Genomic DNA, 72,089 nt, shown 5'->3' on the forward strand with positions numbered 1-72,089 from the left:
CCACCAACCAGCCTGACCAGGCTGTTCCCCCTCCCACCTACCAAAATATTCTAACCAACTACCCCCCATAAATGAAGGGTTAAGCTAAATATCATTCGGTGTACCCATTTGTAAACTAAATCCGATCCCTGTCATCAACCCCAAAGCCCTAACATACCATTACTGAAACATGCCTTGATGAACCTAAATAAAATAGCATTACCTGTGACCCCCTTGTACCACAGCAGCACATCCACTCCAACCGAATACATTCCTTTTCACTTCACTTCTATCAAGCAACTGACCACTGCTCCCTCTGTTAACTGAGCTCTGTAACTGCATTGCACCACTCTGGTAACCAGGACCTGTTCTGCGACCGATATAGTCAAAAACAGGAACAACCACCCTGCCGACTCCATCACCTTCCACGCTTCTTCCTTCGGGCCCCAATTGCTGCCACCTGCAAAAGAAAGAACAATGTAAATTCTCTGCCTATACCAATCAAACTTTTCTTAATGACATTAAGCATGTCAAAGTAAGCCTCGCCCTTAAAGTGCCCCTGCTAAAGTGCCCTAGCTCCCCCACCTCAATCTAATCACCCTACCAACTATCCCACATGATTACTGAAGCCCCTGTTAACACAGGTTGTTTATATCACAGATGTCATGTTCATTAGAAGAAAACTAATAGTAATGTCCTGTCTTGACATGTTAAGCTAACCAGTGAAGTATGTACAACAGCAACTTGTGAACTGTAATAATCTCCAATCCCCACAACTAAACTAAATGAACTGAAATGTGCAGACAGCCGCAGGACTCCCATCCACAGAAAGACCACCATCTTTCCCCTCTCACCTGACTCCAAGTGCATTAGCCTAGTCATCATATTATATGTAATCACTAACCATCACCCCTTGCCCATTTTTTATTGCTGTAGTTATGCCCATCCCTCACCCAAATGGTATATTCCCATGGTAATATGCCTACTTGCCCCGAACTCTTAAGACCCCCCACCCCATTGCCAATAATGCGGTGAGACATTCAAGCCTGATGCTCCGAGCCCAAGATCCACAAAACAAAACATTACCTTGCCGCTGCAGGGAAGGCAAAAACACCACAAATAAACAAATCCATATTTGGCTGCACTGTTGGAAACTGACCTTTTCATATTGCTCCATCCCTCGACATTCCTACAACCTCCTCTCTCACCTGTTGACTATACATTCCTTCATGCCCAAGTACTGTACACTGTGCAGCTCCCTATCCGCAACCTCAGTGAGATCTGCAAAAGAGAACACTAATTCCCACCACACATGCATAAACCAAAACTTCTTTTGACATTATGCACCACCAAGAACCTAGTTCTTTTATGAACTGCCTAAATGCACCCACAAATACAGATAGTGAAACCCTGGTGAAAATAAGATGACTTAACAAAATTCCCCTTAAAGTTTCACACACATCCCCATTAAAGCTACAACTGATGACATGTGAAATAAACAGAATCCTCCCCTTAAAAGGGCTGTTCACAATAAAACATCACCCTTTAACCATCCTATGAGCTTTCTCGATAAAGTTATTAACCCGTAATCAAGGCAAAGAATAAATAGACCATAGTTGTGCTGACATGGTGATTAGAAAACCCGAGCTATCAGTGCTATCCTGAAACCCCCTCCCTGTGGAAACCCCAAATTCCCCATACACAATTTACAACCCTGACAAACTAAAGCAAAACTTGTTACCACCCTGTTTCCCACTCCTCAATCTAGCCTGCACCCCAACAGCCATTACCTACCAAATAAACGTGCATGATAACCTGAACTGAAAGTGTTGATAGATAACCGGTACCAAAAGGCTCTGCCCATACCCCATAACTTATTACGTACTTATGCCATAAATGGCAGATCCCAAAAGATGATGTGTAGCCAGTGAGTGTCTCCTTAGCCTCATATGCAACACCCCTACCACACGTCACTAATATAAGCTACCCCAGAACCCTGCAATACACATCTAATGCTACTAACCTGACCTGACACCTCAACTAACTGCACCATCGAACCATATCACTGTCATATCAACAAGTGAACATGAACCCTATTCTCCCCAACTCCCTCTGTTAAACTAGGATGCCTGCCAAATTGACTAAAACAGGATTACAAACTCCCATTTCAAACTTTTCTATAGTAAATACGGGAAGTGACAGGTTACAAGACCCTCACCCTTGCCCCAAAGCTCACTTAACTAACCATTAACCCAATCCCCTTCAGCTGTTGCCACTATATCCCCCCTATGTTCAACTCCAAAATCCCCTTTTATATAAACTAAACATCTCCTCTACCATGCTCCTAACCTACTTCAAACACCTGTCGTTGCAGTAATCCCAGCAAGTAAGAAACCTAATTGTATGTCATTAATGACTACAGTCCTCAGCTCCTCCCCATGTTTTGGCAAACCACAACTTTTATGGAAAGCACCAACAAGTGCAACAAAATCTAGAGAATTATGCAGCACCACCTTGCTTCTGCTAGTTAACCACATGATCATTATCACAGCCCCTACCCCTTCCCAGCATCTAACCTGCCTATCAAGATCAAACTTTACCACCTTCCCCTCAAAAGTTGCAACCCTTTAATGTAAGAACAAAGGCAAACCATCATGGACCTATATCCGAATTACTCATAATGTGGGCACCCCTTTCCACTCATTTATTTTAATTCTCTCCCCTTTCAAACCCAGAAAATTGATAAAGCAACAGATTTTGGATTAGCGTTGACTTCTCAGAAGTGTATGAATCTGAACCCAAGTGTCTGTCATTATTTTCTGACTACAACCATCACTAACTTGCCAGTGATTACCTGAAAACCAGCATTTGTGAGAAATGGACCAAAAGTAGTCAACTCACAAACCCAGAAAATGTAAGCATTCTCTCCACCCACCCCCCCACAACAAGCCGTAATCACAGTAAACTTTGCTCCCTCCAAACACCACCACCAAACGAGAAAGCAAATACAATCTCGACTAACAGAAAGCAAATCAGTGTCCTGAAACCCCACCACACAAGGACAACCGAAGCACTGACCCCACACTCAAAACGCCCTACTAGCCGCCCCATTATAAAAGCCAAACATCTGCATGGAAAAAAGACCAAAATATGAGACTCACCCAATCTCATATTCAAAACACTGCACATGTGCCCTTGACACAACCAAAACACTACAACTACCCCAGTACGGCAGCGACAACCCAAACCGCTATCTTCATCATGCCTAAAAGCCAACCATATGCTATGCCTCTTAAACACAGAGCAAGAAAACTGTACCAAAGTAGATCAAAGCAGTAGATGCTCAATTAATTAAGGAAAATTATATTGTGTATAACCATACAAACAATGCAGTAGTAAACATAACAGGATTTATTCATTTATCTTTCCCCATCTTCGTTTGTCTAGCGTGCCCTGCTTACCCTGTGTCATTACCCTCTGATCTCAACCCCAACGGATTTGCCAAGTAGCTCCAGCAAGCTAAATCTCTCCCCACCCTTCACTGCAAGAAACCCCCAGACAAAACCTGAAACCAGGAAACAACAGGCCAAAGACAGAACACATCTCAAATTACTCCGATAACTTACAACGTTGCCAAGAGAACCAGAGAGCTCCACATGAAAATCTGTTTTCCGCTTTTGGTTCGAGTTGACAGTTTCCCGCTAACTCTGTAATGCTAAACAAAAGGTTTTTTTTTCTTTTTTCTCTTCTTCCCTGCTTTGCAGAATGACCCCACCACGCTGCCACTGCGCATGCATCTAATCCCTAGGACAAACAACATCAACTCACACGGCTAGTGAAACTAGCTGCAAGAGACACCATGAACTTCCAAGGCTCTCACAGCCCAAGAAACACTAAACCACCAATGACACCAACAGTAATGGGCACCACAAACTTCAAGCTTCTCCTAACACTGTCAAACCCAGAGTATCGAGCATCTACTAACCCCCAATGCTCTGTGCTTGCAAGAAATACATGTAGGGTCAACTACAAAGACACTTGTGTTTTGTTACACTTGCAAATGTCAGACGCAAAATCATATGTTTCCTACCTCACTTCTTCAGTGGTGTCATCCACAGCTGATCCCTATTCACGAGTGACAATATCTCACATCCACCCTCGTCTGCGGTCTAATATCCAGCCAAAACAACACATTCCCACTGCTGTATCCCCGGTCCACCTCCCCAACTGCAGCCATCCTCAAATTCAATAGGCAGTATATGGATCCCCCTGGACCTTGACATCTGTACATACTTCTGCATATTCCATTGTAATATGTGCCCAACTGCTCATCTTCCTTGCATTTTACCAGTCACAAAACAAAACCAGAACTGTCCCATTGTTAAAGAAAAGGTTCCAGAACTAATGACAACCACAAGTAAGAAGGCCTAGTACATCCCCTGCTGCAGGCATGGCACGTAATCACCATTCACCCCAGGTTACAGCCTGCAATAGACCCCAGCCAGCCTTTTTTTTTTTTTTTTTTTTTTAAACATTAAAAATACTATGTTCTAATGTTTGGCTTACTGACCAGCTGATATGTCAGTCAGGCACCATGAAAACCAATAATTGCCTGAGGGACTGATAAATACATATGACAAACTCAAAGAGAAACAACCAGAGAGATAAGATGCAAACAGACAATCGAAAACACCACCAGTGCATACCATTCTCTTTACATCACTTCTCCGAAAATATGACTCCCAGTAATGCAAGGAAAGTTTTGTCTCCCTCTTTTTGTTTTTCTTTTTCTTTTTTTTTTTTTTTTTAACAGGAAAAGAGGAGGAGATCGACAGACCTGAATTAATAACTAACTATCACTAACCCAGTACACTGAACAATGCCCTTCAATAAATGCCTGCCTCAAGCCCGTTAACCAAAACACAACATCCCTGCTGCTGTACCTGGATAAAGAAGCAACGCTAAGAGACAGAATACCCAGATACCAAGACAAGCAGTCCAGATCAACAAGGATGACTGAGCCAACCATAAATTTAACTATTCCGCCCACTAAGCTCGAATTCCCCACTCCCAGGCTCTGACAGGGTAAGCACCATCATAGTGTAAAAATATGGGGAAAAAAATCTGTACAGCTGAGAGGTATGAGCAGCACCAACGAGAAGCCCCAACCTAAGGGCTTTCCGGCCTAGACAAACAACCCCAAACAGTTTACTAAACGTAGCTTGTTCTCCTGAGGCCCCCATGAGCTGCACCACTAATCAACAAACCCAACACGTAACCTACAACTAATAATAAAGTTAATTTAAAGTGGCTCACCCCCTCAAAATTCCCTTGGAACCAACAAGTAACCTATGACTAAGCACAATTAGCATCTAAAGCCACATGGCTACTCTAACTTACCAGGTTCCGTCCAAGGCCTACCTCCACACACAACACTACCCCCAGGTTGTCTTGGGCATACTACCTGCCTGTAACAAGCAAGTTCACACCAAAATGTGATTACTTACCCAGCTATATTTGCCTAAACCCCTTAAGCCCCTCCCCACCCTTATCTCATTTCCTCCCAATCATTCCTCCCTCCATTTACCCTTTCACCTCCCCAACCCACTTAACTCCCACTAATATATTCGACTAACCCCTCTTGAAGATGGCCCAGGTCAGCTTGGTTTGTTGCCAAACCTCATTTACAAATTTAGAAAGTTGCTAGAATAACAGGAATTGTGTTAGCATGCAATTTCTGAAGGATATAAAGTCTAAAATTCAAATTTATGTCATTAGTTAGTGACATCAGTCTTCAGTGATTTGCCAGAAAAACACAGATTTTATGAGGAACACACCAAAATATGAGTGAAAAATCTTGATAGTTGAGAGGAAATGGGTGTGATGTATGCGACTGTAGTGTTATACAGGTATTACGAATATGTTTAACAAGGCTCACTTCAGGGCTAAATATCAGTTACAATATTATGGTGCATTGCATTCTCATGTGTACTTTGATACATTTTTTTATATCAACATGTATGGTGTGGCACAGGAAGGCGACACTTCATATCATTATTTATGTACCACAAATGTATCATGCTCAAATAATTGTATGCTGACATTTGATACATTCCCCAGCAGCTAATGTATTAACACCATATTACTGACATGTAATTTTATTTTTCCCCAAGTCTTATCTGGGCTACCTATCCATTTGTGTTTTACACATAAAACATCCTATGTGTACTGATATATATAAATACATATATATATATATATATATATATATATATATATATATATATATATATATATATATATATATATATATATATATGTATATATATATATATATATATATATATATATATATATATATATATATATATATATTCATACACACGCAACCAATTTGTTGGGGGACTGACGACACATGAGTTGTAATTTTACTTATGTGCATGTTCCATATATCACATGACAATACGCCTCATTTGCATATATGCACGTTACATCTGCTATAGATAGGCAACTGTCAGTATGTATATCAGATCATTAGATTGTTTATATCCTGGTCAATGTAACACATCTTTGTATGTGTCATGTCCCTGTGTATTTCACTACAAATATACACAGCATTCATGAGCAGTCATAAGCTTTCTACCATTCACAACACACAGACTGCTGAAACAAATGCTCATTCATCAAGTAATACTATTATTGGAATGATTGCACAGGTGTCCATGATTATTCTCAATATTTCTACATTGTCACAGGTGTGTGCACTGTCATAACGGCATCAGCATTGTTTCCATCATATACATAAAGCACTGAAAGGCGTACAGTACTTTAACCTGTATGCATATTCTAACATCGATCATTTGGATGTAATTTATTACGTTTGATCACTCCCACAGTGTACATTACAATGACAGACAAATTCCATACATCTGCAACACAAGTGTAATCAGACATTCTCAGTATAATCATATGAATACCATAATTTACTAAGCATCAATCAGAAAATGTATAGCAGAAAAAACACCATTTGATTGTATAACTATATAAAGTATTGTATACTTTACATTAATATACAATGCATGCTTTGCTAACACAATTTTAACTTTCCAGGAACATTCCTATGGTTACAAGTGACAACAAATGACAATAAAATGTCCCTTTCTAAAGTGCACAGGACAACAGCTGTATATTTCATTTATTGTTTTACATAATAGGTTGGGGCAACAGCATAGTGTTAGTCATAACATATAACTTTCTGGATACTCATCTGATGTGCATTAACTGCAGTATATGCAATATTCACTAATGTAGCTACTTTCCTTACTAACTGTTATCTCAGCACTTTAAATAAAATTTACATGTAGCACTTTAAATAAAATTTACACGTATCACATTTACTCCCCTTTATTACACTGCATCTGTGTCACTCTCTCATCCTATGTCAGCCTTTCCTTTTTATTATGCATATGTCCCTAAGTGAACAGTATTACTTGTATAGATATAAATATATTTAATTACTATTGTTCGCACACTAATCTACTTCTGTCTAACTAAACTTTCCTCATTAAGCTTCCCTTGCTTCTTAATTATGTAATTCATGTTGCCTTTGACTTGTATTGTGCTATCCATGTAAGCTTGCTTACTGGGATCGCATCTATACAACCTGCTATTTATATTGTGTGTTCAAGCCTCTGTGCACTTATTTGTGGATGCTTGCAGGTGATCTGGCCATGAATAGGTGCTGCTGAATGTCTAGGCTTCTTAGTGGCCTGCATTTTCACTGAGCATCGCTCTAACACAAACAGAGCATGCAAGCTTAGTGCGAAGTATACCTGCATGTTAATGACTCCCCGTGTAAGTGAACATCTTTCTGACGTTAAGAAGAAAGTGATGCGTAATGCATCTTATAAACATATTCAGGAAGCTGGAAGTGAACATGAGCTCTTTTAGTCTTTTACAGGTCTTTATATCAGATGGGGAAATGGAGAGATTTTAAATAAAATAAATTACTTGAATATAAATGAATTATAGAATTAAGGGCTGACAAGAAGTAGTTGAAGAGACTTGCAATGTGACACTGTAATTTAACTAATTATTATCTTAACTGTACTCAATATATAAGCACCTACTTCATATTTATGGTTTTATATTACTTGAAAAAGCACTTCGGTATGAAATCATGCACGTTTTCAATAAATGTTTGTCTATTCGAAGCCGTATAGCTGAGTTTTCTTAATTGTGTTTTCAGAGTTTATTACTGGTTAATGGTTACCTATATACAGTACTTACTATGAATTGCTTTATTAAAGATGGCAATGAATTTTTGAAACAAGAATTGAGTTGGTGATCATAAAAAGAAACTTAGGATTTTTATGTTATTATAGTGGATGTTGAATCTCTTTTTTATAAAGATTCTCATTATTCATGGTGTTGCGGCAAATAGAAAACACTGTTGCCAAAATACTAAAGTTGAAACAGATGTTATTAACAAAATATGTGAATGTACAAACTTAGCACTTAAAAATAATGTTTTCAAATTTCAACATAAATTTATTGGTAGGTATTCAGGGTGACAGCTGGGTGCCCTGGTGACTAATTCATATGTCAATTTAGTTTTAGCTTCTTGGGAAACAAATGTTTTAGGATATGTATTGTTCTATCAAAGTTTTGTGGATAATATTTTTGTAATTTGGGAGAGACTTCAGAAATATTTAATATTTTCTAGTTATACTTCTACCACAAAATTATCACATTTTAAACTGACTAACAAGGGAAACTGACCAGGAAAATCCAGGGTCACAAACACCGATCCTATACAGATAGGCCAAAAGCTCTGTCCCTCTACTCAGTCTCATACAGACTGCACAGAGGTGACCTGTGTCTGGCATGCAAGGCCATCTCAGACCCAGCCTTTGGAGTTGCTGCATATCTGTAAGTCAAACTCCACTCACACAACCCACACTCAAGGTCTCAGCCTGGTCTGTGACATTAATAGAACTTGTTGGTGGGATAGATTTGTGTCCCAATGACTCCTCCATCTGTGGAATAGACTTCCACTCTATGTCAAGCAGAGTACCTCACTAACCCTCTTTAAGAGGAACCTGGATGACTGGATGGGAAACAGAAAATATACCCCTGGGATACCACCTGTGTCCCTGCTTGACAGGGAAAACAGGTGCTGACTTTTTGGGAACATGGGTAAAATTCTTGACTAGGCTTATAAAGGGCCTCCGGGCCAATAGCCTAGTATCGTCCTGTGTACCTATGAACATTAACTTTTTGACTGTGAGTATGTATTTGGAGGAAGAGACATTAGCCACAAACATTACTAGGAAGGATTTTGGAGTTATTGTAACAGTATATATCCTAAATTTACATTTAGAGATATGACACATGGTCATATACTTAGAATGTTAAATGTATGCCAGATAGGGAAGCTCTTCAGAATATGCATCTTGAACTGAATGTGAGGAGGTATGAAGCTGTATGACAGATAAAACATCAAGTAGGGTTAATTAATAAAGAGATACAACAGCAAAACTTGCTTTCTCTGAACTCAACTCAATGATCATAGTATTGCACAGAAAAAAAATTAAAATAAAATGCAAATAAATTTTCTATTATTTTAATTTATTTCAGTTGTTTTATTTTAATCATTGGCTCATAGGTGGCATTATTAAAGATGGTGATGAATTTTTGCTGTTGGCCCAAGATCTATTTTAAGTCTAGTCAAGCTTACCCCAAATTTACCAAAATATTGCTGACGTGTCAATACTCCAAGGAATTTTATTAATTATGAGTTATGATATAGGCTTGTACACATCAGGCATTTACAGGCTGCCCTGTCCATGAGGGACATAAGTGACAATCCAGGTGAAAATTTGTGATTTCCCTTTATTTGTCTAAGTTACATTTCAATACAGTTAGGATTGAGCTTTGTATTATGTGAATGGGAAGCCAGTTCCAGAGAAGGGGTAGTCTTTGAGACACATACCTATCCCTCCAATATGTCTTGTTTATGTTCCAGAATTGGTATTTCTGATGCTAATTGTTTTGTATATATGCAACAAATCCACCTGTGTAGGATTAGAGGATTTAGACTTAGATCACCCCTCACATGTCTGTGGGACACTGAGTACAGGGATATGGCTTTGAGTTGGCCCACATATGACTTGTTGTTTACTCCCTGTATTCTTTCTGAGTGGAACCTCTGTGGTCTCTCAGCTTGTTTCATGTGCTTGATCAGGAACATGCTCAAGGTTGTGTTGTACTCAATGATTGGTCAGCTGAGAGCCAAGTACAGCAGAACAATTACCTCCTTGGTCCTGGATGCCATGCTTTTACTTCTATGTTGTGCAATATAGAATAATGATCTCACCACAGTAAATACATGATGATCAAAAGTCAGCTTACTGTCAACATGCATTCTCAGATCCCTGATAACTGTGTCTGCTTTTAAGGGATGTATTATCAATGTGGTAATTTGTAGGGTTGTCAGTCTTTTCAAAGGGTACTATCATGCATTTGTTTGCACTGAGTTTAAGTCCATGGCTCTGGCACCAGTTGTTTGTCTTAGTCAGGCAATCTTGAAGTTTAAAATGTGTTCACTGGAGTACAGTACTGATCGCAGATGACCAATCTTAGTGTCAGCCCAGGAATTTACCAGAACGTTAAAGAATGTTGTATGAAGACAGTAGGCTATTTTGACATTGTTAGAGAATTTAAAAGATGTCATAGATGCGAAGTCTATCTTTACAAATAAAAGAGAAAAGAACTTAAAACAGACATTATGTTATATAGAGTTTAATGTAGCTAAAGGCTTTTGAAGTAAGCATCAGGGAACACAGCTACTCTAGAATTGTTTGTAATTGCAAGCATGTTTAATTGAAACAGAGGTTTGTGCATACAGCTACTAAGAGGGTTTATAAGCCTAACGCTTATGCAAATTGTCAGACTCAAAATGTGATATATTTAGTAGAATTTAAATTATGCACGTTTTTACATTGATAAATGCAGTATAAATGTTAAGGAACATATATGTGAACATCTTTATGGCACTTTATAAATGGATTGCAGACCGAATAACTCGTAAAGGTGGCGGTGTAGCCATACTCTACAAAAATACATTACAAATCTCCCTTGCCTCTCCACAACCCCTCCTAACAAACAATGCCGAAATTCTACTTGTAAAACTTCAACCAAACAAACATAAAAGCATAAATATAGCATGTATTTACATCCCCCCAGGCAACAATAATAACAAAGCCTTAGAGGACTTTCTCCACTGGTTAACTCAAACTCACCCCCAGGAATCCATAGTGTTAGGTGACTTCAACATCGATTGGAATTCCTTCTCATCTAGCTCCCCATCTAGCAGCATAAATCTACATGGCTTTTCTCAGCTCATATCCACTCCTACCAGACTAGGTAAACCCCAAAACAAAGACAGCATCCTGGACTGGATCCTTACTAATAAAGATCCTGACCAGTACTCAGCAGGTACTCACCCAGAGGACATGAGTGATCACTTACTCACCTATGTTATCAAATTCAAGAAAATCACCCCCTTCTTACAACCATAAAAAATCAGGAATAATAATAAATTCAACGCCTCCAATTTTCAAACTGAACTTAAAGCCCACAACTGGACAATACTCAAGTCTCTTCCTCTTGAAGAGGCAGTTATCTACTTCAACACCACCTTCCTCAAGATTCTAGATTCCCATGCTCCAATACGGTCCATTAGAACTAAAACCAAAACCGCACCATGGCTCTCTAAGGAAACAAAATCCAAAATCCTATCTAGAAACAAGATGTGGGTCACATGGCATACCTCTAAAGACCCACACTCCCACCAAACCTTCCGCAACTTAGAAATGAAACTAAAAGAATGATCTTAAATGATAAAAAACTTCTTCCTCCACCTCCAACACAAACACCTTAATAATCCACAAAAATTCTGGGCAGGCTTAAACAAGCTCCTGCACCCAGGCCAGGCAACCACCCCCACTCCAACAACTTGCAAACAACATTGCCCTGTAAACATTGCTAACACATTCAATAGTTTCTTCACAGAAACTATACAATCCCTGGCCACACAATTCAAACAAACAACCAGCCCACTCCACTACCCATGCCAGCAGAATATTACAACTACATCAGATCATCTATTTACCTTTGATCCAGTACCCATATCCTTTATAACATCTCTTCTTAAAAAACTAAAACCCACTAAGCTAGCAGCTGACCTTCTCCCAGCTGAGTTTCTGCAAAAAGCAGCTGAGGCCATTTCCTATCCCGTCTCCATAATCATAAACCATACCTTGTCAGAAGCCTTCATCCCCTCCATATGGAAAATGTCCCACATTATTCCTCTCCATAAAGGTGGTAGCTCACTAGAGCTAACCAACTACAGACCTATAGCTATACTCTCACCCTGGCCAAAATTATGGAAAAGTGTGTCCACAAACAACTGATGGAACACCTCACCAAAAATAAAATTCTAGCTAACTCACAACATGGCTTCAGGCCAAATCACAGTACCACATCAGCCCTATTATCCTTTTCTAATACCATCAATAACTTCAGAAACAATAATAAACTATCATCTGCTCTTTTCTTAGACCTCTCCAAGGCCTTTGATATGGTGAACCACATTCAACTCCTCCATACATTAAAAAAACTATCACTCAGCAATTCCACGCTGAAATGGTTCCAATCCTACCTGTCCAATAGGCAACAGGCTGTTCTATGGCAGGACAAATTATCTACATGCCTACCTGTTACACTTGGAGTTCCCCAAGGATCTATTCTTGGCCCTCTTCTCTTCACCATCTTTGTTAATGACCTGCCCACAATCACCCCCCATGTCACATGCATTCAATATGCAGATGATTCGACTATCATCAGCACTGCCTCCAACCTGGCAGACCTCACTGCTTCAACCCAAGACACCTTCAACCTAATAGAAAAATGGTTCTCAAGTCGACAACTAGTTCTCAACCCCAACAAAACAAAACTACTTACTTTCTCACCCACTAACAAGACTCTTCCCCCCACCTTCTCTATTACATCCTCCAATGGAATCACTATATCACCAGAAGCTCACACAGACCTATTAGGTGTTACCATTGATAACTCCCTTAAATTTGACACCCATTTCAATCTTACCATCAAAACCGTCAATAAAAAGCTTGGCTCTCTCTATAAAGTAAAACACTTTCTCACACCTCACGCTAAAATTACAATTGCCAGCACACACCTACTATCAACTCTTTTCTATGCCTCCCCCCTCTTTACAAACCTAAACAAGACAACCCTTAACAAACTTGCTTCTTGTTACAATCACATAGCTAGATTTGCCACAAATTCCACCTTTAGAACGCACCACTGCACTAACTTGAAGCAACTAGGGTGGTTAGAGTTTTCCAGCCAACTCCATTTCAACCAACTCAAAATGGCTCACCAGATACTGTATCACCCAGAGAAAACACCAGCTCTGAAAAACATCATTAACCCCTATATTAACCTGCAATCTTTACGCTCCTCCAATAAGATCTTAGCTCAAACTACCAAAGCCAATAATTCTGCTGGGGATTCTCTATTCTCAAACTTTGTAGGTAAAATGTGGAACTCCCTACCGACCATGCTCACCTCAGAACCCTCACTCCTACAATTCAAAAAAAAGCTTAAACCCCATCTCAATACTCTCTGGCAAGGTCCCTGTTCCAAACCTGATTAACCACTATCATTTACCCTTCTCTTACCTCACTATCCTTAACTGCTTTTTAACAAGGCGCCTCGCCTTTGTAACTGACCTATGTTTTTTTTTATATGCTGCTGTTGTTTTTTTTTTTCCCAAGATGTGATGTATCTTTATATTGTATTTAGAACTCAACTATCTTCCTTTTTTTGCATTAACAATGTTCATATGTCTGTTATGTACTTGGAGCTTTTTTCCCCGGGCCTCCGCTGAAAATGGACATGTATCCAGTCGGACTCTCCCGGTTAACAAATGTAAAATAAAAAAAAATAAAATAAAATTTAGGATGCTGGGAGTGAGCTGTGTTGTCTTTTAATGCTTTACAGAAAATTACACCAAAGTGGAAAAATTGCAATATTTTAGACAAAACCATAGGATTACAAAGTTAATGACTGATAGGTCTCCTGGTTTAAATAATAGTGTCAGCCTGAACTCTCTATTAAAAAGCAATGGTTTTAAAAAGTAGTTGAGACTCTCTAAGTTTAACTGTGTTTTAATAAGGTATACATTCATTTGTTCGTATGGAGGTTGTATGATTCACCAAAGTGCGAAAGTACAACCTCCAGATCTCCGAAATTATGAATAAAAAAGGTGCGACTTTCAAATGAGTGAATGCACATTGGCATTCACTCATTTGAAGTTGGCAATTTGGGTGCAGATCACACTATAGTGGGGATTGGGAAATGAATCCTTTCCCTCACTGTAGTGTGATCTCAGAGTTTGTATATTAAAGTAGGGGGGGTGTGGGGGCACAGCCCCCCACATGGGGGGTGCAGGAGGGCTTGCCCCCTGCAAAACCCTGTATGTAAATTTTACGATTTCAAAAATAGTTGAATCTCATTTTCGAAATTACCATTTTTGAAATCTTGGTATGTTTGGAGTGTTGTGATTCGACATTTAAAGCTGCACAACCGAACGAGTGCCGAAATGGGTTTAGGACAAATTAATGTATACCTTTAATAACACCATGTGATACATATGTTTACTATATAAACACACACTTCATATTTACAGTTTTATATCACTTGAAAAAGTATTTTGGTATGAAGGCTTGCACATTTTCAATAATGTTTCATCCACTGGAAACCTTTGAGCTGAGATTTTTTTGACTGTATTTCTTGTATTTGTTCCATAGGCTCAGGAAGAACTCACCTAAGCTGCCAGTTTTGTTGTTTGAGGTTTTTAAAGGAAATCACAAAAACCTTAAGTAGTAGGAGAAATGCCTAGATATATTAATTGGAAAAGTAGTAATTTGAAAGGATTAGTGGGAAAGTATAAACTGAGATATAACAACACTAGACAGACAGAAAAGTTTTAAGTGTGTTATCTTGTTCCTATTGTGAGTTTGTTTATGAGGATCCTGTGTTATATTTAGCTAGTCATGATAGAAAAATAAAACTACGCAAATACAGCAGCTGTACCGCTATGTAAATAGTTTACATAGCTGTGTGCTCTAGTTGCAACCGTTTCTATGTAGGAAAGTCCACAGAACCTGTCTCAACATATTTATGCACAAACATATGTTATAAAAACAAAGGACAAAGAAAGGTTTTGTGGTTTTGTACAAACATGCCTTGAAATGCAGGCATTTAAAAAATGTTCTATGTTGTGGAGAAAGTGAGTGTGGCTATAAGGGGTGGAGTCTTCAACATCAAAGTAGAGGAAAAGGGGTAACATTGGCAGCACTATTTAAATACTACTGAACTACTGGGTCTGGTTGAACACAAACTTTAAGTGCTTGTTAAAGCTGAGTTCATTAGTTTCACGGCAGTTTAATTTATAAATTTGAAGAAGTATAATGTTACTAGTTGGAAATATTTTCGAGTGCCACTTTTTATTGATTGTTGATAACAATGTGATAAGAATGCTGCATGATTTAATATAGCAATAACCCATGCCTGGGTGTGGGTAATGCTGGATTTACCCATGGTTGGCGTGGTTTGGTCCCGAAGCCCGAGGACCAAACAAAGACAACCGTGGGTAAATCCAGCATTACCACCCAGAAGTGGTTATTGCTATATAATGACATTATTTAAGAAAAGCAATAATTACTTTTCTTAAATAATGGCATTGTATAATGCCTCTTTGCTGCCCTTCCGCAGCTGTCTGGTGTTCCGCGGCAGTTCTGATGTACTGCGCATGCCTACGCAGTACATCAGAGTTGTGGGCAAAGCAACGGAGAACGCAAGATCTCCGTTGCTTTATCTCGCTATGTTAAATGGGTTTAACATAGAGACAGTTTAAAATAAGCAACGGAGATCTCCGTTGCTTATTTTAAGGTCTCGCTATGTTAAACTCATTTAACATAGCGAGACAGGTTAAAAGCAACGGAGATCGCAAGATCTCCGTTGCTTACATTGTGTCGCTATGTTAAAGGAGTTTAACATAGCGAGACAGCTTTAAAAACAACGGAGATCTGCGTTGCTTTTTTTAAACCTGTGTCGCTATGTTAAACTCTTTTAACATAGCGAGACAGTGTTTTATACTAACGGAAAAGTCCGCGACGGACCTTTTTCCATTAGTATATTGAGGATTTAACGGCACGCTGGTTGGGCTGGCCAATCAGCGTGCACGTTTTAGAGGAGGCATTGTATAATTATAGTGTTTTATCCATGAAATGCTCTGTATTAAATAAGTCTAACATTAGAGGCAAAAGTGCTTGATTAAAATAAACCCCCGGGATTCATGAAGCTTGCGCCAGGTGCAGGCATAGCGTAGGCAGTATAATGCCAAATATGGCCGTCGAGCGATTCAGGTACGATCCAATTCCACTTGCACTACTGGCGTATGCCAGAACTGCGCAGCCCCCAACTTAGGTATGCTAATCACCCCATGCGCAGTGTCGCACCATGCAAATGAAGGCATATAGTGATTCATGAAGTGGTGCAGGTGTAGCGTAAGCCCACGGAAATGTAAACCAAAAAACACGGTTTACATTTTCTCAAACAGAACATCGGAGCTATGGAAGCGGGTCAGACCCATGTATCACAACGTTAACATATGCCAATGGCGAAATACACAGCCAATGGAATAAGAAAAGATGCACAACACGTAAATAACAACATTTCATGTCATGTCCACAGTAATGCACAGCACAACCGCAGGGCATGTGTGCGGAAGCTGTAACATAAAGAAATAATATAAAAATGTCATAAAATCGCAACGTAATAGAAATCAGGTTTACAGCATAATACACAATGGTAGGCATGGAACACCACAACCAAGGTGCAAGGGCTGCTAAGGGCCTGCGATAGTGTTTGGCGCGGTAACTATGAATTAATAGTCAATGCCATGCAAATGAGGCAGATAATACTGAATCGCAAATGTCCCGCCGGATGAAGGTTGTACCATACGGCGCAGCGGTATAACACCGAGGAGTGGTTCAGAGGAGATACATGACATCAGCAGAGGGGTGTGCCACAATAGCAGTAAGCACATTGGAGCAATGCAAATCTGGCCTGTCCATTGCTAAGCAAAGCTGCAGGACAGGGGTGGGGAGGAAGGTATAGAATAGTTTAGCTGAGAGCACACATGGTGCCCTAAAGCGCATGTGTACGGGGATGAAAACGTGCCTGAAACCCAGTAATCGGACGCACGCGCCACAAACAATAGCACAAACAGGAAGGTCAGGGGAAGAAAAGAAGGAAATGCCAAAGTAGGGTAATTGGAGTACTAATGAGCAATCAACACCAATCAACCCACGATGGCCAATCGACGGCAGCTGACAAGTCTGCTTGCAGAAACCTGCAAAACAGGATAGGGGAGGCATTGGAATGCAAAGAAAGGTGGGGAGGTATCGGATTGCAAAGATAGGAGACCTGACACAGCAGAGCAAAGCAAACCGACAGCAGACCGGCAGTAGCACACATAGCGCAAGATACGCCAGGTCCAGGAAAGTACAAATAAAAGTAGGCTGCAGGATGCATGCCAGAAAATGGTAGGTGGAACGTGCAGAAATGTAAAGGGAAGGTCAAGAGGTAATCCATGGCAGCCAAATGTAATTCAACACCAAAGGCACCACAATAGTAGTTCCGGCAGTAAAACACATAAGATACCCTGTAGCTACGATCGTACATACACACCCTATGACATCATCGGTGTTCACAGCACAATAGTATAAAGTGTGAAAGCACCCTACACATACCTGTGTATTCCCAAATACTGCACCATAGGTGTAAACACACGGGGAACTTTTAAAATGTACATGTTGGGAGCTGCCATAGCTGTGATTCATCAGCATGTGTTAGAGACTGACGGTGTTGTGGAGGATGATGCCGACAACCACCGCAGGCCTCGGAGGAGAAAGAGAGTGTTCAGACCAAGGGTAACCTACCAGGGGCTACATGACCTGGAGATAGTAGAGCATTACAGGGTGGACAGGGAGATCTTACAGCAAATAGTGGAGCTGTGCCGGCCACACCTGAGAACCAGAAACAACAGAGGGGAACCCAGCCCAGTGGACACGAAGGTATGTGTAAGCCTGTGAATACTGGCCACAGGTACCTTTCAAAGGCCAACTGGAGATATAATGGGTATCTCACAGGCATCAGCATCCAGGGTACTACACCAGTTCCTGGATGCCATGTTACCACATGCCAATGAGCAGATATACTTCCCCCGAACTCAGGAGGAGTTGGCCAGCAATATGCGCCACTTCCACCGTGTGGCACACTACCCAGAGGTACTGGATGCGATAGACTGCACGCACATACAAATCAAGTCACCACCCGGTAAGCATGGTAGGCACTAAATAAACCACAAGGGATTCCACTCCATCAACTGCCAGGTCATGTGCAATGCCCAGGGCATTATCATGGATGTGTGTGCTGGCAGCCCTGGAAGCTACCATGACTCCCATATCTGGCATGCCTCACAGCTGTATCAGGTATTTGTCAGGGGGGACATCCCACATGGCCATCTTGTGGGGGATGCTGGCTATGCACTGGAGCCATGGATGATGACTCCCATCAGAAATGCACACACACCCATGCAAGAATGCCATAATGAGGCACACGCACAAACCAGAATCATCATAGAGCATGTGTTCGATGCTGAAATCATGGTTCCGCTGCTTGGATACATCTGGTGGAGCCTTGCAGTACTCTCCAGGCACGTGTGCCCACATCGTCATAGTATGTGCCATGCTACATAATATGATCCTGCGGATGCAGCTGCAGCAGGGACAAAATGGTGAAGGCCCTCATAGCCCACCACAATTGCCAAGGCCATTACAGGCACAGAGGGATTCAGACCATGAACACACTGTGCCAGCCCCAGTAGGCAGACGGAGGCATGCCCAATATGCCTACGCCTTGGCAAAGAAGGAATGTATAGCACATACTCTGACAGTGTAGGCTCCTATGGACTGACACCTCTCCACCTGCACACAGAGTAAAATGGATGGCACACAAACATGACCACCTGTAAATTGTAATGTATAGGTGGCCCAATGTGTGACTCCTACATAGGCAGCCCTCAAACATTGTAAACACAACAGCTAGTGGAACACGGAATGCCAACACCTGAACAGTACATGAGCCTTACAGCATATGGTGGTGCTGTGTGCCTGTCACGTTTCCCGCCATATATATATATATATATATATATATATATATATATATATATATATATATAGATATATATATATATATATATATATATATATATATATATATATAGATATATATATATATGTACACATATGCATATATATAATACAGATAGAAAGGGCAATAGAGTGATATATGTTGATATAGATGGATTCAGCGATATCTGAAATATAATAGATAGTTCAATGACATTCATAACACCTTGGAGGTACAAATAAATAGGATACCACCAACTATGGAATGTGTAACACACCGACATGCGTAACCACGAGGCTGAAAGACCGATAGAACACAGTACCGGAATAGTACAGCCGCGAGTAATAGTATGATGATATGAAGGGACATTTAGTCACTGCTGCCGGTGTTGCGGTCCACGTAGGTACTGTGTTCAACTGTGTTTGTGAGTGCCGTAGTCTGTGTAAGTGTGCATTGAGGGTGCCGTGTGCATCTCCGTGTGACTGTAATGTGTGTGTGTTCACAACATGTGTTTGTTAGTGCCAAGTCAGAGGCAGATCAGTACGGTAGGTGTGGGTATAGCTAGCCGTAGGCATACGGTTGCTACCTGTCCCACAGTAGGAGGGCAGGTGTATCCTGACATAAAACAGTACAAAGGGCAAATGTCCGAGATGGTAGGACATTAATATGTCCCATATATAATGTAATAGTCGTATTTAATAGTTATGCCTGTATGTAAGAAACGTAAATGTTACATGCAATATGATAAGTAGCCAAAATCCCACAACAATAGGTATGTATTGAGGATAAATGTATGTGCTAACCTGTGTACTGACTGTGGCTACGTGTTGGCCTGTAAACACCGCTGTGTGTTCCGCAAGTGTCCAACAATGACCATATGAAAAGGTGGCAACCCATGGCAAACAGGCTCTTTTACCAACACAACCGCAATGACTGCAAATATCTGGGACAGAAATACAAGGGATAGCTGTCACTTACACATATCCCTTGATATATCGCTGCAATTACGGAGGTATACAAGTAGCAAGCTCACCTGCAGACGATATAGAAACCAATTAACAACGGCCCAACGTACAATCCCGTAACATAAATCTACTAATTGTTAGCTCTCTAATTAGGGACGGAGCCCACACACATATATACGGATTATGTAGAAATGCAAGGCCCACAAACCTGTATATGCTACGTACACCCACCGACATCCCCCACACTAGAAACTAAAGCAATACAGACTGTAATAGCAGCACAAACATCCAGTCAGTCAATTACATCTGCAGAACCCTCAACATACCGTGTGAGAGACACAATTAAAGGCATCATGCAAAATTGCAGGCGTTGTATAATGGAACAAACAGCCATGTTACAGGTTTTGTTTGCAATACTCCGTTATCAGATGTTGGGATGACAGGTACACCCACATGTTGAACCAAATACTCTACCTATCACACACAATCCACGGGGGACATGAATCCAAAGTATACTTGTCTCCATGCATAGCAGTTGCAATTACTCATAACAAAACACAATACAGACCTTCTCCCTGAAGGTAGGGCAAATAGGCAACGCCCAAGTGGAGAATTCAATTATACCCCATTGTTGCCGCGTAATTGGTGAATGGAGTAGCTGCACAGCTGATATGCAAGTAATTAGTCACTCAGGAACACCAATTGGTGGGATGAATCCACATGTTACAGGTATCGACGTATATAAGGATGACTTGCCAGACATTCAAACCGTATGCTCATACCGAATACCAGTTGAAACACTGTGAGAGAGATAGAAACGAAATGCCGTAATGATAACAAGGTATGTAGAACACACGATATGTAAGGTTATGTATAGCATGATCTGTATTAATTAGTTTTACTGTATGTATAGCCTGGTTTGCATTAATTAAACGTGTCCACAATGCATAAAGTGGGGAAAGGTATTTATGTAGTGATGTCTTGCTGAGCATACTAACGCTTGTAGAAACTGTGCGTCCAGCAGTGGGACACAAGGTACACAGCACAGACACCACAAGGGATGCTACATGAGGGCGTTAAACAGAACAATTCCATACAACCCGCCGTCAGTGGTAGGGTATGTCCAATAAGGACGTGCCATAGCAGGGGATAGTATATGTTGATATACTGTCACAGCACGCATGTGTATGGGCATATAACGTTAATGACATATCTAAGGTGGTCCTGCTGTGCAAGTATTCTTTGCATTATGGGATACTATGTGAAATATGTGTAATGTATAGTATTGTAGGTAGATATGACAGATATTCTACACAGCATAACAGGCATATCATGCATACCACAGGTATCGTCTATTGGCATGTACAATAACAGGATACATATGGCTTGTAGGCATGGGACATTGTAATAGCATGATAGCTAATCTAAATGGTAGGGCTACCAAGTAACCATGCACAAAGGACATGTAATAGCTTCACAGGTGCATAGTGGGGTACTATGCAGTCTGGCAAGTCCATGTGTAAGCACAACTACAGTGTTCACACTAGTGGCACCTCTCTAGGGTAGTGTCCTGTGAATAGCAGAGCCATGTGTCACCTGCACCTCTGCACAGTACAGCCACTGCAGTGATCCCAGGCCTACATGTGTCTCCCAACCACCAAGGGAGGTATCACATGAACAGTGCTACTGAGTGTCCCTGCGTGATGTACATAGGACTTATGTTCCAAAGCATGGTGAGTGTTCGGTTTGGGAATGTAATCCTCAAGCACATCCCACTCATTGTGGCATGTGTGCACATATCCATGAGCATGTTGCTCACAGTGGCTTTTGCTTATGTCGCGTATGAGGAGTATATCCATTAATAATGTTGTGGACATGGGCCCTGTCTGATCAGCAGAGGTCACCCCTGAGTATGTAGTATGCAAATGTGTACAGATGTGGTATCCGTAGTGCAGCCGCATACTTAAACTGTCGGAGCTCAGTAAATGTCATGGCGTGTTAATGTTGTGGTATGTAAAGCTGTAGCTGTTGTGTAAGGTACACCCTAAATGGGGTGGTGTACCCTTGAATGTGTGTAGATGTCTTGAGTTCTGAGGTACAATGGGTGCCTATGTACCAACTACACACCCAGTACAGATAGGTGTGGCCACGTAGAAGGATACCCATGCCACAGTGGCAGTACAGTAACCACAGGAGTGGGTGCGACATATGTGTGTACTGCAAACAAGTACAATGTGATATGTATGTAGGGGACTACCACCCATGTGATAGTCAGTGGGTGAATGGTGTAATGCAAAGGTGATGTTCATGCACCTTGTGTCATGCAGCTTGATGCCATGATAGTCATATCTTGTATCTGTCACAGCGACACCCATATGGATGGAGTCAGTATCAGCTGGTGGAGCAATCATGGTGCTTTGTATGCAGGGGTTTGAAAGCTAGGCAGGGAAAGTCCCTTGTGCTAGCCTGTACTGCAGGGAAGCATATACTGAACATGAGGGGCCCTATGACTGAGGACTGTGGTATGCCAAATGTACCTGACATGTAGTAGGTACTATGGTATGCTGGCCTCACTGTGTGTGTCCTGTCCATGAGCCACATTTCATAACATCCTGAGACATAGGGTACGATGTGCAGGTGGATGTGGATGTTGTCAATACCAGAATGGAGAATGGTGCTAAAAGGCAATGAGAGGACAATGTAGGTTGTGTAGACTCCCGTACCATTAGCAACTGCCCTGGTAACTGTATGAAAGGAGTCCACCATGTGCAGGGGCCATGCTCTGGCCCTAACAAGCCCAACCCGGGTGGCAGCAAAGGACAGGAGCCCAACAATGTCTCTGTGAATGACGTCCTTGATGATGTGCCCCATAGCCATGCAGAACAGTCCAGTCAGGTGTGTAGGACTATAGTCCCACTCGTGCATTGTGGTGCCACCTGTGTGTAGTGTGATAAATGCTGCTGTGTGCCATTCAGGGGCTACAATGTCTGAAACAAGGCTATTACTGAATATGGTGGCCTAGTAGGGAGACATGTCATTCAGAGGTTGGTGGACATCACAGCCTGGGACGTTGGAAGGTGACATGGGGCCAGTGTCCCAGGACATATAGAGTGCAGGTCAGTACTGTGTAGGTGTGACCACAGGGACACCACAATGTTCCTGTATGGATTGTGGCCCTGTAGTGAGTGAGAGGGTGTAATGTTAGCATTGAATCCATCCTCCAGCATGTTGCCAACATCACATGGGTCTGTAATGTTCCTGAGTGACTGTTGTATGTGACAGCAGATGTGGGTGTTGCCATCGACTACTGACATACCACCATAATGCCTGGTGGTACACCCTGGAATGTGTCGCAGTCATGTTTACGTAGCTAGTCTTGGAGTATGTGATGAGGGACCCTGTGGCCCTACCACAGCTGACCAGTGAGCCACCCCACCCATGGGAATGTACACCACTGTGCAACAGCCTACACCTGTTGTTGTACATCATATGTCCATGGAACAAGACCACCAGAGTGGCGTCTGTTATCTGGTGTGTACCATCATGGCTCTGTGTGGAATAGCATGATCCATGCAGTTGTGTACATGCTAATGAAGTGCACTGGGGTATGTGTCAGCATTTGCATGTGCATTGTCCATCTGCACGGGTGTCATGACGTTAACAACCACTGTCAGCAGACATCTGTAGTAGGTGTTGTAGTACTCATGTACTGTGTATTCTGTGATGGGTGTGGTGCCGGGATGTGGCTAACAAGGTTGATTAGCATATGTTCGGAATCCACCAATGAGGGGATAACCCCAGGTGTGTAACACCAGTCACATGGTGGTAGTGTTCATGTCAAGGTTAATGTAGGTCTTGGAGGTGGTGTGTATGGATTGATCCAGCAGAGCGCAGGTTATGACTCATGGATGTGACAGTACATGAGTGGCTATCCCAGTTAAGTGTGGGGTAGTGTCAGTCACACATCAGTAGTAGCTGTCTGAGGCCCACTGTCCAATATACCAACAAATAAGGTATGTTAACCGTGGGGTATGATGTTGACTCCGTAGCTTGTTACAATGTGTATAGCATTCCCGGACACAGTTGCACGTGTAGCACCTCTGATGCATTGTGCTAAGTAACTAGCCAGGATGTGTGCACAACATAGTGGGATATGGGAACCTCTCAGTTGTGGGTGTGCCGGTCCAGGTATGTGCCTGAAAGGTATGTTCTGTCTATAACCTGTCATTGCAGGTGTGCTCTGCAGAGCCTAGAGTTAGGTCCCACTCACTGCAGAGATGTTTGAGTGATGCATTATAAGGTGTGCCTTGCCTGCGTGCGTCACAGAGGAAGATGCAAGCATTGTGTCACATGACCCCATGTCGTGCTTGCCAGTTCCCGTTCTGCCGGTGACAGTTATTGGAAACTGTGCAAGACAGGCAGTATAGAAGCAGCAAGAGCCTTACATGTGAGCTGTACTCCCAGGGCTGACAGGTGCAAGTCATCTGTGCCACAGCATTGTGTTTGACCAGGTCAGTCAAAGCGGACAGATACCAGATGCCTGTGGAATGACAATAGGAGCATAGGCAACTGTTGAAGTGACACAGTCGGTCATTGTACAGTGGTATCATGTCTGGACGAATGCAAAATGCTCCCAGGGCTTGGCCCACACCCTCAGGGCTATAAGACTGGTGAGCTATTGCATGTCCCTGCACACGTAGTCTGTGAAGTGGCATCACAGGGCAGTCACACTAACATGGAGAATGACAGTCACATCGTACCTGGTGAGGTGTGGCATGGGTGTATAGGTTATGTTGCAGAAGCAGTAACCCGGCAGCAAGATGTAAGCGACTATCGCCTTGTGTAGCCTGCTGTGTGGAACTGCAGTGTGACTCCCTACAGAGTCACCTATGACTGCTGTGTTGTGAATGTTATAACTCCCTATTGGCTGTATGTGATGGGCACACATGAGTCTGTGGGCTATAAGTTGGTGATGTTGTCTTCCATGATGGGGGCTACCTCTGGTGCCTACACTGAGTATGGAGACGTACTGCACAAGTTGTCCTCATAGGTGTGGCCAGTGGTGTAGATCATGTGAGACTATGTGATTGGTGGGGTGTGTTGCGAATGTTACACATCCCCAAATGACTGTCAGGTGCAGTCAGGGTTGGTGACAGCATTACCCCCAGCCATAGCTGTCAACCTCCTGTCCCCAAAATGAGGAACATTAGCCCTCATAATGTGTGACAAATGGGCAAAACGTGGAACACTTATAACTGGCTTACTAACAGCTTCAACTAGGAAGGGCATATGATGGCTAAAATAGGCTGGTTTTACGTATAAGAAAGATATTCTAATGAATTAATATGATTCCCATCTATTTAGTCATGGCTAGCAGGTAAACAATTTCCAACAATGAATGTGTGACAGACCCTTTCAATGTGAAACCTTGAGGAACATGCACCTTTTAAGACCCCAAATGAGGTACGTTCCTTGTAATGAGGTACACTTGAGAGCTATGCCCCCAGCACGGCTGCAGAAGTGCATCCCCCACAGGCTGTAGTGTCGTATGTTGGGAGGTGAGCATTGAATGTGTACATTGCTCTATTGCCACATGTACGACATATCCCTCATATAGACAGGCAGTAGCACTGGTACGTGACAGTTGGACATGCCTGTATATACAACCATGTCCCACAGGATATGTGCATTACGTGTGTACAACAGCTGTTGTACCATAAGCAAGCTGGGAAGTGTAGGACAGCCAGTGTACCTGTGGGAAATGGTGTGGAATGGGTGCTATAGTAATCAGTAGCTCATGACATGCTCACAAGTTCTGAACAAGTGCCTAGCATGACCATACAATACAGATAGGGTGTTGGATAATATCAACCCACAAGTGGTGATGACAGTCATTTTGGGTGGCACCACACTATAACCCTGCTGAGTATGGTGTGCATGTCCATGAACCATTATCACTGTAGATGTTAGCAGTACAGATGTACAAGACAGCACAGATGTTTGATTACAAATACCTTTGTATGTCACAGGAGTGTTCCACCAGTGGCCTGTTGACAGACTCACAACTACAAAAGGTGCAAGAGTGACATGTGCACATCACACCAGTGCCAGCTACAGTAGAACAGGGTTAATGTGTTGTGCCCCACCCTCATTGTAGCCCATACCACACAGACAAATGTTAGGCATCTGTGTATGTAAGGCTGTGAATGGCCATGACCTATCAGTATAGCTGTGTCAGTGTTGTGAACAACATACAGAATGGGCTGTGTGGGTGAGGTGTGTGACATATGTGCACAGTCTGATGGATGATACTAGCATTGTCACCGCTAGGTGAACATCCCTGTACCCATAAACTACTACCTAGGCTGTGGTCAACATTATGGACACTGTGTAAGGGATGGTGCTGTGCAGTGCACCCCCCAACTTGGTGACGTCTCCAGGCCCCTTAGGTAGTCATATGAGGTACCCATGTCATGTCAGGGTGCCATCCATGAGCACGGAGATCACTGGACAGGCATATACAGCACTGTGGTGACCAATATTGGATCACATACCACCTTAAAGGGGTAATGGCTATGCATGGATGTGCGATACCAGCCTTCACAATCCTCACCTCCACTATGCAGCATGCTGTCTACCTTGCAGAAAGACATTTGCTACACCATGATGATGGACATGCTACATGTCCATATCCTGATCTATAAGACATATGTCATGGACAGCCACCGTCCTAATACTAGGATCGCCACAGGCTGGACAGATCCCTGTGCCATATATGTGGCATACTCCCGCCATACCATGCAACCCTGTCCATCAAAGCTGCACATGTCATCCCAGTCATACATGGTGTGATGGCCGCATGGTAGATGTACTATCAACTGACTGGATCAGTAATGTGGCACTGATGCACCTTGCGGTGGCATAATGGCTGTCTGTTACAGCTTGGAAACCATGCCCACACATGCTATGGTTGATAACCATCCCTGCGAATGTCATCTGACTAGCCATTGTCCCATGTCTACCACAGTACTTGTCATTGCGACATGTGTAGTCAGCTGTGCATATAACGGTGGAGGTGTTCTACAATGGAGGCATATGTAGTATGCATTGGAACAACATGTGTGGTACGCACACAGTACCACACATTGAGCTGTGATATGGGCAGCCCACAGGTGTCACCATTGTGTCATATGCCCCTGCATTGGGTGCACACATTGTGATGTGCCACGTGACATGTCCCAGACACGTAGTGTTCTGTCTGCAATATTGTCACACTATCGCATGACCTATACCCCACATACCAAACATTCAACCCGTTGTCTTTATAGCCGTGTGGATTGTGACATATCTGACATCTATGGGTGTATGTCATATGGGACAACACAGACATGTGAGATAGATGGCCATCACACACATTTGGCCAACACATGTGCACACATGGCCATGGGGGATGGCCAGAGACATGTAGCCACACAGTACATGGGATGTGTATACACCCTGTTGCACATTGTCCACACATGGTCTAATTATAGCCTTAGTTGACCGATTATACAGTTGATGTGGTACACTGGACATCCTAAAAGCCTGTGCACAGCTACTGGAGGTGTCACTGAAGTCTACCATATACGATCTGTTGAACATCACAACTGTGTTGCAGTTATGGCTATGCAATGTGTACATATTATGCATTCTACAGCAACATAGATGCCTCATGATGCCATGCAATGGCACAGTGTCTGTACTTCACACTGTATAGCAATGTAGATGGCTCACACTACCCTCCCATGCTCATGCACATTTGCTAAACATGCATTCTATCTGTAGGGCATACACACAACACTGCAATGTGAAGCCCAGTATGATGCTGTACATGTGTCAGGACACCATTGTGTCAGACATGTATGCATGTTAATGTACATGTCAGCAGATTACATGTCAAGGTCACGTCAGCCATGTGTACTGTTATCCTGTTCTGGGCCACATGGTGTATCACGGGGATGCATGCATACTACCATGATTGTGTGAACTGCATGGCTACTGATATGACACCTGCTTGCTGTAGTGTGCACCCCAGGGAGGTATGCTTACTAACACTATTAATGTCTGGGCTGCATGCCCTCTGCTGTATCACAGGCATGCTGCTTGCCATCTGACAAATCACATGCATGATGTGTCTGTGTGTGTCTGTGTGTGTGTGTGTCTGTGTGTGTGTGTGTGTGTGTGTGTGTGTGTGTGTCTGTGTGTCTGTCTGTGTGTGTGTGTGTGTCTGTGTCTATTGTACTTTACAGTATTTCTTTGCATTCACAGGTGATGTAGGTGCATTACCCTCCTGCGGTCCATCTGATGTTAGTGTCCCCACAGATACTAGCGGAGATGAACATATGCATGAGGTACAGGCAGGGTTGTCAGGGGCTGAATCTGTGCCAATGGTTACCATCCCAGCTATGTCCCACTCTTCCCCGCACACAGTTCTGCTGCCAACACATACCGCATCACCAGTGGCCATAGAGGAAGGACAGTCAGCGTCTGTTAGCGTGGAACAGGAACGTGTGGTGGCTACAGAAGGTGTGTCTACACACCATGGTGTCAGTGTAATGACTGCAGATGTTCCACACAGGCATGTGGCCGGTGCTGCTCGTAGGAGGACCTCTGGCAGACATGCACCTGTAGGACAGAGCGCAGCAGCTGGTATCACCAGACGCATGTTCCAGACTGTAATGGCGGCACAGGCACGTGCTGAATGGCAGAACAGAGAAGGGCAGAGGCTGCAGACGGCTGCTATCCATACCCTAAATGACAACATCCAGGCATTGGCAAATGCTCAACTGCAGACTGCTGATGTTCTGGATAGGCGATTGGGTGAAATGGTCGGAATCCTTGACCGAGGCATGGCAATCCGCAAGCGGGAGCTGTCTGTGCTGGAACATCTGGTAGGAGTGAGGCGTAGGCCACGTGGACGTAGGCCAGCAACACCACCTAGTGTAGGTCGACGTGAGCGTGCCACCTCACATGCCCACTCCCATAGTGCCGGTAGCAGTAGCAGTGCAGCTGGTGCTGCGCTGTCAACACCAGGACACAGCAGGCCACGTGGACGTGGCCCTGGACGTTCTCAGCGGGGACACGGTTCCAGCGGACATGTGTCGTCGGACAGTAGCCACTCTGTACCTCCACCTGGTAGTGCCCGTGCAACCCCAGGCAGGCACAGGTCACGTGGCCGTGGACGGACACAGTGAGCTCTACAACCTGGTCTGTACAATCTGGGGCTGTCAATTATACCCCGTGTAGGCCTCACAAATGGCAGAACTGTGTACACACATACACGCACACAGCAAACACAACTGTAGGGCTCCACAACATCCACATGCATTCTGAACAGACATGTCCAATCAACTCACCGACCCTTACACACACACATGATGTTATCCATTGGTGCAGCCTATGCCCCTGGCAAACATATCACCCTGTGCATATGATGAAGCCTGTGCTGCATCCCTGTCATCCACACCATCGGTGCAGGGTTATGCACAAATATTCTGATGCACAGGGTGAACAGAATAGTGAGAGGTGTATGTAATATTACCTGTGTATGCATAGTGAGGGATGTGTATGTTGCAGTGGTTGTGTGTGAATACTGAGAGATGTGTATGTGACATAGGTTGTGTACTGTCGACATGCACCAGTCATACCATGTAGTGCAGGTGCAGCATGCATTGTGATGTGTTCACGGTATATGTCTCAGTTACATATGTAGCACTATGTTGGTTGTGATACCCTGGTTCCCTCCTATGGTGTACTTGCATGTGCCTACAGGTAGCAGTGTTTGCAGTCCCCCACGTGTAACTGTGGATTACTCACAGGCACGCCTGGCAATATCAGCATGCTACATGTACCCTCAACCTGACTGTTGGAAACACCAACATGACACAAATGTCCGCACATATACTGCACCTGACGCATGTGGTCAGTGCCACGGGCTACACTGTACAGAGACGTGACATACATAGCAGAACACATTACATGTATGGTGACATGGTGCAGGGGTTGTACACAGCGGTCTGGCCAATGATGATGTGAGGTGTCACTTGGTAGCTGGAGGCCACACTGTGCAGCAGTAGGACCCTGTAACAGTATGGGAACATGGCCACATTCACGGGGTGTACACCACTATAACGCACACCCCATAGTGTTCAGGTGGGGACCCTTACCTATGTGGTCATCACCCTCACAGTACTATGCACCCACACGATGTGTCACAGAGAAGGAACATGCACAGGTAGCCAGTATGGCTGGGACCTATGATATCAACAGGGTAGTGCACTGCATCAGCATTACGGGTTAGTCACCACGTGGGGTTAGTGATCATTTCTCACTGTATATTAGCATACACCCTCACACCAAGCACCAAACATGCATGCAGACACACACACACTGTGGTGACCACACATGTGTATACGGACAGCCTATGTGTGTGATGCACCACACCGGCCGACGTCATGCTTCCCACACTGACGTATGTACAGATCTCTACAATGGTGTACAGGGATGTGTAACAACTGGGACATATTCCCCGCGATATATTGCATCTCTGGTCACACATTCGGACACACATGGCAGTGCTGGGAATGATACACCTGCCATATGATGACACGTTTGATAGACATGCAGCGGTATTGATTGCATTATGTGTACCAACGCTATTTCTGGCAAATGTGCTGCTATATGCACACGGGAGGTTGTAGGTGTTACAGGTGCCATGTGACATATAGTTGGTAACACCTAACCACTGTGTATGCATTATGTCAGCACCGTCACGTATAAGTGACATAGCGTACTGTTTGCACATGGCATGATAGGATGGTGTGTGACACAACTGTGAGCCACCCCCTGCACACATACATCTTCACAGGTGGTTCACCACTTTATGTACACACATCCCTCCATACATGCTGTTTGTATGTCACCGTATACAGGTGTCAATGATGGGTCTGCATTGCGACTGCATGTCGTAGTTAGGTGCAACTATGTTACGGACATCGGCCACAGCACATGCATGGTTGCTGCATGCACAGTACAGATGTCACATGTGTCTCCTGTTGCCATGTTTGTATGCATTGCTATTGTTGGACATGTGTGTTGACATACATAACACATGGACTGTGGTATGATATCACGGGTGTCACAGGTGACCAGTACAAGGGTATGTGTCCCGGTCAAAATTGCTACCCCCTGTAGTGTGAGCATTCAACAGACATGGACCCACCTTCCATTTGCGTGTGTAGCATTGTTTAGGCCACTGTTATGCACGAGGTACATCAAAGGCTATGTATGTATGTGTTGTGTGTGCAGTCCATGCACACATCCACACAATCACATGTATGACATATCCAGACGTGTGTTCATTGGTGTACAGCAACAATCATGTGTCACAGCTGTGTAAGGGCCGTGGTATTTCTTGAGTTGACCTGTTCATGTATACTGATATCATTGCAATGTATAACACCTGTTGTATCCCTGTTGGTACAAGTGTACTCTGCACAGCTGGTGTACACCTCTGTACATCCCAGTGGTCATGTGTCACATGGTGTTGTGGTACTGTAAGGCTGTGTAGTGCTGCACCGACGACATGGTGATGACTTGACAGCTACAGTGTACACTGCAGTGTGTACATGTGTGACCTGCACCTGTAACAGCTGTGATGGCAGCTGTGTGTGTACAGGTCACTGCATGTGTGACCGCCCTGTGCGTGAGGACAGTTATACCTTACTGTGCCCTTCTGTACTGTGCCCTTCTGTGTGTACACTCCATCTGCATGCACGACAGGCCTTTGCAACAGCTAAGTGTGTGAGCATGCCCAGTATGCTGTTGTGTAGATGGACACACAGTACAGTCCATGTACGCAGTTTTGTAGATGGACACATGGTACAGTCCAATCTGAGACCTTCCGTGTTTACACTCCATCTGCATGCAAGACGGCCCTTTGCAACAGCTAAGTGTGTGAGCATGCCCAGTATGCTGTTGTGTAGATGGACACACAGTACAGTCCATGTACACAGTTGTGTAGATGGACACACGGTACAGTCCAAACTGAGACCTTCCGTGTTTACACTCCATCTGCATGCAAGACGGCCCTTTGCAACAGCTAAGTGTGTGAGCATGCCCAGTACGCCGTTGTGTAGATCGACACACAGTACAGTCCGAACTGACGATATTACCAGGTGTGGCCATGGCCAGTGACACCTTGTGTCGGTGATGTCCCTCTGTGCATGGGCATGGCCGTTGACATCCTGTATTGCCATGGTGGTCATCCAGGCAACGGATTTCCATCTTCAACGTCAGGATGGATGCCTACCGAGTACACACTGGGTGACTATCTGGAAGGGTGTACTGTCTGTGGTGCGTACTGTGTCTATGTATTGTTGTTGTAGTGCTCCATACATGTATAGTTGCCCCGAGTACACCACTGCCATGTGGTTGTATACGTCTACCGTGGGACAGTACTATGTCTGATCGTACACTCTCTATACAATCCCTGCCGGCGTCCTGGCATTTGCGGATGTTGACACGCCTAGAAGAATGCCTGTGGGACTGCTGTGTTTAGTAATCTCGGTAGCACGTTCTGTAAATGCGTCATGCTGTAGTGTGATAGGGTAGTTAGGTGTAAGTTCGATTCCCAGCCGTGCCAAGAGTGTGTGTGTGTGTGTGTGTGTGTGTGTGTGTGTGTGTGTGTGTGTGTGTGTGTGTGTGTGTGTGTGTGTGTGCACATGCTCCCGTCCGCCTGGGGACTCAGGTTATGCTTTTAGACGCTTCACACCACAGATATATCCTGCTGACGTCTTTGCCTTTGTGGATGTCGACACGCACCTAGAAGGATGCCTGTGGGACTGCTGTGTTTAGTAATCTCAGTAGCGCGTTCTGTAAATGCGTCATGCTGTAGTGTGATAGGGTAGTTAGGTGTAAGTTCGATTCCCAGTCCTGCCAAGTGTGTGTGTGTGTGTGTGTGTGTGTGTGTGTGTGTGTGTGTGTGTGTGTGCGCATGCTCCCATCCACCTGGGGACTCAGGTTATGCTTTTAGATGCTTCGCACCACAGATATATCCTGCTGACGTCTTTGCCTTTGCGGATGTTGACACGCACCTAGAAGAATACCTGTGGGTCTGCTGTGTTTAGTAATCTCGGTAGCGCGTTCTGTAAATGCGTCATGCTATAGTGTGATAGGGTAGTTAGGTGTAAGTTCGATTCCCAGCCCTGCCAAGTGTGTGTGTGTGTGTGTGTGTGTGTGTGTGTGTGTATGTGTGTGCACATGCTCCCGTCCGCCTGGGGACTCAGGTTATGCTTTTAGACGCTTCGCACCACAGATATATCCTGCTGACGTCTTTGCCTTTGCAGATATTGACACGCACCTAGAAGAATGCCTGTGGGTCTGCTGTGTTTAGTAATCTCGGTAGCACGTTCTGTAAATGCGTCATGCTGTAGTGTGATAGGGTAGTTAGGTGTAAGTTCGATTCCCAGCCCTGCCAAGTGTGTGTGTGTGTGTGTGTGTGTGTGTGTGCGCATGCTCCCGTCCGCCTGGGGACTCAGGTTATGCTTTTAGACGCTTCACACCACATATATATTCTGCTGACGTCTTTGCCTTTGGGGATGTTGACACGCACCTAGAAGAATGACTGTGGGACTGCTGTGTTTAGTAATCTCGGAAGTGCGTTCTGTAAATGCGTCATGCTGTAGTGTGATAGGGTAGTTAGGTGTAAGTTCGATTCCCATGTGTGTGTGTGCGCATGCTCCCGTCTGCCTGGGGACTCAGGTTATGCTTTTAGATGCTTCACACCACAGATATATCCTGCTGACGTCTTTGCCTTTGCGGATGTCGACATGCACCTAGAAAGATGCCTGTGGGACTGCTGTGTTTAGTAATCTCGGTAGCGCGTTCTGTAAATGCGTCGTGCTGTAGTGTGATAGGGTAGTTAGGTGTAAGTTCGATTCCCAGCCCTGCTAAGTGTGTGTGTGTGTTTCCAGCTGCATGACAACAGTACATTGCTTTTACAGTATTCACTCACCATAACATCTGTGCGGCGTCTTTGCCTTTGATGCCGCTGTCTACAGGCTAGATGTATGCCTGTGTGATTTCCGTGATCTACTACTCATGGTTGCACGTTCTGTCACTGCGTAATGCTGTTGTGTGGTACAGTGGTTACGTTTGTGTTCTGCTCACAACCCTGCCACGTGTGTGTGTGTGTGTGTGTGTGTGTGTGTGTGTGTGTGTGTCTGTGTGTGTATGTCTGTATCTCTCTCTCTCTCTCTCTATATATATATATATATATATATATATATATATATATATATATATATATATATTTTCTGCCCATAACTCTGCTCTTGCATGGACAGCTGACTGTTTCATGTATCGCATATTTGCATAGCTTTCACATACCAATGGGGTATGTTGCAAATCCCAACATTGTCCGTGCAACGTTCATGTTACGGGCGGTGTTACATGCCCTTACAGGCATTTGTTGTATAGCTTGGCAGACATCTATCCTTGCTGTACTCTCACTCTACTCGTACACGCCGGAGGCTTCATGTATCATGGCCTAGTTTTGCTGTGTGTATGTCTATTTGTGCTGTGTGCATGGCTGTGGGTATGTCCCACTATCATCATTTGTAAAGGTGACAGCCCTATAGGTACTTCATGTAGACTGCTGTGTCATTTGACATGTCAGCACATACCTGCGGACAGTACTGAACGTCCTACTGCAGCGCTTTTCATACCTTCTGCGTTATCTTGCAGTCGATAATGCTGTTTCCTCACACATGTATCTGTTTCTGATCATACCACTCCACCTCCTAGAGCAAACATCTGGACAAAGCCTTAAGTGATAGTGGGACACATAGGGGCAGTATTTACATATTGCTCTTACAAACGTAGGTAGTTGACACAATAATAGGTTTTGCATTAGTATGACTTTTCTGACGGATTTGGTGTCTTAAACTCACATGTTTGTCATTATTTCATGACTTCAGTTCTCAGGAATTTGCCAGAATGGTACTGATTTTACGTGGAACACACCAAACATATGAGGCAGAACTCTGCACATTCTGCGTAAATCTGTACAGTTGCGGAGTATGTGTCTGATACAAGATATCAACTTTCTGACACCAATACACACACTGTATGGCGGCATCACAGGCCACATGCCATTACATTTATATTGCAGGACACACCCACCCAGAGGGTTGTATTCCTCACACAGGCCAACAGCTGCTTATCCACACTAATTAGTCTATCATGTACCGTATATGTACGCCGGTATTTGCGCTTTCCGTCAGTGGCAGAGCTCACGTACGAGTATGGGGGACTGGACATTGTAACGGTGACACTGCATGACACCCTGAGGGACACATTTCTTTTGAGTCTATTAACCTTCCACATTGACTTTCACAGGGCATACGTTGTCATTCACATTTGTTGGAGTACATGCGTATGACTTGTACATGTTTTGTCATTTGTCCTGACGTCTTTCTTCTCACCTGTCCACCTAGTATCAATAGTTCTGTACATGTATTTTGGACAGGTTACCTTCATACCCCTAACCTGTACACATTATGGGTAAACGCCCTGACGTTTGACCTTTGCTCTTCTTACATTTGTCATAGTAATGTGTCTTTCTGGTAAATTACTGGCAAGGCATTACGAACTGTGCGGTTAGATAATAGTGACTGACATTTGTATGTCATGATTAGTAACACTCATAACATTCGTATTCCTGGCTACGCCAGTATTCTATCAACATTCTGACTTTGTCTGGGGTATATCTAATATAGTCCCTATTTGTATTTCATGTACTATGCCTTAGTGCAGCTGTCTTATTCTGACAGTTTGCCAGGTATGGTTACCATCTTGGTCGTACGCATGTCCATCCATGATAATCGCCTACATGACACTGATATAGGGCCCTACATATTCCCACAATGGTTTACGCAATATCCAGTGGATGGTTTGCCCCATTATTGAGAATATAGGTGTGTGCTATACCCACATCACTCCCACGGGGCGGACCTAATTAATCTCTGCCAAACAACACCTAGGCCCATTTCTGCATACCCATGATTCCCATACCTGACACCCCTCCACAGTACCCATTACAGATGTTTAATGTGAGTGGTACTAAAGTGTGGAGGCACTTATATGCACTCCCCACTCTCCGGATATCAGTTCGTACGTCATACATTCTATCGACACATGTGTCATTACCCTTGCACCTGCTACTGTTGCATGTACAACTATATCGTATTTGCTGAGGTCACTTATTTTGCGTCAATGACGGTTGACACTACGTATGGATCAATTTTTGGGGTCCTGCAATGGACACCTATATGCATGTTTAAAGTGTAGAACTTGCTGGACTGTCACTTTCTGGCCAATGGTTTGGAAAGCAGCGGTTTATTCACCTTTCGTGCATGTCTGTTTGTCTACCCATATTAGCTATGCCGTGGCCTATTTATGTACATATGTCATATCTACGGGACATATGTTTGTTGTGTATACATATATACATGTACAGTCCTCATTTCATAATTTGCTTTGGTTTACGTCTGTGGATTATGTGTATACACATATATCTATATCCATACCATACCTTTCCACTGTACAGATTGTCGCAGAATGTACAGCTGGTTGCCTCTTTATCTTCGGTGTGTTTTTCATAACCTTGTGTCTATCTGGCAATGTAGTGGCATTTCATTAAAGACTTACGTTGGGAAATACTGGCAAGCAGTTCAGGTTACGACTGCATACCCTTCAGAGAATCCATGCTACTGACACACCCATTATTCTATCCACTTTCAATGTTTGTTCTGGCACATATCTGGGGTTTGTCCCTATTTGTACTGGTAGTTTGCATGCCTTTGTCCGGTTTCATACTTTACGGGGTTAACAGGTTTGAGCCATGTATATCTAACATGGTGGAAACAGCATTCATTTACTATGCTGTGAGCGGATCACACACACACAGTCGCACTTGCATTTACATGTTGTGGGTTACATCTGTTTAATAAATGTGTGCTTGCGCGGCCTTTCATACGTCTGACCGTAACACTTACTTATCTGTAGTCCGGTTTACAGACTGGTGTGAAACATACAGTTCACCTTTACTTATTTAACTGTGTGTACAGCACGAACGCATTCATTACACTTTACAGGGATATCTGCAGTGGTCGTAGGTCAACAGGGATGGCATTCACATTGGACGGATGCCAGAAACAGTATTCTGTTGCTGTTCTGCCTCATTGATATGCATACCCATAGTACTTAGCTACATCAACATACGCCTCACCGCTTCACTTACAACACGGGCATCCATTCCCCTGCTGTGGGAAACGCGGTACTACATATTACACATTCCGTATTGCCTACTGCTGTTGACCCCAGCTGCATTGTTAATCACTCCGAGTAATGCAGAACACCAGGGCATATAGTCATATCACATACACGTTTCTGATTGTCAGGGTGTTCATGTTGTGATCTGGGTATGGGCTTGTCTGCCTGGTGAACGGAACTTCCCTGGCCGAGTTCAAATGTCAGATGAAGCATGTGGACAGGGAGAATCTCCCTATTATGAACATTTTACCTGTATTTATAGACACGTGTTTGGGCACCTATCAGGAGCTTATTCTGTTGGCTGTACATATTATGGGTGGGGTTGTTACGGTCCTTACTCCACGGTGAGGGGGGGGGGTTCCCATTCACATTTGACTATTACCTGTATTCATTCATACGGGCATTATTTTCTTGGACATGTTGTGACTACAGGTATGCAGTTGTACATTACACAAATGTCATGGCTTGTTACTGTACATATGTACGGACCATACCTCTCGACCTCTTTGAGCAACAAATCTGCGCAAACCCTACATGATGGGGAGAGTAAGAGGGACACATTTTAACTAGTTTCCTTACAAGCTTATAACGTTGATAGAATACTAGGTTTTGCATTATCATGACTCTTCTGCAGGATGTGGAGTGCTATACTTAATGCTCATTATTTTGTGACGTCAATCCACACCTATTTACCAGACAGACGCAGGTTGTCGGAGGCACACAACACTATGAGCCAACACTCTGGTCATTCTGCGAATATCTGGACAGTTGAGTGATATGGTACGAACCTCTGTAATATGCTGTTGTGTTCTGGCACAGCAGTAGCTCGGCATTAGGGACAGATGTCGGGACGTGCTGGCAGACAGTTGAGTTTCAGACTTCATACTCCGGACATTAATGCCATTGTACAAACTGTCATTCTATGATATATCTATGTTTATCTATCCACATGGATATATTCCTGTTTGCACCTGTTATACATTCTACGGATCTCACTCCTCTGAGCTCTCCATACTCCTGCTCCACTCTACCCTCCAGCTTAACCCGACTTAGCTGACACTCACTTGACTCCCAGTATGTCATTGTTGTACATTTCTGTATTACCACTACAAAATCTGGATTTGCACTGTCTTATTATGCACATGTTATGCATGTGTATTTCCTGACTGTATGCCTTTTACTCTTGTATTTTACCTTTAACATTATGTAGCCTTTATTTCCTTGTATTGCTTGTGGTGCTTTTCTACCCGGGCCTCCACTGTTACTGGGCACTTCTTCGCCCAGTGGACTTCCCGGGTACACAGACTGCACATACATGAATAACTTCTAATAGCTATCTTTGCATATTGTACCTGCTGTTGTAACATTGTCTCACTTGTAGTCACGGCTCTGTCCAGATATCTAGCTCACACAGGTTGTCAGGTATGGTCGGTCACACTGGCACACACTAGGTATCCCTCACACTTCATCAGGGTTCTCCTGTTAATGTCGGGTGTCTTCCTCACCCTTCTGCCATTTGCCACTATGCGAGTGTGCGATATATTCTCCCGCATATTTGTGTGGGGACACGTGCGTCACGGGAAGGTGTTTTATCCTGGGTACTGGGTTATGCATGACCACTCAGGTCTGGACAGTGTCTTGGACCTGTACTTCACGTTCTGACTTGTGTCCAGATATGTACAAGATTGGACATCTTGTCGTCATACCCATTCTACTATTTACACAAGTTACTTATCCCGTAAGGGATATTCCAGAAATTGGACCATTCCACACAGAAACGATATCGAAATGTATTTTGGCTTTATGAAAATGTGCAGGGGGTTTAACATGCAGGGAATACATGGTTTGCTATCCTGACACTGCCTAGGGTGACAATACCTACTACATATGCGTAGGGGTCGGTATGTGTAGCTGTGTCTGCAACGGACCAGTGGGCCACGTACGGGTGGATTTGGTGGACGTTCTGTTATGGGGCTGGGTTGTGTGATGTGGAGGGTATGCTGGATAGCCCATTATGCAGCCAGGTGTGTTGCATTTGTTATGGCTAGTTCCATCAGAACCAACCTGTGGGTATGTGACCGTGACATATCTATACATTTTGATCGCACATTTACATGATACATATGTTTGTGGGATTGTGTTCTACACTATGGCCTGTCTGCTTGTCTTGCAGCTGTTTCTCCATGTGTTTGTGTTTATGTCCACTTCACCCGCTGCCCCCTCCTATACCTCTGGTTCACCTTTTCTGCATACGACACAGTATCGCTTTATGGTTTTACCATTACCCATCCACCCCTCACATGCAAATTACTCACATCCGATAGCTCACTACTTTTGTTGTTGGGCCATGACACAGCCAGAGTAGCACATTGACTGCCCTACAGGTGTCGGGTACCTTTATGGTTGTGTGGACTACCCTGCCATGTTTGCTTCCCACGTCCTATACCTCACACACATAGGTACATGCCCATACTTTACTTTCATTACTTAGTTGGTATACCCGGGTACTACCCGTTCGGCTGTGTCACACACTAGTTTGGCTTCTACCGATGACTCCCGGGATTTGCAGACCTGTTGTACTCTTTGGGGGGATGTCACCTTTTCTGATGTCCATGCTATTCCTTCCACATATCCGACTGTTGTGGACAATGCCTCCCCACAGCCTACGGTACTGTTTCCACCTTTTCAATTGGCCACAATGTAACATTTGCAGTGGACACAACACATTTTCCACGCCGACACATACCCACGGTCAGTTCGGCAGATAGAACTTACAACTCTTGCCTATATCTAAGCTTTAATCTTGTAGCATTTCAGTGGCTTATTCTTTTTCTTATGACATTTATGTAATATACGTGTGGAGAACAACTGTTTAATGCCACTATTACATGACGTCTGAGGGATAATTATGTCCTATAATCTCTGCACATTTGCCATGTTTACATGCTTGTGTCAGGACACATCTGGCCGCAGCGGTACTGTTGCTCGCAAAGTGGGACAGGTGGTATTCTTAGTCGATGGTACGGGTCATACTGTTCCTTTTGGCCTACATGTGTCCTTATTGTTGTAGCTGTTTCTATGCTCCTGATTCGTTTACATGTGTATTGTATTCCCTATCACATTTGTTATGTGGGATACAGACATACCTTTTGTATGTGACTACATCCCTTGTGGGATATGACTCGGACATACAGTCACTACATATATCTACATTTCTCCTCGTGTATTTTGTTATGGACACATCTGCACAGCTATGTACCCTCCCTCACATTATGGGTCAGCTGGTGACCCTCTCCATTGGGCTGGACGTACCTCTTGGCGGCACCCTAGCATATGATATGTTTCACTTCCACATGGTATAGCTATAAACACTACGTTGGACCACGGGCACGCATTTTTTCTGTCATTTGTTCAAGGGTAGGGACCTGTTATTCCCTATCGTGCATTTGTGTTTGCTTCTTCATTTTCTGTTCACAGGGACTATCTTGCATGCTTTGTATACGTTTCAGTCTCCACAGACACTGATAGGTGCGAGTATTACTGCAGGTGGACTATACTATTCAGCAGTTTAGGTTGCTCATCGACAGCCGACATTGACACGCCTCCCTCTGCAACTTCGGTACGCCCCATGCACTCACACACGTTTCCTATGCACATGGCTGTGGCGGCTGCACGCCTTCATTAATATGCATATGGCGCTACTACTCCATATATACGCCGCACGGCTGGCGCAAGCCTTACACCGGCCTTGCGCCGAGCTTCATGAATCCGGGGGAACATTTTTTTATTTGAAGAGTGAAGTTAAAAACAATTTTTTTGTTTTATATCTCGGTTAACGTTTAGCATTCTTGAGTTTTAGTGATTTTTTTTATTTTGGAGTTTTGTAGAAAAGGAGAATACTAAACTTGGACTGATTGTCATTTAAAAATGTACAACATGGAACAACAATAAAATATCTGTAGGTGAAGTACTAAGCAGTGAAGCAGTGACTAGAGTTATATATCAAGTATCAGCAAGAAATTCAGCCTTCTGTAACATTTCTATATGCAGGCATTTAAGCAGCTAGAAGAAAATATTGTGTGAGCACCTAAAAGGGGGGAGACCATAATCAGTAGTCTGATAGCTGAGCATGAATGCAAATTTATGCAAATTATGCCATCTATAAATCGAAGTGGAGGAGATTTTGCCAGCCAGTCGGTTAAAAAAAAGCTTAGTTATTAGGTAATAGTGCAATTTGGCTAACCAGAGTATAAAGTCACTGGAGCTCTACTATGAATCCATATGGAAATTTCATGAATGAAGAGATTAAACTGTATTGTTATTATGTTTTGAATTAGTAACATTTCAACTAGACCTTCATTCAGTGGCGGAGCAAAAGACTTCTTGGTCATTCTGCACATTTTCCCAGAAAGTCACATCACCTTGCACAAGGAATACATTAAATATGTTGCATATCTGCTGTAACAGAATCAGAGTATCTGATTGTGGCTATGATGCTCTGGTTTAGTAAACACAGCCAAGAAGCAGAAAGTGCTTGGGCAGGGGACAGATGGATTAGGCTTCTGCCAAAGTTACACTGCTTCAGAGAAAGGAAAACAATTGCACAATATTAGTGTCCTGGGGTCCGGGGGCTTATGACTCTGTCACGTCTCCAACCATTTTTGGAAGGAATTACAGAACAGAAGAGTTGTACATCTTCTGAGAAAAAGGCGTCCCAGACTACCATTTATCAAGGATCTGATCATTTCATGGTTTCTTTGTTGCACACCTGCTCAGCCCTTCAGTCAGCTGATGTAAGTACAATGACTGCAACCCGTAAGATATGTGGTATTTTTTCAGGGGGTACAGGAGGGACAGAGAAAGAAAATACCAGTAGTGAGCAGATGAAGACAATCATTGTAATAAAGATAGCAAATAAAACAAAAATAGATCATCAGGGCAAAAGCAGAGAAGGAAGGAGAGACAACAACTTTGCACTCTGAATCTGCAGTTAATCAGTTTGCAATTAAAAAAAAGTTATGCTAACTGAATTCACTTGTGACTGAATGAACATAAATAAATAAATTTAGAAAGGCAGAGATGCTGCAAAACTGTCTTCTAAAGTAAATAATGCAACCTAGTGAAGTCTTTTTGTAAGTGTGGTTTATAACACAAGAAACAGCATATAATGAAAGTGAGGCTGGATACAGGGGAACCGGATATGACAGATGCACAAAGAAGAAGGCAGCAGCAGCACAAAAGTGGGACTGAAAAATAATGAAACGTTATAATTAGGGAATAATGAATTTCCTTGAAACAAATATTAACAAGACCAGCAACACAAAAAATGTGAGAAGCAATATTCTTCTGAAAACAGCATTCAGCCTGCAGAGGAGGTATTTTGGTATGTGCTGAAAATATTAAGAAACCAAAATATTGGTCAGGTTAGGGTCTGGGTTACTGAAACAAGATACAACTTTAAGAAAAGGAAACAGATGTAGAATAAAAGAAGGTTCAAACTGGATGTCCCATGATGGTGTGTCAGGTAATAAAGGGAACAACACTTTATTTTTTTCAGTAAATGACATTTGCAGGGCAAACATTATTGTCCCCACACTGACTTTGAGTTAAGGTTGCTATTAGATCCCTCAAGATTACCCCTATTTAAAAGAAGGACTGCAAGATCTCACCACCTTTTTGATTAAGCAATACAACAAATTCTTTCCCATTCCTTGCAACCTGGAATAGTGAGTGATTGCTGTGTGCCCCTCCCCCCTATTTTTATCCCCCTCACCATCTTTCCTGGGTCAGTTGATCCTTCAGAAAGATGGGAGCGAGCAGTATTTCAGTGATGCATCTGGCCATTTGTCAGTTTGTCCAAGCAGGGCAGTCTCAGCAAGCCACCCAGTTTTTATAGGACACTCCAGACTCAAGTAATTATGACCAGTTGTCAAGGCTGCTCAGCTTCTTGGCTTATTATATGCTTTTATGAGTTTGATCATAGAATGATATTAATGTTGATTTCCAGTATGATAATTCTGACATTTATTTGAATAAACTCTTTGCAACATCCATTTGACTCAACTGTAATATTATATAATAAAGGAATAATTTGTAGATCATATAAAATATTGCATGATAACAATAAGAATCAATCAGAGGAGGTTAGGAAGGAATGGAAAGACAAATTAGATTAGCAATTCACAAAGAAACAATGGGGGCATATATGTAGGTATCCCAAATATGCAACAAAATCTAGAAGATTTTGGATCTTTGCCTGGAAGTGCTTACATAGGTATTTTTATACCCCAAGCAGACTTCAAAGAATTTTTCCTCAGGTAGACAGCAAATGTTGGAGGTGTGATGTGGCAGAAAGAGATAACTGGAAACATATTTTCTAGGGGTATAATGAGTTGGCAGATTTTAAAGCTTCCTACAGACTGCTCTTTTAGAGATGCTGGGTGAGCAAGTTGGAGTGACTAGGAAAGTTATTTTTTGAGCTATGTCTAGACATAGTAAGGCCTTGCTGAGTCTAATTCTGATTGCTGCTAATCTTCTTAACAAAAGCAGGACAATGTACAACCAAACTAGGTGGGGGACTATGCCCCCCAAATTATATATACTAACTCCAGGATTGCACTACAGTGGGGAAAAGGGCATATACCTTTAACTTGCCTTATATTACTCTACATGCTGCCACTACTGCTGGGAATGCACAAAACATTCACCAAATTACTTTACATACTTCCCATAAAAATGTAGCTAGAAAAACCCACATTTAGAAACACTACAACACTACTTTCTACATGACTATTGGAATTCTAACATTCAGTACTATAAATTACAGTAATTCTTTTAATCACATAAAAGTCACAGGTGAAGGAAAACCCACAACAAGTCTATCCCCCAGATTCACTAGGCCCTGCACGGTGTGCAGGATCAGTGCAGGAGCTCTAGCAGGCAATATGTCTGCCGTGCGATCCAGGAGCAGCCTGCAGAGGCGTGCACGAGAGCTCCTGCACTAATCCTGCATGGACTAAGCCCTTGTATACAAATCACCCCATTTACAGGAGACATCCATGCAAATTAGGTGATTTTGCGATCCAGGAAACTTGTGACCATCTGTGCAGGACTAGTGCAATCTGCAGAAATGTACTCGGTTAGTAACCGAGTACATTTCTGCACAATCCAAAATGGAGCTGTGACAGCTCCAAATAAAGGCTGCATATCATTGAGGAAGCATGCCATTGACCAAGTATAAGGCCATTGGCATTGCAAACAAAACAAAAAATAAAAAAATCAACTTTTAATTTTTTTTAGCCAATCTCGGCTGTTTAAGCATAGGGCAGCGGTGTGCAAATGGGATCAGAGGGGAATAACAAAATAAAACTAAATTAAGCATTCTAACTAAAACCGGTATTCTGCCATGCAAGTCAATGGCAGGCAGAAGACAACATGGCCAGTGAGTAGTGGTTGCTAACGGGGGAGGCTCAGTGTGAGACATGTAACTATGCATCAGCAGGCAATCCTATGCAAATGAGGGGAATGATAGTGAATTCCAGTTTTTCCCAGGATGCGAGTCAGGTCCCAACAGTGCAAGAGCAGGAATAGCTTGGTGCAAGCCTAGGAATTAGGTGACATCATGGGGGTGTGTGTTAGGCATACTGCAGGCAGATTGGAGCCCTGTGGCTCGGGTTTGCTCTTAGTTTAGCACAGCTAAGCTAGGGGGTGTGTCTAAACCTGCCTTCACTCTTTACAAAGCCTACGTGGGTGTGTGCACTGCACACTGGGTTTTACAGGAAGAAAAATGAAGTTAAACCAGGAAATAGCAGCAGTATGCACATTTGAGCACTGTGTTTGCATGGCGCGCACACGGGCTTAAACAGGAAGGCAATGGGAAGGGAAAACAGCAGTAGGAAGGTAATCAAGGAGAACTAGCTTAGCTGGGAGGTTAAATGTATCAGAATCAGCCAATTACACAAGCAGCAGACCAGCCCAGCCCAGAACACCACTATAAATAAAGCAAACACCTTCCCCTCTGTTTTTTCCTACACTCTACACCATCAGTGTAAACAAGCGTGGAACTTTTAACACTCACAGCAGAAAATGATAGGGGTTGCAGTAGCTATCATACAACTTGTAAAAGAGGCTGAAGGTGGTGAGGATGTGAATGCTGTCGACCAACCCACAGTGAGGAGACGGAGAAGAATTCTTTCAATTCCAAGACAAAAATAAATGACAAATACCAAAAGATGAAAAGCAGAAGTGAATATGGCTTAACTAAATACTAGAAGAATAAATAATGAAATGAGTGATGTAAAAGCTTTTCTCTGTTTGGATGTTGAATCATGGTTTAAAGATCAAAAATGTATAATACAAATCCCAGAGAAATCCTCCTTTCATTGTTGCAGATCCAGTGGGATAGGTGATAGTATCTCAATCCATATAAGTTATCTAAAAATTACTTACCTGTTACTCAATATCAATGCCAGTACAGTAATTGCTATCAGTTATATTAAACATAATATTAGAGGGATCTACATTGCATTGTGTCCACTTCAGAGCATAATGATTCTTTTCTCTGAATTCCTGGATATGAAAAATAAATCAATTCATACACTGACTGGGTAAATTGCTTGACAAAAAACAAATATGTTCAAATATTAATTGATCATGCTAATCAAAACAGTTTGGAAGAAACAGCAGAAAACAAAGCAAGAGATGGAAATATCTGGGATATCATATAAACAATCATAGGAGCCATGGATATAACATCTGTGATTAATGCAAACTATGATGCTGTTATCTTTACAGAAAGAGCAAAATAAACTTATTCAGAAATAAATTGCCCTTTCAGACTTAACCAATGGAAGTTATGACATAATATATGACATGCATATGAAAACAGGTTGGGATACTGTTCTCAGTGACCCAAATAAGGCTGTTTAATATACCATCAATAATGATAATGCTATCTTCTGCATTAATAAAAATGCACTGTTAATGAAAGAATCAGAAAATTGATAATATATACAACAGAAAAAATGTGAGGTGTATTCCATAACTCTTCTATTCTTTAAAGCAAGTCTAGATTAAACAAAATAGAGAAATTAAGAACTCTGCTTTGTCTCAAAGGTTGAAAACAACAATAAGGTGATCTTTAATTACAAGAGAAAACAAAAGAGAACATTATGACTATAACATTATCAATAAGCAATCAAATAATCATACAGCCAGGAAATAGCAGATGTTCTTGCAGAAAAAAAAATTTAAAAACTTCACAATAAGCAAACAAATATGTCAAAGTGCTACAGATACAAAGGCAGACACTCCTTACGGCTAAATGGATAGCAACTGCTGACATAAGTAAATTTAAAAATTCAGGTTCCATGGGCCCAGAGCACATACAATAAAAAGAATCAAAGAAAATGCAAGTAAACCACTATCAGTTATGTTAAATAAAACATTAACATGCCAGCATGTCTCTTACATAAAAGGAGAGATCGGAGAGGCACCAGTTTATATGTGGGAGTCATATCATATCCCCAGAAATGATAGACTCATCAGCCCAACCCAGCATTTTCTGGAAAATCATGAACAATTTCATAATAGGGGGGACATACTTTTGTTAAATATGTAATAGCATGAATTTATTAAGGACAAAACTTACCTTCTAGAATCCTGTGATATTCTTTGAAAAGTTAGCATTACCATTAGCATTACCATTTGATAAACAGTTGGCAGCATATACTGCCTCATATAATTACCTCACCTTTAATGTAACGAAGACATTCCATATTATCCCATGTGAGGTAGTAACTGATAAAATAATGCATAAAATGCTAGTTCAAACATAATTCAATGGATAAACATTGATTAAACAACATGATGCTGCAAGTAAAAGTAGTGGGTTACCTCTGTAGACTAACAGGGTTTATCAGTGGTACCCTCCAGGACTCTGAAATGTATATAATGAATTTCAGACTGTACTTCTCAGGCATAAAAACTGGAAAATGAGCTAGGGATTACAACAACAACATTGATGATGGCAAACTGGGTGACATTATTCCTTCAGTAAAACAAGAACAAGGTATCCAAAATGGTCTGCAAAACATACATAGGTGCTGTAGTAGTAATGAATTCATCTTCAATATCAATAAATGTAATATAAGAATTTACAGAGGACGTACACCTCACTTTTAATGTCAATGAATGTGATATCATAGTACTTTACAGAGGTCATACACCTCACCTTTTATGTCAATAAATGTAATATCATAGGACTTTACAGAGGATGTACACCTCACCTTTAATGTCAATAAATGTAATATCATATGACTTTATAGGGGACGTACACCTCACTTTAATATCAATAAATGTAATATCATAGGACTTTACAGAGGATGTACACCTCACCTTTAATGTCAATAAATGTAATACCATATGATTTTACAGAGGATGTACACCTCACCTTTAATGTCAATAAATGTAATATTATGGGACTTGACAGAAGACATACACCTCACCTTTAATGTCAATGAATGTGACATCATAGGACTTTAATGAGGATGTACACCTCACCTTTAATGTCAATAAATGTAAAGTTAGTAAATGTAATACAGAAGGACTTTACAGAAGACATACACCTCACCTTTAATGTCAATGAATGTGATATCATGGCACTTTACAGAGGACATACACCTCACCTTAATGTCAATAACGGTAATATCATAGGACTTTACTGAGGATGTACACCTCACCTTTAATGTCAATAAATGTAATATCATAGGACTTTACAGAGGATGTACAACCCACCTTTCATGTCAATAAATGTAATATCATAAGAAATTACTGAGGACGTACACCTCACCTTTAATGTCAAAGAATGTGATATCATAGGACTTTATAGAGGACATACACCTAACCTTTAATGTCAATAAATGTAATATCATAAGAATTTACAGAGGACGTACACCCCACCTTTAATGTCAATAAATGTAATATCATAAGAATTTACAGAGGATGTACACCTCACCTTTAATGTCAAAAAATGTGATATCATAGGACTTTATAGAGGACATACACCTAACCTTTAATGTCAATAAATGTGATATCATAGGACTTTACAGAGGACATACACCCCAACATTAATGTCAATAAATGTAATATCACAGGACTTTACAGAAGACATACACCTCACCTTTAATGTCAATTAATGTAATGTAGGACTTTACAGAGGGTATACACCTCACCTTTAATGTCAATAAATGTAATATATGACGTTACAGGGGACGTACATCTCACCTTTAATGTCAATAAATGTAATATCATAGGACTTTACAGAGGATGTACACCTCACCTTTAATGTCAATAAATGTAATACCATATAATTTTACAGAAGACATACACCTCACCTTTAATGTCAATAAATGTAATATCATGGGACTTTACAGAAGATATACATCTCACCTTTAATGCCAATGAATGTGACATCATAGGACTTTAATGAGGATGTACACCTTACCTTTAATGTCAATAAATGTAATGTCAGTAAATGTAATATCGAAGGTGTTAAAGGAAAAATATACCTTAAAAATGATCAAAACATGGTAGGTTCAGGTTAAGGCACTTTAATCTTGCAGCAAGAAGACAAAAATGTGCTAATACAGAGTTTGTCTAACCAGAAACAGGAAATGCATTTATTTTTATAGGTTATCAAATTAACCCTGTCCTACCATGCTGACGTAACAGATTACCACCTTTTCATCATCATCTGCTGACCATCTTTCCCATGATTTTCTGCTGATTTAAACAATTTTTATGTGAAACATCCTGAGGAAAACAACATGGCCTTGGTTACTTTCAGTTAGATACTTGGTATGTTACATTCAAGATACTATGGCTAAATCAAGCACAATGCTAGCAGTTCATTTCTCTAATAATCCTTTGTCTACCTTATCTCTAAACTACTGCAGCTGCAGAGGTTCCCATCCTCTGAACAAGGCTGTTTGTCTAGAATCATTACATTTATATTGTTCATTCATATGCTTCTGACCTAGAAGATAAACACCTGCTTCTCAAGTACATTTCCACAAGGCATAAACAAGAATATTGCTGTGCTAGCAGTTACTAGGTCAGAGGGCAACTTGCAAGTTTCAGTAAGCATGCTGCAGTTTTAGAAAAGCATATTCTCAGTCTCATATGAAACTCAATTTGTATAACTCACAGTGCATGAGAAATAGAATGAAAAGCATATTAAAAACACTTGATTATTAACTTGGCATTTAGCATACACACATTAATACGTATTTTTCTAACATCTCCCTCCTGTTAATACTTTCTATTCTATTTTCAAAAAAGGATAAACAGCTTGCTTCTTTTTCTAACCTCTTCCATTCAGGATTTGCAGTTAAGAAAGTCATTTAGTTTAAACTTTTATGAAAGTGTCTCGCATTCTAGCAGCTCTTCAAATTCAGTACTTTGATACATAGTCTCAGATACAGATATATCTATAAATTCCTTAATTAATTTCTTCATGCAGGGGATTCCGCAACAAATGCAAACTCCTATTAGGAGTAAACCTACCCCAATAGCAATCAATATGTTCATAAAGATGGAGCCCCACCCCCCGAAGGCATTCTGAAAAAACTCTGTCAGAGGGTTTGGGCCTGGATTGGTCATGGCCAACACTTGCTGAATCACCTCGAGATGGTCGTTGATCTCATGCTGATGGTCAGGAATGAATGCACAGCACTCTTCTTTGATTAAAGCGCAAGTTCCGCCTCTCGCCGCTAGGGTGAAGTCAAGAGCCATTCGGTTTTGAAGCACTACAGTTCTCATGGCATTCAGTTCATCAGTTATCAGTTCAAGGGCAGAAAAAGTTGCATTACTCATTATCTCGAGAAGTTTGGACAGTTTTCGCAGCTCCCATATTGATTTAATTCTGCCATACATGGGTGATATACCTGCCCAGGATATAACAGCATCACTCAAGTCCATGGGCACAAGTTTGGTTCCCACATTATGATGGTTTTTCCACCCTGCTTCGATTCATCCCACTGGATTCTCAGGTTTCTTAACAGTCTTTTTGGTTACGTCTCGAGTATTTTGAATACTCCCCTGAGGCAAAACTGCAGTGTGTCGGATGGCCGGAACCAGGTATCCCAAAAAAACAACTGCCAGACCAATTCTCAGGTAACCATTTATATGCCTTTTTGCCACATACAAAATAACAATCCTCTACCTTTGTCATTACTTTGTTACGAAATGACTGCCCTGCATGAAACATTTTCCTATCTATTACTGATAACTGTTTGTAAAGTACAGGATTATGCTGTACCTGATCAAGAGTTTTATGCATAGATTTCAAAAATGAGTCATAATCTGTACTACAAGATCCACTCAAATCATTTGGTTTTCTATAACACTTATACTGTACTGTAACATTACATTTACTCCATCCAACTTGGATGGAGTCATTTTTATAAAAACATACAATTCCTTTTTGTGTCACAGGCAAATACAGTGCTACCTTATCTTGTGCTTTAATAGCGACTGTGTCAAAAAACAGATTTTCCCAGGTCTCATTGACCCCTAGGGGGATAGCAGTCATTAATAAACCCCCGTATGCTGTTGGTATGGCCGTACAGACCCAGCAGTTCGAAACATTAAAAGTCTCTGCGTACACACGTGTAATTGCCTGATAAGTGTTGAAGTTTGGATGCCAGTCTATGTTTGGTTCATTACGTCTAATCAGTTCAACCTTCGTGGCAGGAAAAAAGAACGGCCACAGCAAAAAGAACAGTGTGATCAATATTGCTATAAAAACAATCATACAAGTTTTCTGAAGTTGCTCAGTGTCCCTACTCACTCTGTATCTGGCCATTTTGTTCTTGTTGTGCAACAGTAGCAAAGTTTTTGTCCAGTTCAAAGTTTCTAACCAGTTTACAGTGTGTCAAATGAATCCAGGAAGCTCGTTCTGCAATCTTGACTGCAGTGGGTGTCGACAGTAATACCTGGTACGGACCTTCCCACTTCGGGGCACTCCAATTCTTCCATTTCACAATCTTCACCCAGACCCAGGTGCCTGGGGCTACTGGTGCTTCCGATTTTGATTGCTCTTTATCTGAAACAGAATTTAACTGCAAAAGTTTGTTATTCAAAAATCGCCTCATATATCCTGCAAGTGAACTGTCAGCCTCCTGCTCTGTAGACATGAGAGGTTTCCACTGAGGTGTATAATATGCCCTCCCAAACAAAGTTTCAAAAGGAGTTAATCCCTTTACATTTGGAACAGTTCTCATACTCAACAGTGCTAAAGGCAAACAGTGCACCCAGTTTTTCTGTGTCTCTTCTATCAACTTCCTAAGTTTATTCTTCAATACCCCATTGTGCCTCTCTACTAGCCCTGCAGATTGAGGGTGGTACGCACAGTGGTTCTTTAATGATATCCCAAAATAACGACTGAGTTGCTGGATTGTTTGGTTCACGAAATGTGTCCCGTTATCACTATAAATCTTTTCCGGTATACCAAATCTAGGTATAATTTCTTTAACGAGGACCTTTTCAACAGTAGCTGCATCTGGATTTTTAGTTGGAAACGCTTCTACCCCTTTGGAAAATATGTCTATAATAACAAGGCAATATTTCTTATTCTCACATTTATTCAATTCTATGAAATCCATATCTAAACAAATTAGATGGCAAAATCTTTTTTTTTTCCTTGGAGATGTACAGTCCCTTTTCGAGGATTGCTCCTCATTTCATCCACTTTTGTTTCTCAATATTTGTAGTAAGTGTCTGCATTGTTTTTAACATTTCTAGATCTAAAATCTCTGAGGGTTGTAATTCCTCACTCAAAAGAAAGGTTTCTGTGGCTGAGGCTGCCTGCTTTGCAGCTGTATCAGTTCGTGCATTACCTTTTGAAATTCTATCCTGTTGTTTCGTATGAGCTATGCATTTGCAAATAGCTACTTTGTTAGGTAACTGAATGGAATCTAACAAGTCTAAAATAAGTTGCGCATGGTTAATCGGTTTACCAGTAGATGTTATCATTCCTCTATTTTTCCACTGTTGCGCAAAAACATGTACAGTAGAAAACGCATACTGACTGTCAGTATAAATATTCACTTTCTTACCTTTTGCTAAGGTACATGCCCTTGTTAAGGCAATCAATTCTGCTGCTTGTGCAGATAAGTTGTGTGGTAAAGATTTTGCTTCTAAAATTTCAGTATCAGAAATGACTGCATACCCCACTAGGTTCTGTCCTGTAGGACCCCTCCTGCATGAGCCGTCCACATAGCATGTCACCTCGGCATCATCCAAGGGAACATCCGTAAGGTCTTGTCTTGGTAATGTCTTTTGTTCAATCTCCCCCAGGCAGCAGTGTGGTTTGCCATCTGCGGGGGTTGGAAGCAAAGTTGACGGATTCAAAGTTGTACATCGTTCAATTGTCATATGAGGTTGGCTCAACAGTATGGTCATACAGGAAAGATGCCTAGCTGGAGAAAGATATGCTACTTTTTCTTGCAGTAAAATAATTGCGACTGCATGAGGCACTCTCAATGTGAGAGGGTGGAATAACACTACTGAGGCTGAAGCCTACACTGCCATTGCAGCTGCAACTACTGCTTGTACACAGTGGGGCAGGGATCGCGCCACTGGGTCTAACTGTGATGAATAGTAAGCTATGGGACATTGTTTGTCCCCATGTTGCTGTGTTAATACTGATGTCATATAACCTTGCTTACAATCTACAGTTTGAATAAACTGCTTGTTATAGTTTGGTAATCCTAAAACTAAGGATGATGCTATCAGTTGTTTCAGCTTACAAAAAGCTGCTTCTGCTTCAGGTGTCCATTGTAATAAATCTTGTGCTGCCATCGGCTTCTTAAATATTAAGTCGGCAAGTGGAGCGGATTCCAAGGCATAGTTTGGTATCCAACTCCGACAAAAATTAGTAGTTCCCAGGAAGGACATCATTTCCTTTTTGGTAGTTGGTCTAGGTGCTTGTAAAATCGCTGTTTTTCTGTCTTCATCTAATATTCTACCTTCTTTGGATATTACATATCCGAAGTATTTGACTTGTTTTCTCCAAAGCTGTAACTTGTCTTTGCTTACTTTGTGACCTTGAGTAGCTAAAAATCGTAATAAAGCTATCGTGTCTTCCTTGCATTCTTGCTGGGTGGGGGCTGCCAGCAGAATGTCGTCTACATAAAGTAGAATCTGACTACCTTTCAGTGGGATAAATCCCGCCAGGTTGCTTGCCATTTCCTGTGCAAATATTGTTGGACTTTCACAATATCCCTGTGGTAATCTGGTATATGTGTACCGCTTTCCCTGAAATGTAAATGCAAACCAATATTGGCTGTCAGAGTGTATCGGTATTGAGAAAAATGCATTACTAATATCTACCACTGAAAAATATTTCTGTTCTGGCTTTAGATCATTCAGTAAGGTGTGCGGATCTGGCACCGTTGGAGCCCTGGGTATAACTGCATTATTTACGGCTTGTAAGTCTTGGACCATACGCCATTCCCCGTTTGCTTTCTTGACAGGAAATAAAGGTGTATTACATGGTGAATCAGGAGATTCTATTAAGACTCCTTCCTTAAGTAAGGCTGCTATGATAGGCTTGATTCCTACCTCCGCATCCTTTCTCAAGGGATACTGTCTTTTCTGGGGCCTAAAAGCTGACTTTGGCATTATGGTAACTGGTCCTGCTGTTTGTATTAGTCCTACATCTGATTTCCCTGCTGACCAGAGAATATCTGGTATGTCTCACAAGGCTTTTTCCTCTTCTTCCAATAAGAGTAGTACTCAACTATTTTCACTAGCCTGTGAGTGTACAGCTGGGTGTGTCTGTGTAATCCAATTCAATTTCTGTTTTTGTACTCCCTGTTCAGAGAGCTCTAAGTCTGTCTGCTTTTCCCACCTTGTGACTTTTGCACTTAAGTCTGCCCATTTTAAAGTTTTGTTCTTAGTTAAACTAACATGTGGCAGTCGATTAGATTTGTAAAGTGCTAAAAATTCCTGGGGCAATGAACAGCTTGCTACACCGTTCCCTTCTGCATCCCAGTACAAGTTTCGCTAAACTAGCCTATTTGCATGGTTCTGAAACAATTCTTGTTCATAATCTTTATCAGGTCCTGGTCTATTATAGTAATATAGAGTACAATGCAACAAATGCTGTTTGTCAATGTCGAGGGAGGGGAACTTGCTGATGGCTACGTTCATCAGTTCTTCAGTTACTGCCCCCGGACCGGTTGTAACCAAGTCCTGGCTGTATCAATAATACATTTCGCCCTCCGGTCGCACTACAAAAGTGTCCATTTGTCGCTGTGCTTCCATACCCTGCATGGTTGGAACAACGGCTATGCCAAATATCTGCATCAAATCTCTACCCAAAAGATTCACTGGGCATTTTGCAGAAACTACAATTTTACTTTTCTGAGTCATCCCTGAGACAGGGTCTATTATTGTTATGTCACGGGAGAGTCGCTCCCGATACAGCTGTCCATTAGCTGCTTTCACTAGTATATAATCTGGTGATTCTGTATCTTCCGGTAGTTTGGAAGGGTGTATCAGGGTTCGTGAAGCCCCTGAGTCACACAAAAATTTAACTTCCCTCCCCTCCACCAGAAGCGTCACTTCCGGTTTTGTGTCTACTAAGTAAAGCTCTAAGCTCAAAAGAGCTAGGTCTAAAATTTCACTTTCTTCTATGTCCTGGTATTCAGATGCATCCTCTACCCCTTCTGTCACATCCTCTTCTCCTGCTATCACATTTACAGTTACCTTTCCCCACTCACTCTCTTCTAATGATTCCTGACTATCATATAGTCATTCCTCATCCTCCTTATTTTCTGTAGTCACCTTCTTGTTTAGCCTGCAATCCCTCACTAAATGTCCCTTTTTCCCACACTTAAAACACTCACCCTTTTTCTTTCTTTCCTCGAAATCTTCTGATCGTTTGTCAGATTGTTTATTCCCCTGGGTATTTTTCTTACCCTTTTTCCCAGTTTGTACTACAAATACTTCTGACCCATCTTCTGCTGAAAATACTTGAGTTTTCTTTTTCTTTTTACTATTAAAATGTCTTTCTGCATGTCTAGCATATTCAAGTAATGGCTGTAATCTACTTGTTCGATGATCTACCATATGCTTCGTGATAAAGCTACTAATGGGAGTTATACTACCCTTCAAGAATGCATTCTTTAACTGTTGTTCATATGAGGAATCATGTGTCTGGTTTTCTGGTATCTGCATTCTGCAGTGATTATTAAAACACTCTAACAGTCTAGCATAATATCTATCAACTGTTTCACCTTCCTGTTGAATGCATTGATTAATGCAAGTCCAATCAGCCCTAGGCTTCCACTTTTCAGAGATTTGGTCTGTCAGACCTTTCACTCTGCCATCCAGTTCTGCATTAGTATGTGGGAGTGGTCTAAGTTGTGCGTCACGAGGATTCCAGTCGCCACTGATCATGTGCCAATCTGGACCCACAATTTGTCTAACTACTTTTTCTACTTCTTTTCCATTTAGATAGTAACTTAATCTCATGCCCTGTAAGTCTTCTAAAAATTTTCTAAAGTTCACTTTTAGGTGGGGAATATCTTCCGTGTCTTTCTGGATATCTTCCAGTGCCCACGGTCTATAAACTAAAAGTGTCGGATCTTGTCCTGCCTGTCCTGCCTGAGGATTCGGTACTTCTATGAGTGGACATATCTCTTCTTCACTCATAGCTTGTGATGCTCTATTTAATTAATTTAATTAAATTTCCCTCCTCAAGTCGCATGTTGGAGACCTGGTCTCGATAGGATCCCTGACAGACGGCTGTGCTTTTGCAGGGACAGCTGGGTATAGCGGAGGTGGATCAGCTCATCCATTCGCTTCATATTCTGGTAACGGAAGTGGAGGGGGCGAAAGAGGGGCCGTTGCTATTACTAAATTATTGTCTTCTTTGTCTAAAAACATTAAATTTGAAATTTTAATTCTTTGCTCCCTATGATTTGCTTCCTCAAGCCACCTATGCGCCTGAGGGACTCCTAATTGTCTCTGCTTTTTTAATTGACCTTTCACGTCTATTTTTAACTGTTTTACAAGTTTCATAAGTGCAAGTTTATCTAAATTACCCTCGAATTTATACTTATCGACCCATTTGGTGTAATATTTAACATTATCAGCATGTTGTAATTGCATATACTTTGCTTCTTCAGTTAGGGGCGTGTCCCGGGAACTTTTTGTGCACTGATTTCCTATTGGTGTCTTAGCTAAGCTGTAAATTGTTACGTAACCCTTTCTATCACGTGGTACCACAAATCTATACCTTTTCACAGTTTATCTAGAATAACTGTCTACCTATTCTGTTTCCCTGATCTATGACAAAGAACAGTAACCCCTTTTTCTGTCTCTAATCTGCATACGCAAATTTACCTGACAAAAAACAGTTCTGTACCTAGTCCCTGATCTTAAAACAGAAATAAGGTAATTCATCCTTACCTGACCCTTTGTGAGTTGATCCACTGGATCGTTGACTCGTCCTCCAATCCCAGATCAGAAACAGTGGCTGGCCTCTTTCGAACGACAATTCAGTCGGAGGTCTTTCAAAACAGAAGAGCCGATTTGGCCTCTTCTCCATACAGATGCATGCCACCAGGCCCGATTCTGACCTAGGTCCGGAGCGAGAGATACGTTTCCGGTCCGAAGGACCAATCTGTTAAAGGAAAAATATACTTTAAAAATGATCAAAACATGGTAGGTTCAGGTTAAGGCACTTTAATCTTGCAGCAAGGAGACAGAAATGTGCTAATACAGAGTTTGTCTAACCAGAAACAGGAAATGCATTCATTTTTATAGGTTATCAAATTAATCCTGTCCTACCATGCTGACGTAACAGATTACCACCTTTTCATCATTATCTGCTGACCATCTTTCCCATGATTTTCTGCTGATTTAAACAATTTTTATGTGAAACTTCCTGAGGAAAACAACATGGCCTTGGTTACTTTCAGTTAGATACTTGTTATGTTACATTCAAGATACTATGGCTAAATCAAGCACAATGCTAGCAGTTTATTTCTCTAATAATCCTTTGTCTACCTTATCTCTAAGCTACTGCAGCTGCAGAGGTTCCCATCCTCTGAACAAGGCTGTTTGTCTAGAATCATTACATTTATATTGTTCATTCATATGCTTCTGACCTAGCAGATAAACACCTGCTTCTGAAGTACATTTCCACAAGGCATAAACAAGAATATTGCTGTGCTAGCAGTTACTAGGTCAGAGGGCAACTTGCAAGTTTCAGTAAGCATGCTGCAGTTTTAGAAAAGCATATTCTCAGTCTCATATGAAACTCAATTTGTATAAATCACAGTGCATGAGAAATAGAATGAAAAGCATATTAAAAACACTTGATTATTAACTTGGCATTTAGCATACACACATTAATACATATTTTTCTAACAGAAGGACTTTACAAGGGACATACACTTCACCTTTAATGTCAATAAATGTAATATCATAGGACTTTACAGAGGACGTACACCTCACCTTTAATGTCAATGAATGTGATATCATAGGACTTTGCAGAGGACGTACACCTCACCTTTAATATCAGTGAATGTGATATCATAGGAATTTACAGAGGACATACACCTCACCTTTAATGTCAATGAACGTAATATCATAAAACTTTACAGAGGACATATACCTCACCTTTAATGTCAATAAATGTAATATTGGAAAACTTTACAGAGGACGTACACCTCACCTTTAATGTCAATAAATGTAATATCATATGATGTTACAGGGGACGTACATCTCACCTTTAATGTCAATAAATGTAATATCATAGGACTTTACAGAGGATGTACACCTCACCTTTAATGTCAATAAATGTAATATCATATGATTTTACAGAAGACGTACACCTCACCTTTAATGTCAATAAATGTAATATCATGGGACTTTACAGAGGATGTACACCTCACCTTTAATGTCAATGAATGTGATATCATAGCACTTTACAGAGGAAATACACCTCACCTTTAATGTTAATAAATGTAATATCACAGGACTTTACAGAGGACGTACACCTCACCTTTAATGTCAATAAATGTGATATCATAGCACTTTACAGAGGACATACACCTCACCTTTAATGTCAACGAATGTGATATAATGGCACTTTACAGAGGACCTACACCTCACCTTTAATGTCAATGAATGTGATATCATAGCACTTTACAGAGGAAATACACCTCACCTTTAATGTCAATAAATGTAATATCATAGGACTTTACAGAACACGTACACCTCACCTTTAATGTCAATCAATGTAATATCATAGGACTTTACAGAGGACATACACCTCACCTTTAATGTCAATAAATGGGTTATCATAGGACTTTACAGAGGATGTACACCTCACCTTTAATGTCACTGAATGTGATATAGGACTTTACAGAAGATATACACCTCACATTTAATGTCAGTAAATGTAATATCACACAACATTACAGAGGACATACACCTCACCTTTAATGTCAATAAATGTAATATCATAGGACTTTACAGAGGACATACACCTCACTTTTAATGTCAATAACGGTAATATCATAGGACTTTACAGAGGACGTACACCTCACCTTTAATGTCAATAAATGTAATATCCTTGGACTTTACAGAGGTTGTACACCTCACCTTTAATGTCAATGAATGTGATATCATAGGACTTTACAGAGGACGTACACCTCACCTTTAAGGTCAATGAATGTGATATCATAGTACTTTACAGAGATCGTACACCTCACCTTTAATGTCAATAAATGTAATATCATAGGAGTTTACAGAGGATGTACACCTCACCTTTAATGTAAATAAACGTTATATCATAGGACTTTACAGAGGACATACACCTCACCTTTAATTTCAATAAATGTAATATCGTAGGAATTTACAGAAGACGTACAACTCACCTTTAATTTCAATAAATGTAATATCATAGAACTTTACAGAGGATGTACACTTCACCTTTAATGTCAATAAATGTAATATCTTAGGATTTTACAGAGGACATACACCTCACCTATAATGTCAACGAATGTGATATCATAGGACTTTGCAGAGGATGTACACCTCACCTTTACTGTCAATAAATGTAATATCGTAGGACTTTACTGAGGACATACATTATGATTACAAATTAAAAAGAAAAAAAATGAGACTGATTAAAACTCTAGTGTCAATGGGAGATAGTAATTTAAAGTTTGAACGGTGTACCTCAATCGATATTAGGAAATCATATTTTTGGCTGAACTAGTTCTAAAGTGCATGTCTAGTTATTTCAGAAAAATCATTGCACCACTTTATACTTCAGTGATATGACCTATAATTGCACATAATGCTGCAGTTTTAGCCTTCATAGCTGAAAGGACATGGACATGTACTGTGCATCCTTACCAGAAAAATCATAGGTTAGAAAATGTGAGCAATTCAGAGAGGCAATAGGAACTGTCATTATATATATATTTTTTTTACTTACAAGAGTCCTATTCCTGGTCTGTAAGACAATGTATGATCCATTCTTTAAGCCAATGCTTGACATGTTCTACTGGAAGTGTTAGCATTCAATCATGGAACCTTATACTAAAAATATGCACCGATAATACAAAAATTACACACCTTATATATGTGGGTACAGTGAACAGTGAGTTTGGTTGAGTTTCATGTTTATCAAAAATGCTTGGTTGTATAACTGGTTGGGACTTTTTTGTGAAACAATAGAATTGTACAACGTAGTAAGTAAAATGGGATTATAATACTGAAAGGTTCATTTTGGTAAAAAAGTTTCAGCATTGGGGTTTAATGTGTTTGTATGTGCACAAGTATTTGTTGAGTAGTAGTAAGATGCTTGAAGAGTGTGTGTGTGTGTGTGTGTGTGTGTGTGTGTGTGTGTGTGTGTGTGTGTGTGTGTGTGTGTGTATGTGTGTGTGTGTGTGTGTGTGTGTGTGTGTGTGTGTGTGTGTGTGTGTGTGTGTGTGTGTGTGTGTGTGTGTGTGTGTGTATGTGTATGCGTGGGGTTTTGTAAAGTGACATTATTATAGAAAGGGTATTCATTTCCTTTTGGACCAAAGGTCATCTACCCACACTTACTCATGTGTGTTTACTTAATCCCAACCCTAAATATTAGGGTGCCAAACACCACCTTTTCTTCACAGTACCAATATGAGTTAGTGGTCTTTTTTAGTTTAAGTAATCAGAAAGGAAAATGCTTTCCTTTTCAATCGATTTAGTGAGTCGAAATGTATTGTTTGATGAAAGGTAAGTTAGACTGCCTTGTGAGATTGAAATTGTGTCTAAACTCACAAATATCTGAACACTAAATATTGACAAAAAATATAAACTCAAAAATATCTAAACACAAAAATCTAACACACTTCCAAAACCAATGTTTTTTCAGGGGGTCAAGCCCTGCGCCCCCATTGTGGGTTGTTGCACCCCCCCATTGCTAATTACATATACCATCTCCAAAGTAACACAACAGAGAGAAAATGGTATACATTCTTTCTTAATATAAATTCAGTTTTGTCAATATACTGTATTTAGATATTTTTGAGTTTAGATATTTATAGTAAGTATTTAATATTTTGATATTTGTGAGTTTAGATCATATGGGTCTCATTCATTTGACGGGAAACTCAGAATACTGAAAGTCAAAATGTTGAAAACTCAAATTATTGAAAATGGGAATTTACCGTTTTCCTACTGTTGTGTGAGCCCTGAGTTGGTATATATATTATTAGCAGGGGATGACATTGCTCCCCTGCATTACAATGTTTCAGTATTTTGAGTTTTCATTATATTGAGGTGTTGATATTAACAGCAACAGGCAGGACAATAACAAGAATCAGCTGCCTTTGGGACTATATCAGGGTCACTTCCTCTGCTAAGGGTAAGATTTTTGACCTCTAGGCTGGCAGATGATGAGACAGACCATTTTCAAGAGGTTTGTGTTGCTGCAAATGTAGAAGGTGTCTCTGGCTTACTTCAGTGGAAGTACTAGTTTGCAAAGAAGAAACTAATGTTTAAAGTTTAGTGAAAATGACTGTTACTCATACATCCTGCTTTAAAACAAATCCCGTGCATGCAGAATCTAGAAATAATTGTTGAAAATGTTTGGAAGCTTTGTTATACTACATACCTGCATATGAAAGATCCAATAAAGCTGTTTAGAAGGACTGATATCTGCATGTCTTATATTATTGCAAACTCTGTGTTTGAAAAAAAGTCAAGGCTCACTGATGGTATTTTTGGTTACCATAAGATCTGGTGCAAGTTAGCATTTTTCAATGTCTGTGTAAATAAACATCTTCAAGTAAGGAACTGGTGCTACAGATTTTGTTTGCAACATGGTGGAGAATGCACATAGAATATATATGTATATGGGATTCCTTCAAAACATCAAATACTTACATTGCCAAATCTCACTTCATCAAGCCTGACTTTATCGAATCTCATAATGTCGAATTCCCAGAACAGCAGAAACGAACCCTGAGAAAGGATCCACTTGGCCACCATAGTGAACCTTGCCCTTACTCCACTGTAGTATGATCTCGGAGTTGGTATATTTAGTTAGGGGGGGTGTGGGACAGAGCCCGCCACATAAGGGGTGTGTGGAGCAAAGCTCCCTACACAGAGGGTTTTTTTGTTTTGTTATTTGTTGTTTTGTGATGGTGGTCGAGTGGTTCCTTTCACAGGGTTCATTTTTGTTGTTTCGGAAGTTCGATATAATGAAGATTTGATGAAGTCAGGTTCAATGTAGCAAGATTCGATAATGTGAGTTTTTGCTGTTTTAACGTACACCTATATCAAAGACTGATTAACAGCCTCCTCATTAAATGCTATCCTTAAAGTGGCAAGAACTTTTGAATGATACCCAAAATGCTTTCATCAGCAGAACTGTTAATCATTTATGACCACATAGGTATTTACTCAGATAAAAAAAATAAAAATTGGAACAATAAAATGGGTTACTTTGAGGAGCTGTAAAAATCTTTGTGCCCATATCAGAAAATGTTTGAAAAAGAATCTTTTCGGCAGGGAAAATGTTTTTTTTTTTTTGTAGCTGATTTTTGTCATGAAAGCTAAGGCCTGTGGATGTTAAACTGTAACTGTTGAGTAGTTTGACAAAATGGAAAGATTACTTGGGCCTTTGGTAAGATATATGACAGTTCTCCATGAACATTGTGCAGCTACTGATCCACTTCTGCTTAATCTTGCACTAATAACTTTTTACCCTCATTTGCAAACTTCCCACCTTTCTGGGAGTTTCAGGCACCAGAGGCTACAGATTTAACACGTTGGAAAAATTCTAAGGCTGATGAGTTTAATACAAATGTTTATTCACCAATAAAGTTGGTGGAAAAATGGGAGACATTGAAAAATGTACAGTAGTAAAACAATGAAATAATAAAAAAAAAAATTCTTGCCTTGCTGGTTGATAAACCAAAGTGTCAGAGCATTAGAGACAATAAAAGTGCTTACCTGTGGGTATAAAGCACTGGCCAGCAGGGTGCTATTGTGCCTAGAGCTGTTGCATTGGAACTCTACAATATGGGAAGCATTCTGTCCTCAAACTGGTACTTGAATGTATGTATAAAGGTGAGAATTTATATTTCTTTCATTTGGGTGTTAAAAGTATTCTTGAAACATGATGCTCGAATCTACAAGTTTTATTTTATTTTAAATAATGATTGGTAGTTGGCATTTCTAATGTGTCTGAGAAGTGTATCTGCTACCTGATATAGAAATCTTGTTGCTAACTCTTTACACATAGGTGTCTAATAATTCAGATGCATTTACTGTGTGAAAGTGATCACATTGTTTGTTTCTACATGTGGATAGAAATCTTGGAAGTTAATTAAAATGTCTTGGTGTAAAATGAAAAATTTGTTTAAGCTAACATTGGTGAGACCATAGATATATATTTAACCAACTTTGCTTGCCAGTAGTTCTTAAAGGGCAAGTAATAGGATCTGTAGTATATATGCTAAAAAAGTAACTATAAGCATTTTCATGATTTTTAGAGTAAGTGAGACCTACTTTTCCAACCGTCTTCTTATAAGAACATATTAGAAATATAAGAAATACAAAAAATTGAGAGCCCTTTTGCACAACACTTTTTAGATTTTCATGAATCAAACCCGAGTAGTTTAAGGGCAATAATTTTAGAGAAGGTCTCGGTCAATTTTTATTTAGAAAATGTATATTAAAAAAGTTGATGTATAAAGAGGCTATTTTTATTCTGAAATATAACACTTTATGTCCCTCAGGTCTTAATTTGGATTGTAATTGGAGATTGTTAATTTAATTGATATATTTCTTTTATTGGTTAATTATTTAATGGGTGCTTATATTTAAATGTGTTAGTATGTATGTGTTTTAGTAGTCCTTAAAGGCTGTATTATAGCTGATAGGCTAGAAACAACAAACATTTTTTGTTTCAGTGCTGGTCATACCTCTCAACCTCTTAAAGTAAGAAATCTGGACAAAGCCATAAAGAAAGTGGTACAAATAGAGACAATTTTGAAATATTGCTCTTACAAACTTAGAAAGTTGATAGAATAACAGGTTTTGCATTAGCATGAATTTTCTGGAGGATATGAAGTCTAAAACACAAATGTCTGTCATTATTTTCTAATGTCAGTCTTTAATGATTTGCCACTAATTTGTCAGAAAGCCACAATTTATGAAAAATGTACCAAAAATATAAGGCAAAAATTTGAAAATTCTGCAAAAATCTGTACAGTTGAGAGGTATGCCCCAGGATTCAGCAAGCATCCATGCAAGAATAAGTTTTTCCTGCACGGCAGGGGCCATTCCTGTGCAGCACTGTAGCGCGCCATGCATATGTATGAAGGCACGCTGCCATGCTGTAAAATGGACATAGTTCTGTGTACGAGTGCAGGGGGTGTGTCTGAGAGCAGAGCTCTCACAATACACACACCCCCTGCAAACAAGTGAGAACGCTCATTACACCCCAACCCATCAGGGTAAAAAATCTATACAAAGCCATAAGGGAAAATTGTCCCTACCAAGCCATAAAGTTGATAGAATAACAGGTTTAGCATAAGCACATAGCGCACACATCCCAACCCATCAGTGTAAGGAATTTGGACAAAGGCATAAGGGACAATCGTCCCACAAAGCAGGAAGTTGATAGAGGTTTAGCATTAGCAGGGATATTCTGAAGGGTACAAATAAAAAAACACAACAAATACAATTTTTTTAATAAATGAGATAATGTTTAAGCGTAGCTGCGTGGGTGTGCCCGTTGCTTAGCTATGCTTAGTCCAGCTTAAAAAGCACAAGAAGTTAAATAGCAAGAGACATCCAACTTAAGCAGTGCTGTAATAGTGTAGTGATTAGAACGTATGCTTTCCGAGGAGCCAATTCTGGTTTGATCCCCACTATAACCAATTCACATTTTACATGTGAAACAGCACATAAACATTTTTTATAATTAGCTATGAAATAACATATATTTGTTAACCAGAGTACTATAGTAGGTCCAGATGTGTGGTGTCAGTGTAGTAAAGTTGTGAAACCCCCATATAAACACAAGTGCCCCATCCAGTATAGTCACACATGAATAAATGTAATGAAAGCACATTGAGGGATGTCAGGGACAGTAAACAGATTTCTAATATGTAATGCATGATGAATGAATCCCATACAGCAGATAGTCTATAAAATAAAAAATAAGCAATGCTAAGCATTGCACAGCTCTGCTTACCAGGTGTAAGCATTGTGTAAATATGACTGCTAAGCAATGAGTAGCCCAGCTAATTGGATTTGCCCATTGGTAAGCAATGCTGAATGTGCCCCTTTAAGCACTGCCAACCTTAGTTAAGCAGGTTTGCCCATAGCTTAGCTTAACTCAGCATATTCAAAACTGTCCAATCATGGCAAAGGGTGGGAAAGTCGGCTGTATTTAAACCCCGCAGGAAGAAATATAGCTCATAACTGGTTGCAGCTTCCACTGTAGGCAGTATGGCAGGTGTTGGCAAGGGGATGCGCTTCTGGACGCAGAGCTGGAACATACGGGAGCCCAAGGTCATGGTAGGACTCCTGGTAAATAATCATGATGAGAGACTGCTGCAGGGCCAGTACCAGGGCTCCCAATATAAAGCAGAAGCCTGGGACTGTCTTGCCTGTGATCTCACCAATGCCACTGGTATTCATCGGACTGATGACCATGTCCAGCACCATTATTCTGACTTGAAGCGGAGAAAGAGGGAGGTCTTAGATGAGTGGGTCCAAGAAGCAAGGCAGAGGGGTGATGTCCCTGCAGTGTGTAAGTATTCATATCAATAACTGTTTACCAAAGTCCAGCCTGTGTATGTAATGGATAGGTGTGCCTAAATATTTCTCTATTCCCTTTACAGTTGCAGCTGAGTGGGCTGTGACTCAGGAAGCCCATGCAAGCAGGTTGCAAAGGCTATGTCGTGAGGCTGGTGAGTAGCAATCCTGCTTGTAGTAGTCATAACAAATAAATATAAAGTAGTAGAAAGTCTCCTGGCAGTATAAAAACTGTGTATCGGTTGTACTGAATAAACAAGACAATATGACAGTAATAGTCCCATATGGGTGCTATTTCAATGAAACTGTAACTGCCTGGCAATAACGTTCTAAATCCTTGACTGGTTGTGTTAGTAATGTTGTGTTAACCACTGTTACCCACACTATGCTACATAAAAAATATGTCTAGGAATGTCTGTATAAGACTGTTGTAAGTACAAGGTCTGATTGTACAACCAAGAGAGACTTAGACATAAAACACTGAATGCACAGACTGTAGTTTTTAAATAGCTCACTCTGATGAAACTCAGATTGTTGTATTTTTAGCAAACACAGCCGTGGTTTGAATCCTGGGAGTGGTAGTAGTAAGCTGTATGCATAATCATATCTCTCAAATGCACAGATTTTTGCAGAATGTCCAGTTAATTGGCTCATATCTTTGGCCTGTTCCTCTGCCTCACTGGCAAATCACTGGGATGATCCTAGAATTGTAGTCACTAAATACTGACATACATTTGATTTTCAGACCTCAAATCCTTCAGAAAATGTATATTAAAACAAATCCTGTTACTCTAACAACTCTCCAAGTTTATAAGAGCAATATTCAAAATATGTCCCTACTTGTACCCCCATGTTGTCAAGCTTTGTCTAGAGTGTATGTGCATAATATTAACTAGGAATCTGGGAATATGTGTAGAAACAGTTGGGTAGTGTTAACAAACATTCCCCCACAGTTTTTTTCAGATAAGAAAACTGTAACTGAATGGCAATAAAGTTTTAAATCCTGGACTGGTAGTGTTTACTCTGGTATTGCATGGCCTGACATGAAGCATTCACCAACATCTGATATCAGAATAGTACTGTTGTGTCAACCACTTTTCTCACACTGTGCTACATAAAAATATGTCTAGGAATGTCTGTATAATACTGTTGTAATTACAAGGTCAGATTATACAACCAAGAGAGACTTACAAAGAAAACACTGAAGGAACAGACAGCAGTGTCTAAATAGCTCACTCTGATGAAACGGAAATCGTTGTATTTTTAGCACACACAGCCATGGTTTGAATCCTGGGAGTAGTAGTAAGCTGTATGCATAAATCATACCTCTCAACTGTACAGATTTTCCCAGAATGTCCAGATATTTGGCTCATATTTTTGACCTGTGCCTCTTTTTTCCTGGGAAATCAGTGGGATGAACTCAGGATTGTAGTCACCAAATAATGACATACATCTGAGTGTCAGACTTCAAATCCTTCAGAAAATGTATATTAAAACAAATCCTGTTACTCTAGCAACTGTCTAAAAGTTTATACGAGCAATATTCAAAATATGTCCCTATTTGTACCTCCATGTTGTCAAGCTTTGTCCAGATGTTGTACATTAAGAGATTGACAGGTATGTGTATAATTACAACTAGGAATCTGGGATTATGTGTAGAAACAGTCAGGTAGTGTTAACAAACATTCCCCCCACAGGTCTACCAGGTAAGAGAAGTAGAATTTAGCTATAAGACAATTTAAGTATACACTGTGTACAAACATACCACTGCCCAAACCAAGGCCATACAATATTGTAATAATACCTGTAGAGTAATGATTACAGCAATGATCATTAAAGTTGTGAGTACTGCAAGGATATATAAGTTGTTAATTGACATCCCCCCACCATATCTGCAACAATAATCTAAACACACAAATCAATGGGTATGTTTACATCAAACCTACTGTTGGGACATATGTCTTATTGTTCAATAAATATTGAAATGTGTTTCTATTAATGTTCCATGTTGAAATATTATCATTGGTAGCCTGTTGCTATCAATGTAACCTGCATGCTGTTGTAATGGCCACAGTGGTTCCACATATACATGTGTTCTGTTTGCTATGCAACTGTTCCAAATCTGGTGTTTTGGGTTAATGGGAATATCTATGCATGCTGTTATAACTAATCCTGGATTGTGTTGACTATTACTAACCCACATAAGTTCTAAAACTGCAACACCATACCACATTTGGGAAGGCTGGTCCCAGCAGACCCACCTCTCCCACCTCATCTGGCCATGGCACTGGGCCCCAACACATCTGGGACCCACCCTGGCACCTTCTCATCTGCCCCGGAAGCAGGTGCAGACAGGATCCTGTCACCCGAAATCAGGTCCGGTGTCTTGTGCATAGGAAGCTCAACAGAGGTTTGGGTGATCTGCTATGCCAGCTTGACGGGCACATGGTGCAATTAGAGGAGCAGACTGCCCCTCTTACTCAGCCCTCAGCACAGCCACCTTCAGGGCCATGCAGGTGCAGTGGTGACTGCCCATGGGCGGGTACCTCAGTCCCACTGTTTCCATTTGGGGGCGCATGGGCTTCTGATTTCCAAACACTTCTCCCTGTCCAAGGTGTTTACCCCCCAAATGTGTCATATACTGCCACTGCATGCTGTCTTGTCTCTCTTGTCTGTCTTCCGACCCAACCTACCTCCCCAAATATACCTACTATCCTTCCTCAACATCCTACTCGCACCTTAAAAAAAAAGGGCAATCTCTTCTCAAAAAAAATTTGCCCCATACATAACTGTCCATTTCGCACACGTGTCAACTGGACACATGTAATCTGATCTAATTGGCTTCACAACACATTATTGTTGTCCTCACCCCTCTCTCAGGGGTTTGAGTGCCCAAATATACCTCCAAATTCAGTATATATGCACAGCTGTTGCTGTAGAAGAAATGAACAGCTATGGACCTTCCCTACACCCTTCCTGCACATCCCTAGTTACTTTCCCTATTGTCTTTCCCTCTTTGTGCCCCATTTTTCACCACTTTCCTATCACCCCTTTTTTCTTTTCTTTTAAAGACATTAGCACAGGGGTTAAGCGGGAGTAAGTGCTTTTAAGCAGCAGTAAGCAGGATTAAGCCTGTTTGCATGGCACTAAGCAATGCCTACACAGATTACGCAATTTTCCGGTAACTGTCTGTAAGCATATTTAACCGGCAGTTAAATAGCTCTCCATTTCTTCTACAGCAACAGCTGTGCATATATACTACATTTGGAGGTATATTTGGACACTCAAACCCCTGAGAGATGGGTGATGACAACAATAATGTGTTGTGAAGCCAATTAGACCCGATTAAATGTGTCCAGTGGACATGTGTGCGAAATGGACAGTTATGTATGGGGCAAAATTTATTTTTGTGAACAGATTGCCCTTTTCTTAAGGTGAGAGTGGGATGTTGAGGAAGGATAGTAGGCATATTTGGGGAGGTAGGTTAGGTCGGAAGACAGAAAAAACAGACAAGACGACATACAGGGGTGGTATATGACATATGTGGTGGTAAACACCTTGGACAGAGAGGGGTGTTTGGAAATCGGAAGCCCATGAGCCCCCAAATGGAAACAGTGGGACTGAGGTCCCCACCCATGGGCAGTCACCACTGCATCTTCATGGCCCTGAAGGTGGTTGTGCTGGGGGATGAGCAGGAGTGGCAGGCTGACGCTCTAATTGCACCACACGGCCCTCAAGCTGGCATACAAGATCTCCAAACTCCTTTTGGGCTCGTTATGCACCCATCTCTGGACTAGAATTTGGGTGACAGTATCCTGTCTGCACCAACTCCCGGGGGGGAGCCCTAACCCCTGAGGTGGTTCCGCCCAAAGTTGGTGCAGGACCAGCAGTTGAGGAGGTCTGGGGATAGGTCCCAGATGTGCTGGTGCCTGGTGCCATGGCTAGATGAGGTGGGAGAAGTGGGTCCGCTGGGACTGGCCTTCCCAAAAGTGCTATGGTGTTGCAGTTTTAGAATATATGTGGGTTAGTAATAGTCAACACAATCCAGGATTAGTTATAACAGCATGCATAAATATTCCCATTAACCCCAAACACCAGATTTGGAACAGTTGCATAGCAAACAAAACACATGCATATATGGAACCACAGTGGTCATTGCAATGGCATACAGGTTACATTGATAGCAAAAGGCCACCAATGATAGTGTTTCAACATGGAACATTAATAGAAACACATTTCCATATTTGCTGAACAATAGGGCATATGTCCCAACAGTAGGTTTGGTGTAAACATACCAACTGATTTGTGTGCTTAGATTATTGTTGCAGATATGGTGGGGGGGGTGTCAATTAACAACTTATATATCCTTGCAGTATGAGGTCCTTTGACCTTTTTTCCTGTTGATGTCTTCCAGGTACAATGTCCTGGGAATGACATCCTGCATATACACCCCAGGAAAATGATATCATTATACAGTTCATCATAGTACATCATAGCATCCTATTTTGGTGCCGGCCCCATGATCTGCAGGAGAGGATCACCCTGTGGAATGACTCATCCACAGAGTAAATGATGTTGGCCTGTATCACCACAGTTATGAGCAGGTGCAGCATCGGTGAAACTATCTGATCCGCCATGCCTGTCAGCGTGCTGTTGCAGTTAGGATGGACCAGCTAGCCACTGGTGGGGATCATGCCATCCAGCAACCACTGACACATGCTGAGTAGCTCCTCGCCAGCCTTTGGGCACCCGCCCACTATCCAAGCCAGCAGCCTGAAAATAGCATTGTGGAGGTGGGTGCCACCCACACAATGGACGAGGAGCGTGCAGGTAAGGCCCCAGGGCACATTAGTTGACCACTGTTGCTTACCATCTTAAAGTTTCTACATGCATATGTCAGATAAGATAGTCTGTTGCTGCAGTGTATTAATGAACAGATGTGCATAATCTCTAGTACTGTGGGTTTGTACTGTCGATGTACTGAAATTCTGCTCCCACCCTGTACCAATGCCATAGGTATGGCTACTGACATTATGTCTCTCACATAACTATGTAGGTCCCTCTGGTATACAACGTGGGCAGCAGCCTGTAGCTGGTGAGTATGGAGTTGTTTTGTTCAGGTTTGCCAATACACCAGCCATGTTATGGCCATGGTATTTGTCATGCACACATTTAACACACCTACTCATAATGCATGCTGTACATGTTCACTTATTGTTGCTGTTAACTGCACTGCATCACAGTGGTCACCATGGTGGCATATCTGAAGGGTATGTAAGAGCCCTGCAGTATACCTAACAACCTGTCAGTGCAACATGTGTGGACAGAGATGAACATAATGGTGGGACAAATGGCCTACAGTAGGGACATGTCTGAAACATTACCCTTATACAGTGGCTACAACAGTGTATACACCGCTATTACAATGGCAGCTGTTCCTGATCTAAACAACGGCAAATCACAATACCACATTCCATACCTTTTACAACCTGTAATGTGATCCTAACATGAGCAATGAATGTGTAATATGGAATCCTGTGTTAGGACAACAAATATGGGGAATACATACCTTAACAAACACTGGAAGCATATGTGTGCACACTCTCCAAATAACATATTGTCGAAGCAGCTTGTGAGGCACTGACAGCATTCACTTTTCTTGAGTACACACCTTCCCTCAAGTACAGGGCCTCAATGTCAAACCAATTAATGGTCTGCTGTCCAAGAAGTATGTCAATGACATTTGCCCACTCACCTGCAACAGAGGCATCCATGGCTTGCACACATCTTACAAACCATGGAATGGATCTCATAACTGAAAGGTAGCACTCAGGAGTGAGAGAAGTAGCTTTACCCCACCATTGTATATACCATGGCAAACAGTGCGGACAGTCATGTATGTGTGTATGAAGTATGGGACAACATTAATGTAGAAAATAGATGCCCATCCAAGACAGCTGACAACACATGTAGCAAACTGGTCACGGAGGCTGCCCAGAAACATGCAGCAACACTGAGGGACTTGCAGGAATGTCTAGCAAGTACTCCCTGTGAAGTACCTGTGTTGACAATTGCCTGGAATCT

The sequence above is a fragment of the Protopterus annectens genome, chromosome 2.part0, assembly GCF_019279795.1.
Source record: "Protopterus annectens isolate FY-2018-M chromosome 2.part0, PAN1.0, whole genome shotgun sequence".
Lineage (NCBI taxonomy): Eukaryota > Metazoa > Chordata > Ceratodontiformes > Protopteridae > Protopterus > Protopterus annectens.